This window comes from Acanthochromis polyacanthus, chromosome 13 (genome assembly GCF_021347895.1).
Source record: "Acanthochromis polyacanthus isolate Apoly-LR-REF ecotype Palm Island chromosome 13, KAUST_Apoly_ChrSc, whole genome shotgun sequence".
In the NCBI taxonomy this organism is placed as follows: domain Eukaryota; kingdom Metazoa; phylum Chordata; class Actinopteri; family Pomacentridae; genus Acanthochromis; species Acanthochromis polyacanthus.
This window is the reverse complement of record NC_067125.1, coordinates 20092931-20165019: the sequence shown is the minus strand read 5'-3', so window position 1 is coordinate 20165019 and position 72089 is coordinate 20092931. Positions and strand designations below refer to the sequence as shown.

General features: G+C 39.8%; 2 protein-coding genes and 1 long non-coding RNA gene across 4 annotated transcripts in view; 1 reads left to right on the top strand and 2 right to left on the bottom strand.

The window, feature by feature from the left end:
* Nucleotides 1-13367: 13367 nt before the first annotated feature.
* On the top strand, nucleotides 13368-18430 carry LOC127536902 (uncharacterized). The gene is made up of 2 exons (XM_051958345.1): nucleotides 13368-14958; nucleotides 17821-18430. The coding sequence occupies exon 1, from the start codon at nucleotides 13862-13864 to the stop codon at nucleotides 14846-14848; it is 987 nt and encodes a 328-aa protein (XP_051814305.1). The 5' UTR covers nucleotides 13368-13861; the 3' UTR covers nucleotides 14849-14958; nucleotides 17821-18430.
* A 12217-nt stretch (nucleotides 18431-30647) lies between these two features.
* On the bottom strand, nucleotides 30648-40323 carry mrps23 (mitochondrial ribosomal protein S23). The gene is made up of 5 exons (XM_022222461.2): nucleotides 40113-40323; nucleotides 35129-35308; nucleotides 31959-32036; nucleotides 31217-31340; nucleotides 30648-31045 (listed from the first exon to the last, which is right to left on the bottom strand). Exons 1-5 carry the CDS (start codon nucleotides 40154-40156, stop codon nucleotides 30944-30946), a joined length of 528 nt encoding a protein of 175 aa, XP_022078153.1. The 5' UTR covers nucleotides 40157-40323; the 3' UTR covers nucleotides 30648-30943.
* A 5812-nt stretch (nucleotides 40324-46135) lies between these two features.
* The window catches only part of LOC127536905 (uncharacterized), a 211239-nt gene continuing 185285 nt past the window's right edge, over nucleotides 46136-72089 (bottom strand). For both annotated transcript variants that reach the window (XR_007946113.1, XR_007946114.1), the window contains one exon: nucleotides 46136-46399. This is a non-coding gene — a long non-coding RNA (uncharacterized LOC127536905). The remainder of the gene's footprint in view (nucleotides 46400-72089) is intronic.

The following is a 72089-nucleotide window of genomic DNA, read 5'->3' as shown; positions in this document are numbered from 1 at the left end:
TACAGAACCCATATGCCTGACCCCCAGAGCAAGCCCAAAGGCGACAGTGGCAAGGAAAAACACCCTTTTAACAGGGAAGAAACCTCGAGCAGAACCCGGCTCTATATAGGGGGGACCCATCTGCCTGCTGGCCGGGCGGGTTGAGAAGGACAGAAGAGGGCAAGGGGGAGGGATGGGAGAAGAGGGAGGGGTGGGAAAGCAAGGAAAACACAACACACATTTGGATACATGTATGACAGGATATGTGACACAAAGAAAGTATAAGCTAACATTGAAAACTGACTTTTTTTTTTTTCTTCTTTTTTTTTTTTGACTCATAGTTTACTCTTATGATGTACGGCTCTGACATTAAACATACTCCATATATAGCTAGCAGTAAAATTCAAACAGTATGTAAGTTAGCATAACAAGTATAGTGAAGGCGATGCAGAGTTGACTGGTGGAAAAGGGGAGTTGGAAGCAGAGGGCTGGAGGAAGGTCAGCAGCAGCATCCCACAGTGGACATGGTGGAGACTAGACCAGTTGGGGGAACATCAATGGCAGATCTGAAGCATCCAGCTCTGGGACCAGGGACACTCGGAGAAATAGCACAGGGGGAAACAGAGTGAATGTACTGCAATAACGGTATACATATTAAATGTAAAGGTAGATAGAGAAGGGCTCAGTGCGTCAAGAGAAGTCCCCCAGCAGCCTAGGCCTATAGCAGCATGACTAGGGGCAGAACGAAGGGACGTCCAAGAGGGAGTCAGCTGTGCAAATGAAGACACAAGCCGAACCCTTGTGGGTCACCCAGTCAGCCCTAACTACACACGTGGACAAAATTGTTGGTACCCCTCAGTTAAAGAAGGAAAAACCCACAATTCTCACTGAAATCACTTGAAACTCACAAAAGTAACAATAAATAAAAATTTATTGAAAATTAAATAATCAAAATCAGCCATCACTTTTGAATTGTTGATTAACATAATTATTTAAAAAAACAAACTAATGAAATAGGGCTGGACAAAAATGATGGTACCCATAACTTAATATTTTGTTGCACAACCTTTTGAGGCAATCACTGCAATTAAACGATTTCTGTATTTGTCAATGAGCGTTCTGCTGCTGTCAACAGGTATTTTGGCCCACTCCTCATGAGCAAACAGCTCCAGTTGTCTCAGGTTTGATGGGTGTCTTCTCCAAATGGCATGTTTCAGCTCCTTCCACATATGTTCAATGGGATTCAGATCTGGGCTCATAGAAGGCCACTTTAGAATAGTCCAACGCTTTTCTCTCAGCCATTCTTGGGTGTTTTTGGCTGTGTGTTTTGGATCGTTGTCCTGTTGGAAGACCCATGACCTGCGACTGAGACCAAGCTTTCTGACACGAGGCAGCACATTTCTCTCCAGAATGCCTTGATAGTCTTCAGATTTCATCGTACCTTGCACACTTTCAAGACACCCTGTGCCAGATGCAGCAAAGCAGCCCCAAAACATTACTGAGCCTCCTCCATGTTTCACCGTAGGGACAGTGTTCTTTTCTTCGTATGCTTGGTTTTTGAGTCTATGAACATAGAGTTGATGTGCCTTACCAAAAAGCTCCAGTTTGGTCTCATCTGTCCAAAGGACATTCTCCCAGAAGCTTTGTGGCTTGTCAACATGCATTTTTGCAAATTCCAGTCTCGCTTTTTTATGAGTTTTTTTCAGCAGTGGTGTCCTCCTTGGTCGTCTCCCATGAAGTCCACTTTGGCTCAAACAACGACGAATGGTGCGATCTGACACTGATGTACCTTGGCCTTGGAGTTCACCTTTAATTTCTTTGGAGGTTGCTCTGGGCTCTTTGGATACAATTCCAACGATCCGTCTCTTCAATTTGTCATCAATTTTCCTCTTGCGGCCACGTCCAGGGAGGTTGGCTACTGTCCCGTGGGTCTTGAACTTCTGAATAATATGAGCCACTGTTGTCACAGGAACTTCAAGCTGTTTAGAGATGGTCTTATAGCCTTTACCTTTAAGATGTTTGTCTATCATTTTTTTTCCGATGTCCTGGGACAATTCTCTCCTTCGCTTTCTGTTGTCCATGTTCAGTGTGGTACACACCTTTTCACCAAACAGCAGGGTGACTACTTGTCTCCCTTTAAATAGGCAGACTGACTGATTATGAGTTTGGAAACACCTGTGATGTCAATTAAATGACACACCTGAGTTAATCATGTCACTCTGGTCAAATAGTTTTCAATCTTTTATAGAGGTACCATCATTTTTGTCCAGGCCTGTTTCATTAGTTTGTTTTTTTAAATAATTATGTTAATCAACAATTCAAAAGTAATGGCTGTATTTGATTATTTAATTTTCAATAAATTTTTATTTATTGTTACTTTTGTGAGTTTCAAGTGATTTCAGTGAGAATTGTGGGTTTTTCCTTCTTTAACTGAGGGGTACCAACAATTTTGTCCACGTGTGTATAAGATTTGTCAAAAAGGAACGTTTTAAGCCTGGTCTTAAAAGTAGAGAGGGTGTCTGCCTCCCGAACCCAAACTGGGAGCAGGTTCCACAGGAGAGGCGCCTGATAACTGAAGGCTCTGCCTCCCATTCTACTTTTAGAAATTCTAAGAACAACAAGTAAGCCTGCAGTTTGAGAGCGAAGAGTTCTACTAGGATAATATGGTACTAACAGATCTTTAAGATATGATGGAGATTGGTTATTAAGAGCTTTATATGTCAGAAGAAGGATTTTAAATTCTATTCTGGATTTAACAGGAAGCCAGTGAAGAGAAGCAAGTATAGGGGAAATATGATCTCTTTTGCTAACTCCTGTCAGTACTCTCGCAGCAGCATTTTGGATCAACTGTAGATGTTTAAGAGAGCTATTTGGACAACCCGATAATAAGGAATTGCAATAGTTAAGCCTGGAAGTAACAAAAGCATGAACTAATTTTTCTGCATCACTCTGAGACAGGATGTTCCTGATTTTTACAATATTTCGCAGGTGAAAAAAGGAAGTCCTACAGACTTGCTTTATGTGTGAGTTAAAGGACATGTCCTGGTCAAAAATAACTCCAAGATTCCTCACAGTAGTACTGGAGGCCAATGTGATGCCATCCAGAGTAACTATTTGCTTTGAAAGCGAGTTTCTAAGATGTTTGGGGCCAAATACAATGACTTCAGTTTTGTCTGAATTTAGCAGTAGGAAGTTAAAAGTCATCCAGGTTTTAATGTCCTTAAGACAATCTTGCAGTCTAGCTAACTGATCAGTTTCATCTGGCTTCATAGATAAATACAATTGTGTGTCATCTGCATAACAATGGAAGTTAATACAATGCTTCCTAATAATATTGCCTAAAGGAAGCATGTATAATGTAAAAAGTATCGGTCCTAAGACAGAACCCTGAGGAACTCCATGATTAACTTTAGTATGCTCAGAAGAGTTATTGTTGACATACACAAACTGGAACCTATCTGATAAGTAGGATTTAAACCAGTCCAGTGCTGTCCCTTTAATGCCAATTGAATGTTCTAGATGCTGTAATAAAATTTTGTGGTCGATGGTGTCAAACGCTGCACTAAGATCTAACAAAACAAGTATAGAGACTAGTCCATTATCTGATGCTATGAGTAGGTCATTAGTAACTTTCACTAGAGCTGTTTCTGTGCTATGATGCACTCTGAAGCCTGACTGAAACACTTCAAACAAATTATTCATTTGTAAGTCTTCACATAATTGATTTGCAACTGATCTTGCCAGAATTTTAGAGAGAAATGGTAGGTTGGATATTGGTCTATAGTTAGCTAACACATCTGGATCTAAAGTGGGCTTTTTAAGCAAGGGTTTGATGACAGCAACCTTAAAAGCCTGTGGTACATAGCCTGTTACTAGAGAGAGATTAATCAGATCTAACATTGAAGAATTAATTAAAGGTAAAATCTCCTTGAAGAGTCTAATTGGGCTAGGATCTAAAAGACATGTTGATGGTTTGGATGTAGAAACTTGAAATTAGTTCAGAGAGACATATAGGAGTGAAGAATTCTAAATATTCATCAGGTCTAACAGCCAATTCAAAAGCATCTGTGACATTTGTCGGAAGGGCCAGATTAATTTTATCTCTAATCATAAAGAAGAGGGTTCTGGGGAAATACTGTTAACTCTTCAATTTCTATGCCATAAGTCAGGACAAGGTCAAGAGTGTGATTAAAACTATGAGTTGGTTTATTTACATGTTGAGAAAACCCAAGTGAGTCTAATAATGAATTAAAAGCTCTTGTAAGGCTGTCGCTGTCTATGTCAACATGAATGTTAAAGTCACCCACAATTATAACTTTGTCTGAACTGAGCACTAATTCAGATAAAAAGTCTGAGAATTGAGACAAAAACTCAGAATAAGGAGCAGGAGGACGATATATAACAAGTAAAACTGGTTTCTGAGCTTTCAAATTTGGATGAGAGAGACTAAGAGTGAGATTTTCGAATGAGCTGTAATCAGGTTTAGGCCTCTGGTTCAATTTTAAACTAGAATGGTAGATTGCTGCTACTCCTCCTCCCCGGCCTGTGATTCGAGGAATATGACAGTTAATATGACTTGGGGGAGTTGATTCGTTTAGGCTAACAAATTCTTCCTGCTGCAACCAGGTTTCAGTCAAACGAACAAATCAATCTGGTGATCAGTTATCAACTCATTTACTAGCAGAGATTTAGACGAGAGAGATCTAATATTTAACAGACCACATTTAATTTTCCTGTTTCTTTGCTCTGTTGAAATAGAGGTATTAATTTTCATGGCTACTATTTCTTTTGTATATTTTTGATTTGTTTAATTTATTGAATTTTGGTCGGGGGACAGACAGTCTCAATAAAGCTAACTGAATTACTGGAGGGTGACAGCTGTGAGGAAACTGCAGAGAGGTGTGTAAAACTACAGCTCTGCATCCTGGTCTTAACTCTGGGTTGTCATGCTTTAGGAGTACTAATAAAATCAGCCATATTCCTAGAAATGAGAGCTGCACCAGCCAAAGTGGGATGGATGCCGTCTCTCCTAATCAGACCAGGTTTTCCCCAAAAAGAGCTCCAATTATCAATAAAGCCCACGTCGTTTGATGGACACCACATAGACAACCAGCGGCGAAACGACGACATGCGGCTAAACATGTCATCGCTGGTCAGATCAGGCAAGGGTCCAGAGAAAACTATGCAGTCCAACATGGTTTTGGCGAAAGTACACACCGATGCCACGCTAATTTTGGTGACCTCCAATTGGCGTAACCGGGTGTCGTTACCGCCGACGTGTATAACAATCTTGCTATATTTACGATTATCTTTAGCCAGCAGTTTCAAATTTGCTTCTATGTCGCCCTCTCTGGCCCCTGGGAGGCATTTAACTATGGTCGCTGGTGTCGCTAGCTTCACGTTTCTGACTATGGAGCTGCCAATGATCAGAGTTGGTTTCTCAGCGGGTGTGTCGCTGAGCAGGGAAAAACGATTAGAAACATGAAGCGGTTTCAAAACAGCAGGCTTGAGTTTAGGACTGTGTTTCCTACGAACTGTCACCCAGCCACCCTGACTTCCCAGCTGCTCGGGAGCTGCTAAGGGACGGCTAACAGATGCTACACTAGCAGCTAAGCTATTGCGGTCCGCACCGGCTAAGGGGGCCTGGCGAGCTGCTAGCGGGTTATTTTCCATGGTGCGGAGCCGCGATTCCAATTCGGAGAGCCTCACCTCCAGAGCTACAAAAAGGCTGCACTTATTACACATATCGTTATCACTAAAGGAGGCAGAGGAATAACTAAACATGTGGCACACTGAGTAGGAGAGGGAGAGGAAGAGGCAGAAGCCATGCTAACAACACGACACAGCGCTGAAACAGGAAATGACGCAATATGCTCACCGTAACTATAGTGTTCTGCCTTCTAATGAACTGCCAGACGAAACATCCTTTTGGAGCATTTATTACCGGAGCTTGGAACACCATCAGCATTAGCAACCATAGCCACATAGCAACTCGGTATAACCCCCGGCTTCTGGGGTCCACCCCTTAATACCATCCGGCTCACCTCGTAACGTTATTTTAACACCGAGACATTTCCAATAAACAACTTAGATTCTGGACATTACATTTCTCCCCATTTTAGAGAATAACAACAACAAAAAAAAATTTTTTTTCAATGTGGCATTCACTCAATATGAATCTTATGCTCCTAAACAGTTCTATACAACAGTGCCTACATGAATCGTGCAAAACCCTTTTTTAAATTCTTTTTTTTTCACTTTTAATTTATCTTGGAACTCTTTATCAGTCAAAACCCAAACATGTGAATGTTAACGTCCACAATAAACCTTTTCTAACACCTAAACTGAGATGCTACTAGATAGCACTTAAGTAACATAGTCATTAAGGTGTGCTGGTTGTTTCACTTCTCTGCCTGAGCGAGTGACAGCACGTTTGGGAAGAGCGACAGTCTCTGTGACCACATTGTCTGTGATCTCCTGCCGTGTGTTTGCTTGTGCAGTTGCTGCCGCTTCCTCAACAGCATCATCCTCGAAGGGGTCTGGATCATCCTCACTGTCCTCCAGCACTCGTGGTGGGTTGTCTAGCGCCAGCCTTTTAAATGCTGAGCTATTTCTTGAATGACTCCCTTTTCTCGCAGTGACCATCGTGCCGTGGACATTCTCCACACAGTATGGAGCTGGGTTGTAGGGTATGTCCAGTTTGTTGAGCCGGTCCTGTTGCAACAGCACTAAATCTTCCTCCTGGATGTTGTGTTCCATAGTACGTCGTCTTATGTCCGCATAAAGCTTCTGTTTGCGACGCGCTTCTTGGTGGCGCATCTCCATTTCTCCATTGTCAGCCTTTTGAGACGCTTCGGGGATGGAGGGGAGCTTGATTTTAACCATCCGACCCGTCAGCGCTATAACCGGACTAACGCCTGTGCTGGGATGTGGTGTGACTCTGTAATCCGCAAGGAATCGATAGATTTCCCGGATAAAGTCTTTACCCTCTGAGCTTGCAATACGAGCCACTTTGCCGATACATTTCATGAATTGCTCGACCAGTCCATTCGCTTCAGGCCACCTGGGCGTAACCTTTTGATGCTTTACTCCTTTCTCTACACAAAAATGAGCAAATTCAACACTGCGGAACGGCGGGCCGTTGTCACTTTTCAAGATGTCTGGAACACCGTGTTCGGCAAAAATTTTCTCCAGAGCCCAGATCGTCTCTGACGCAAGATGTGCTCCGAATGAACTCGCAGCACGGATAGCGTGATCGCTCATCGATGACGACCAGGAGCATCTCGCCTGAGGGAAATGGGCCGCAGAAATCCGCAGCGACGTTCTGCCACGGGTTCTTTGGCAGCTCTGACATCTGCAGTGGATCTCTCCGGTACTTGGTGTCGACTGCTTGGCACGGGATACAGTTAGCAATTTTTCTCTCCATTTGCTTGTCAATGCCCGGGAACCAAACTTTACTTCGGAGTAGTTGCTTGCTTTGGACAATCCCCAGATGTGACTCATGGCATATGTCTAACACTCGTGGCTGTAACTTTTGGGGGATTAAAATCCTGTTGCCACGAACAATAACATTATGCGTGATGCTGAGCTCGGGGAATACTTTGGCATATTTGTTCACGTCTGGTGTGGACTTTACACGAGCGTGATGACCCTCAGTGATGCACAGTTTCAGTTGTTGCATCTCCTCATCCTGTGCTGTAGCCTGTTGGATCTCCTGTAAATCCAGAGCTCGAGGTACAGTGTCTTGAACTAACACTCTGACAACCTCTTCTCTGTACTGGCTGTCCTTTTCCTCCTTCTTGCTGGCTGGCAATGCATGACGAGAAAGATAATCAGCAATGTTCTTATGTCCAGCTTGATATTCCAGCGCAAAATCAAATTGCTGGAGGTATGTGAGCCAGCGCTCGATTCTCATTGGTGGGCGGCTCTGTGGGTTGTTGAACATTGGCAACAGCAGCTGATGATCGGTTATCACCGTAAACCTGCTGCCGATTAGATGTAGGTAACACCTTTCACATGCCCATCTCACTGCTAGCGCTTCCCGCTCCATCTGGGAATAGCGCTTCTCTACGTCAGTGAGACTTCTGCTGTGGCAAGCCACAGCCTTCCACCCGCTTGGTTTCTTCTGGGCAAGCACCAGTCCGAGGCCATTTGGTCCTGCGTCCACAAACAGCTTTGTCTCCAGCCCGACCTCATAAAATTCCAGAGTAAACTCTTCCGACAAACTTTTTTCAGCCTGTTGAACGCTGTCTCATGTGCTTCCTCCCACGTCCATTCAGAAGCACTCTTTGTGAGCTCCCGTAGCAGCGCAGTGATTTCTGAATAGTGGGGTATGTACTGTGAGGAGTACTGAGCCATCCCCAATAAAGATTTCACCTCTGTGACTGACTTGGGTCTTCTCATGCCTTGGATAGCTTCGACTTTAGATGGTGCTGGGCTTGTTCCTCCGTTTCTGAACATGACACCGAAAAACTCAATCTCTGGGGCAGCAATGACATATTTATGTGGGCTTAGCATCAGCCCGCATTCCTGCATTCTCTCCAGAAACTTCATGAGTCTGCGATCATGTTCCTGCCTGTCTTGTCCATGTATGATGAAGTCATCTCTGATGTGGATAACTCCGTCCAGCCCCTGGATGGTGTCATCCATCGCTTTGTCGAAAATGTCCTGTGCAGATATAGTGCCATAGTTCAGTCTCTTGTAACGCAATCTGCCTCTTGTGCCATAGAATGTGGTGAGGTGTCTGCTATTTTCCTCCAGGGTTAGCTGGTGGTACGCTTCGTTCATATCCAGCTTACTGAACAGCCGTGAACCTGCCAGCTTTATCTTAACGTCCTCGACGGTCAATGCCTCTGTGATTGGACGCTTAATTGCAGTGTTTGGCACTCTCATGTTTGAACAGTACCGGACCTGACCCGGCTTGTGTGGTTTTGGCACGACAACTGGATTGGTATGGTATGGTATGCATTTATTTATACAGGGACAGTGTACAATTTTACATTGACCAAAAGGAAAGATGCAATGTACCTGGTTATAGCAAAAATGCTAATTTCCACCAGTAGTCCCTGGGCAGGTTGATGTTACAATCATTGAAAAACTGATACAAATGTAAATGGACACATATGACCATAAGTCCACACCATCAGCAATCAAAACAAAAAAAAAGAAAGAAAAAAAAAAAAAAAAGAAATGAAATGAAATTCATATTTATTTATATCCTTTAAAAGTAATAAAATAACAGAAAACAATCAAACAATATCTTTCACTGAAAATTAAAAATGTGAGCATGTTTGCTTTTCTAAAAGCCATGTTTTTGTTAACCGCGCAAACAATTTAAATGTTGTTGTAGCAATAATCTCAGATGATAGCGTGTTCCACTGCCTCATTGAGATTACAGAAAAAGCTGATCGCGCAAACGCAGTTTTACATTTTGGGAGACTGCACTCTCCTCTAGATGTCGAACGAGTGGATCGAGTCATTCTATCTGTACATAAAGTAATAAACTGCCTAAGAGGGGGGCAGCAATGTTATGTATTATTTTAAATAGAAAGCAAACATTATTGTAAAAGATGAAATTTTCAAAGTTTAACATGTCATATTTTTTAAGAATAGCACAATAATGATGTTTCCTGAACTTTTTATCGTGGATCTTAAGTGCCTGTTTGTATACAGACTCGAGAGGCCTCAGAGCAGTTTTGCAGCCCTGAGACCAACTCGTCATACAGTATGAAAAATGGGAAAAAATCATAGAGTGCAGGTACAAATGGGATGCCTCTATAGTCAAAGACCCCCTAATGTACTTAAAGTTTGCTAGATTAAATTTGAGCTTGTTTCTTAATTTTTTAACATGTTTTTTAAAAGTGAGGTTAGAGTCCAAGGTTAAACCTAGATATATGAATTTATCTACCTTTTTTATCTCCTTACCTTCAATTAATATATTTGGGTAATTTAGCGGTTTGCTTCTGATTGTGAAATACATTGTCACTGTTTTGTCTGTGTTTATTGTCAGGCAACTTTGACGCAGCCAGTCAGCAACTTTTTGCATTTGGTTTGTTAATGTTATGGCTACGTCTGTTTCATTTTGTCCATGAACAAACACCACAGTGTCATCAGCGTACATAATAACATTGGCAGTACAAACAGATGGTAGGTCATTGATGTAAATACTAAAGAGTAAGGGCCCCAAAATGGAACCCTGAGGCACTCCTGTAGTGTAATTTCTAGGAGAAGAAATTGTATCATTGATCCGCACACTCTGTTGTCTGCCAGTGAGATATGACTGAATCCAGCCCAAAGTCTGGCTCGACAGACGAAAATGTGCAAGCCTATTCAGGAGCAGATCATGACTAACGGTGTCAAAAGCCTTTCGGAGGTCAAGAAACACCGCCCCAACAATTCCCCCTTTGTCGAGGCTGGTCTTAATTTTTTCAATAAAATAGGTGCAAGCCGCCTCCGTTGAATATCCTCTCCTAAAACCAAACTGTAATGGATTCAGGAGGGAATTAGTATTTATATGATCTATCAGCTGTTCAGAGACAGTTTTTTCAAAAATTTTAGAAAAGATGGGAAGAATGGTAATAGGACGGTAATTCCCGACCTCCTGTCGATCACCAGACTTATAAACTGGTGTTATAATACCATCTTTCAACGCAGAAGGAAACACGCTTTCACTTATTGATTGATTTATTAACTTAGAAAATACCATGCATAAAGTGCCTTTATACCTTTTTAAAAATGAGCAATCTATCCCATAAATATCTTTTGCTTTACTATTATTTAATTTGTCAATGATTACACTAACCTGTGCTTCATTTACATGTGATAAATAAAAAATAAAATCATTATTATTTTCGATTAAGTTAAAAACCTTTGGCTTGGCAAATGATTTTGCCAATTCATTTACAGAATCAATAAAATAATCATTAAAATTTGCAGCCACAAGGGCATTGTCATTTTGTACAACACCTTTTATTTTTAAATAAATGTCACAATTTTCCTGATGTTTTCCACTAAGTTTATCAATATTTCTCCACAAAATTTTACTATTTCCTTTTGCTTCCTCAATTATGTGAAGGTAAAAAGAGGCTTTTGCTTTCCTAATTTCTGCAGTTACTTTATTCCTTAAACTTTTATATACAATTTGATCTGTAGGCAGTCTAGTTTTTACAAATTTTCTTAGGGCAGCATCTCTTCTTTTCATTATAGTCCAGAGTTCACCGTTAAACCAGGGTAGACTTTTCTTCCCTCTCTGTTTTCTTTTGTTTAGAGTATATTTTGATATTGTTTTTTGCAAAGCCATTATCAAGTCACTACATGCTTTTTCACATTGTTTGTTTGCTATAGTTTCGTTCCACTCTGTGTGATTCATGTCATTTTCTAAAAGAGGAAGAAATTTTTTGGGTATAAAGTTTACACCACTATTATCATTTGCACGATAATTAAATGTAGTTTTCTTTATTTTCCTAGCAATTAATGTGAGGTTGTGGTCAGATAGACCAGTGATTAGATTGTAGCTTCTTATTATCCTATCAGGTTTATTTGTGAACACTAGATCAATTAAAGTCTCAGAACTTTTAGTTATTCTTGTTGGTTGTTTAATCATTTGAACCATTTCATACTTTTTCATAATATCCTTTAGTTTTTTCTTACGTGCTGTATCACACCAATTTAAATTGAAGTCACCCATCAATATGATTTCTTTGCTTTCATAGCATTTAAGCATATTAATTAATTCAGAATAAAATTCATTAGTTGCACTGGGTGGACGGTAAAGTGCAATGATAAGAAAAGACATTTCAGGTGACAACGTGATTTTAGTCCCCACGCATTCTAATTTATGTTCCGTGAGGTCTACTTCAGTACTTTTGATGTTGTCATTGACGTATATTAGCACTCCGCCTCCCTTCCCCACCCCTCTATCACGCCGATACACTTTATAGCCCGGGATAGAAAAAACAGATCGTGGGGTGGCAGGGCGCATCCAAGTTTCACTTAAACATAAATAATCCAAGTTGGAGTCCGATAATAAATGTTCAATTTGCTCCGTCTTTGAGATAATGCTCTGGATATTTAAATGTCCGCCAAAAATACCTTTTGGTTTAGTGTCCGGATTCCACAGCACATTTGCGTGATTAACAGTTTGAAATAGTCTTAATGTTCTCTGTTTCAGAGCCGCAGTTGCTCTATTCGCACTCACAGTAGAAGAGAGTACAGTCTGTAGACTTATTTGAGGAAAGTCAAACTTAAGAGGGGCGCAGGAGACTCCAGCATTTATTATGGAGACGCTGGGATTAGAGTTTACCTGTGGCAGATGTTGAGAAGCAACGGATAGATCCTCAGGCCCAGGGTTTAGTTGTACGTCTCCGCACAAAAGAAGCACAAGGCAGAGCAGGGTCTCACCTCGCCGTCCCAGTGCGTGCCGGCAGGGTGTTTCAAATTCTGCTCTCGGTGCAATCGCTTTTCCTTTATCCAAAACGTGGGTGAATATGATGAATTGGCTCCATGAATCCAGTGGTATGGTACATAACAGACTCCCTGCACTGGCGTGCGGCTCCGACCTGAAGCCTGGAGCCAGATGGTCCTGCACACGGCCAGTCAGGCATTCTAGTGTAGCCATACGCCAGCTTCCAAATAGATTCACAATAATGCCGACGCATAACACAATGGCACCCAGTACTTTCGTGCTTTTGTTGGGCAGCGGTCGTTTATGCCATAACCCAAGAGAAAACTGATGGATGGGCTGTATTTCTGATGTTTTTTGTAAGAGTGGACGCAGCACCTGCCGAGCTGTCATTCCACACCGCCATCTTTGAACTTGTCTCATCATCCGTCGCCTGTATCTCCAACTACTTTAACTCCTCTGTCCCTGAACCACAGGGAATGCTGGATTCCTGCAGGCGACGTCTGACGTTACGGTGAGCGTATTGTGTCATTTCCTGTTTCAGCACTGTGTCGTGTTGTTAGCATGGCTTCTGCTTCTGCCTCTTCCTCTCCCTCTCTCTCCCTCTCCTGCTCAGTGTGCCACATGTTTAGTTATTCCTCTGCCTCCTTTAGTGATAACGATATGTGTAATAAGTGCAGCCTTTTTGTAGTTCTGGAGGTGAGGCTCTCCGAATTGGAATCGCGGCTCCGCACCATGGAAAATAACCCGCTAGCAGCTCGCCAGGCCCCCTTAGCCGGTGCGGACCGCAATAGCTTAGCGAGTGTAGCATCTGTTAGCCGTCCCTTAGCTGCGCCCGAACAGCCGGGTGGATGGGTGACAGTTCGTAGGAAAAACAGTCCTAAACTCAAGCCTGCTGTCCCGGCTCACCACAAACCGCTTCATGTTTCTAATCGTTTTTCCCTGCTCAGCGACACACCCGCTGAGAAACCAACTCTGATCATTGGCAGCTCCATAGTCAGAAACGTGAAGCTAGCGACACCAGCGACCATAGTTAAATGCCTCCCAGGGGCCAGAGAGGGCGACATAGAAGCAAATTTGAAACTGCTGGCTAAAGATAATCGTAAATATAGTAAGATTGTTATTCACGTCGGCGGTAACGACACCCGGTTACGCCAATCGGAGGTCACCAAAATTAGCGTGGCATCGGTGTGTACTTTCGCCAAAACCATGTCGGACTCCGTAGTTTTCTCTGGACCCTTGCCTGATCTGACCAGCGATGACATGTTTAGCCACATGTCGTCGTTTCGCCGCTGGTTGTCTATGTGGTGTCCATCAAACGACGTGGGCTTTATTGATAATTGGAGCTCTTTTTGGGGAAAACCTGGTCTGATTAGGAGAGACGGCATCCATCCCACTTTGGCTGGTGCAGCTCTCATTTCTAGGAATATGGCTGATTTTATTAGTACTCCTAAAGCATGACAACCCAGAGTTAAGACCAGGATGCAGAGTTGTAGTCTTAAACACCTCTCTGCAGTTTCCTCACAGCTGTCACCCTCCAGTAATTCAGTTAATTCAGTTAACTTTATTGAGACTGTGTCTGTCCCCCGACCACCAAAATTCAATAAATTAAACAAATCAAAAATATACAAAAGAAATAGTAACCACAAAAATTTTATAAAAATTAATACCTCTATTTCAACGGAGCAAAGAGACAGGAAAATTAAATGTGGTCTGTCAAATATTAGATCTCTCTCGTCTAAATCTCTGCTAGTAAATGAGTTGATAACTGATCACCAGATTGATTTGTTCTGTTTCACTGAAACCTGGTTGCAGCAGGAAGAATTTGTTAGCCTAAACGAATCAACTCCCCCAAGTCATATTAACTGTCATATTCCTCGAATCACAGGCCGAGGAGGAGGAGTAGCAGCAATCTACCATTCTAGTTTAAAATTGAACCAGAGGCCTAAACCTGATTACAGCTCATTCGAAAATCTCACTCTTCGTCTCTCTCATCCAAATCTGAAAGCTCAGAAACCAGTTTTATTTGTTGTTATATATCGTCCTCCTGCTCCTTATTCTGAGTTTTTATCTCAATTCTCAGACTTTTTATCTGAATTAGTGCTCAGTTCAGACAAAGTTATAATTGTGGGTGACTTTAACATTCATGTTGACATAGACAGCGACAGCCTTACAAGAGCTTTTAATTCATTATTAGACTCACTTGGGTTTTCTCAACATGTAAATAAACCAACTCATAGTTTTAATCACACTCTTGACCTTGTCCTGACTTATGGCATAGAAATTGAAGAGTTAACAGTATTGTATTGGTCTTACAGACCATTCATTCATTCATTTTTGTGTTTCTACATAGTGTTCCTTGGTTATTTACAAAGCGCTAACACCATCTATTGGCCACCTTTGGCAATAGCAGCCTTTGTGTATAATTTCTGTTTCCTGTTCTCGTTGGAACGAGATTTCAGTTGCTAGTCAATACGAGCCTTCAGTTAGCACAAGCTGTTCTTCGTGGTCAAATGTAAAATCCATTAATTCTTCTGCAAACCCGAATCAGTTGTGATTCCCCCACGGGGGCAATGCTGGTGAGTTTTATTGTCATGTGTTTTTCATGACTGTTTTCTAAAGTGAATGAGAGATATATGGAAGAAAACTGATGTACCGTTTGTTAGCAAGCATCTTAGCTTCCCGCGGTCAATCTGCTCGAAAGGAAAACAATGTCTTTGTTGAATATGGATTCGAATATGATTCAGACAGACATTAGCTAAAATGTGTTCTTATTTCTGTCTAGTTTTACAGCTTTATGTTTTACACAACGTGTGTGGAATAAAAGGAGAGGAGAAAATGAAGATGGGTCGGCATTCCTCCTTTTCGTTGTTCTCCTCGCCAGCTGTTTACACGCACTGGATAGCTGAACACGCAAACGTTTAGCGAGGCCAGTACAAGTATTTCCCCAGAACCCTCTTCTTTCTGACCATTTTATGATAACGTTTCAATTTAAAGTAAAGGATTGTTTAGCAGCTGAGAACAAATATCATTACAGTAGGTGTTTGTCTGACAATTCAGTATCTAAATTTAAGGAAATAATACCCTCACTGTTTACTTCAGCAACATTTACTGATAAATCAGAAGGCAAATATTATTATTTTACCCCCACAGAAGTGGATTATTATGTTAATAATGCTTCAGCCTCACTGCGTACAACTCTTGATAGTGTTGCACCTGTAAAAAAGAAAGTTATATCTCAGAGAAGACTTGCTCCTTGATATAATTCCCAGCTGCGGACTTTAAAGCAGGCATCCCGAAAGCTGGAAAGAAAGTGGTATTCCACGAATTCAGAGGTAGTGTATGTGGCTTGGAAAAATAGTCTAGTAATCTATAAAAAAGCTCTTCGTAATGCCAGGACAACTTATTATTCATCTTTAATAGATGAGAACAAGAACAACCCTAGGTTTCTCTTTAGCACTGTAGCCAGGCTGACAAAGAGTCAGAGCTCTGTTGAACCTTGTATTCCTTTAGCTTTAACCAGTAACGACTTCATGAGCTTCTTTACACATAAAATAGTTATGATTAGAGATAAAAATTAATCTGGCCCTTCCTACAAATGTCACAGATGCTTTTGAATTGGCTGTTAGACCTGATGAATCTTGAGAATTCTTCACTCCTATATGTCTCTCTGAACTAATTTCAACAGTTTCTACATCCAAACCATCAACATGTCTTTTAGATCCTATCCCAACTAGACTCTTCAAGGAGATTTTACCTTTAATTAATTCTTCAATGTTAGATCTGATTAATCTCTCTCTAGTAACAGGCTATGTACCACAGGCTTTTAAGGTTGCTGTCATCAAACCTTTGCTTAAAAAGCCCACTTTAGATCCAGATGTGTTCGCTAACTATAGACCGATATCCAACCTACCATTTCTCTCTAAAATTCTGGAAAGAACAGTTGCAAATCAATTATGTGAACACTTACAAAGGAATAATTTGTTTGAAATGTTTCAGTCAGGCTTCAGAGTGCATCATAGCACAGAAACAGCTTTAGTGAAAGTTACTAATGACCTTCTCATAGCATCAGATAATGGACTAGTCTCTATACTTGTTTTGTTAGATCTTAGTGCAGCGTTTGACACAATCGACCACAAAATTTTATTACAGCGTCTGGAACATTCAATTGGCATTAAAGGGACAGCCCTGGATTGGTTTAAATCCTACTTATCAGATAGGTTCCAGTTTGTGCATGTCAACAATAACTCTTCTGAGCATACTAAAGTTAATCATGGAGTTCCTCAGGGTTCTGTCTTAGGACCGATACTTTTCACATTATACATGCTTCCTTTAGGCAATATTATTAGGAAGCATTGTATTAACTTCCATTGTTATGCAGATGACACACAATTGTATTTATCTATGAAGCCAGATGAAACTGATCAGTTAGCTAGACTGCAAGATTGTCTTAAGGACATTAAAAACTGGATGACTTTTAACTTCCTACTGCTAAATTCAGACAAAACTGAAGTCATTGTATTTGGCCCCAAACATCTTAGAAACTCGCTTTCAAAGCAAATAGTTACTCTGGATGGCATCACATTGGCCTCCAGTACTACTGTGAGGAATCTTGGAGTTATTTTTGACCAGGACATGTCCTTTAACTCACACATAAAGCAAGTCTGTAGGACTTCCTTTTTTCACCTGCGTAATATTGTAAAAATCAGGAACATTCTGTCTCAGAGTGATGCAGAAAAATTAGTTCATGCTTTTGTTACTTCCAGGTTTGACTATTGCAATTCCTTATTATCGGGTTGTCCAAATAGCTCTCTTAAACATCTACAGTTGATCCAAAACGCTGCTGCGAGAGTACTGACAGGAGTTATCAAAAAAGATCATATTTCCCCTATACTTGCTTCTCTTCACTGGCTTCCTGTTAAATCCAGAATAGAATTTAAAATCCTTCTTCTGACATATAAAGCTCTTAATAACCAATCTCCATCATATCTTAAAGATCTGATAGTACCTTATTATCCTAGTAGAACTCTTCGCTCTCAAGCTGCAGGCTTACTTGTTGTTCTTAGAATTTCTAAAAGTAGAATGGGAGGCAGAGCCTTCAGTTATCAGGCGCCTCTCCTGTGGAACCTGCTCCCAGTTTGGGTTCGGGAGGCAGACACCCTCTCTATTTTTAAGACCAGGCTTAAAACGCTCCTTTTTGACAAATCTTATAGTTGGGGCTGACTGGGTGACCCACAGGGGTTCGGCTTGTGTCTTCATTTGCACAGCTGACTCCCTCTTGGACGTCCCTTCGTTCTGTCTCTAGTCATGCTGCTATAGGCCTAGGCTGCTGGGGGACTTCTCTTGACGCACTGAGCCCTTCTCTATCTACCTTTACATTTAATATGTATACCGTTATTGCAGTACATTCACTCTGTTTCCTCCTGTGCTATTTCTCCAAGTGTCCCTGGTCCCAGAGCTGGATGCTTCAGATCTGCGGTCGATGTTCCACCAGCTGGTCCAGTCTCCATCATGTCCACTGTGGGATGCTGCTGCTGACCTTCCTCCAGCCCTCTGTTTCCAACTCCCTTTTTCCACCAGTCAACTCTGCATTGCCTTCACTATACTGTTATACCAACTTACATACTGTTTGAATTTTACTGCTAGCTATATATGGAGTATGTTTAATGTCAGAGCCGTACATCATAAGAGTAAATTATGAGTCAGTTTTCAATGTTAGCTTATACTTTGTTTGGTTCACATATCCTGTCATGCATGTATCCAAATGTGTGCTGTGTTTTCCTTGCTTTCCCACCCCTCCCTCTTCTCCCATCCCTCCCCCTTGCCCTCCTCTGTCCCTCTCAACCCGCCCGGCCAGCAGGCAGATGGGTCCCCCCTATATAGAGCCGGGTTCTGCTCGAGGTTTCTTCCTTGTTAAAAGGGTGTTTTTCCTTGCCACTGTCGCCTTTGGGCTTGCTCTGGGGGCCAGGCATATGGGTTCTGTAAAGCGTCTTGAGACGATTTGACTGTAATTGACGCTATATAAATAAAATTGAATTGAATTGAATTGAATTGTTTTTCATTTTGGGTCTTTTTCTTTCTGCAGACCTTTGCAAAATGTCCTGTTTTCTTACAGAAATTGTTTTCCGGAGGCGGGGCACTTGCTTCGGTCCTGGCCATGTGATCCACCACAGAATGTGCATGTTTTTCTGGGTTGAGAGTCTCCGTGAGGCGATTGTGAAGCTTGTGTTTTATTTTCTTGCTTTCTCCACCTTTTATCGTTTGGCCCTGGTTTGCGCTGTTCATAAACACGCTTTACTTCCTCACCTCTATTTTCCATCTTTTTGGCCTGCCACTCAACATCTTCTTTGTTAGCAGCCATTTTGAGAAGTTGGGCCAAGGTGAAGCTTTTCAACATGGCTTCACGACGGAGTGCTTTATCATTCATGGACTGAAGTATTTTTGTCCGAATCATATCATCTTCATCTGTGAATTGACATTTTGCAGCTTGTTTCTTTAACTGTATATAATACTCTGCCATTGGCCTGTCATCTTGTTTCATACCGTCAAACTGGGATCATGTACTGTCTTTATGTGCCATTCTGCTGAAATGCTCTTGGACTTTGTACACCGCCTTGTGGTATGAGCACGTGACATCTAGCATCTCACCAAGATGGGCTGGTATGGTGAATGCACCAGCGGGGTCTGGCACTGTATCCAGGATCAGTTCAACTTCGTCACCCCCGTATATGTACAGCGCATCGAGCTTGTCCGTGGCTTCTGACACACGGAAAAATCTGATTTTTCGCCCGAATTGGCGCAACCACCGGTCCCAATACAAGGCAGTTTCATCTGGATCACTCACCGAGCGGAATGGCGGAATGCTTAAAGTAGCTACAGTAGCGAGAGGACTCGATGTTGTTGTAGTGCGAAGACGGTCAACCGGAAGTCGATCTCAAAAATGGCGCCGCCCTGCCTCACTTCCTGAATAAGGTGAATAACCCCCGGCTTCCGGGGTCCACCTCTTAATACCATCCGGCTCACCTCGTAACGTTATTTTAACACCGAGACATTTCCAATAAACAACTTAGATTCTGGACATTACAGTAACGTCAGACGTCGTCGAAGACCTCCAGTCAGGCTTTGTAATTAATTAATCGTAATAATAGCATTTTGTCAAACAGCAATATTTGCCACAATAAGTAATTATTTTCAATTCAAGTAAATTTTGGTTAACAGTTGAATCATTGAATAGACATATACGTGTTTATAATTAAAAATGTATACAAATTAATACAATTTTAAAATGAGACATATAGGAAAAAAGTGATTTCGATGATATAAGGCCTGGATTTAGTTTGGGTTTTCCATTGTATGGCAGTTAACAAAAGCATAAGTAGTTCAAGGACCTTTAAAAGGTAGAAAATCCACAGATTCATTGTGTTTTCATAGTTTCCGGGTCTGATAAATGGTGTCATCTTGATGGTAAATATTTATAAACAAAAATATTTTTTCAGAAACTAAAAGCTTATAATTAAGTTATTGTGATTTATTACTCGGCCGAGGCTCCGCCTCTTTGGCAATGAAATAACTTAATTAACAAAAATGTTTTTTTCATTTCTATTGATGTGCATTTTCATTTGTCTACTGCATTCACAGATTACTGCAAACTCAAAATGCAATTATAGCGATTATATTCAACATTTAAAGATTTTTTGTAAACTAAAGCACTTTCAGTGTCTTCTAAAGTCATCTATTTTGGGACAGCTACACTGTTAGCTGTTAGCAGGACTGTCGTAGCTAATGTTAGCTATGTTTTGCATTGAGGTGATACTGTCAGCTTGAAGTGATGTAATGATCAGAAAAATCTTTGTAGAAAAATTTGCGACAACCACGCTTTTATCCAAGCTGCCATCAGGAAGATTTTTAAAAGAAAACATTCCTCCCAACAACCACATTGTGTTCTCGTAATTATTGCAACAGGTGTAGCTCTTACTCAGATATAATATAGTAAAGTAATATTCATACCATGTGGACCAGAGAGTCTCTGATTTACCTTTCGCTGTCTGAGCCCTGCATGTCTTCATTTCTTTCTCTCTCTTAACTCTTCCTCTTCCATCTCCTCTCTGGGATGCTCTTCCTCCTCTCTTCTTTCAGGCTGGGAAAAGCTGGTGGTGGTTCCCTTCCTCTTCATTTTTTCCTGTCTCCTACAAGATTCACACTGACTGAGCTATCCTTTGATAGTCTTCATTATTAACTATGATCCGATCTTATGTGGACAACCTTAAAACTTAATGAGGTACTTAACATGTAAATTTTTTTTAGCTGTAAACAAAATGATATGGCTGTACTATGATTAAACACATCAGTGTTGGTGTTATTACCTCGACACAAAAATCTAAAAACCAGCATTAAACAAGCAGGATGTAGTTCTCAAACAGTGCATGAGTCTAACTGGTGTCTTACTTTAACGTTTTGCCGGTTACGCTGAAGTCCAACTGTTGTCCACATGAGTGAGGTGAGAGACATTGGTAAGAGACATCATGATATAATCAGCTAGATTTCCTACAGTATATGGTTGTGAATTTACCAGATGATACTTATAATCATGCTGATGTGGCCATAGACTCTACAGTATTTTAGTGACGCAATAAATGCCTGAGTTTTTTTTTTAATGCTTTGTAGTTTTTAACAAACATTTAGTTAATAGCCTATATGTGATCAATAAATGGCCTTTGCTTATCTATAGAAAAACTCACTCAGAACTCTGACATGTTAACAGTACTAAATAAATCTATAAATACATGCATACGCACATAAATAAGTTAATACATTAACTGTGTTAAGAGAAGATTTAGATATAGATGAAAAAATATCTGTAGATAATTTCTTTCTACGCATTCAGTTGCTTATGTTTTTGCAGAATCCAGTATTGCACACTGGTTGGCCATTACATTTTTTTAGTTTGGTTTCACTGTTTAAAATGATACCACTTCTTTTCAGACATAACCTGTAAAACGATACAAATTTTTTAGTTCCGTGTTAAAGCACTTAAAGCTTTAAGTATGGCTAAACGCTTTTTTCAAAATTAAATATACCACTCCTTGGGTGGTTGTGGCCCCAAGTTTAGTAAGGTTGAAAAGATATTCACAGATTCAGAGTACCAGCATCAATAGCACATTAGATGTAGGTTGTCAAAACATAAACCATTGTTGTAAGGCAGATGTTGTGCTACAAGCCCAGTTTTATCAAAAGTAGCTGTCTTTCAAGCTGCAGAAATAACGTTGGTGTCTATGGAGGGAACAGTTACGGTCTGCAAATTGCAAAACCGCTGCAACAGCAAAGAGAGACACAAATATTCAATAACTTCACTCTTATACATTGTAGTGTCACCAGAATCACTGCAGCCTTCAACTGGCTCCTACTGACAGTGTTTTAACAGAAATGTAAATGCTGTAATTTGGTTCTTTTAACAAACCATGTAACTTGGATGGACGCGATGCTGGTGACCACACGTCTGATGTTGCTCACAGTGGTCCAAGGGACCGCTCAGGGAGTTTGTGTGTTTGCTCAGACTCATGAAAAATTAGAGGGAACATTGCCTGTGAGGAATCAATAAAGTTCAACTTATCTTGTTAATTCACAATTTCTACATCCACACATGATGTAGAGTTTGAACATGCCTATCATATCGTACAGAGGGATGTTTCTGAAAGGATAACTGCACTTTTTATAGGATACAGCAGCTACTCACAGACTACGTTGCAGTAACATGTAATGATTATTCCTGACGCCCACTGCTTAAACAAGAATTTAGAACTTCTCACTGTTTCCATTAACTGAAAACAAGAAAATGGTAAATGATTTGCACCTACATAGCACCTGGTACTCAAAGCACAAGGGAACTTTGGCATGCAGAGGGGGTCGAACCAACAAACTTGCGATCAGCAGATAACCTGTCCTACAAAAACAATGAAACGTGCATGAGCATTCACATTAGCCTCTATATCTAGAACCTGTGCAGTTTGGTCCAAATTGGTTAAGGAATGTGTGAGATTTTGACCTTTTTAGCCCGTTTTGAAGCATTTGGACATGAAAGGGTTAACCGTAGAGTCAGAAACAGGACCGTGGTCGGGCCCCTTTTGAGCTAACTCTCTGAAAAAAAATATGCAAGGTCAGGGGGTGGTCTAGTAGGAGCGTGTCCGATTTGGTGTCACTAGACCCAAAAATGACCGAGCAGGAATGATTTTTACATGTTTGAAGGCCACAGGCTTCATCACTACTAGCAGGCCTCACTGCTGAAAAAAGCAGGTTCCCATGGAGCTCGACCCTTGAAAACAGGTACGGTGCTTCATGTGACTGCTCTGAATAGTCCCACACAATATCAGACTTGAATTCCACTGGGAATGACTTTTATGATACTTGATATGTTGCACAAAATGTCTCCTTCATTTGAAGTCTTCAGATTTAGTGACCCTTGACCCCTTCAAAGGTGTTTTCACTGCAGACTTGCTCCCAGAGCATTCAGCACACCCTTTTCTATGACTTTATGCACTTTGGTGCACTTTGATTGATGTTCTCACACTGTTTCTCATTCATTTTAACAAAGGCCCCTGTTCCAGTGTCTTCTTTGCTCCTATTTTGCTGTTGTAGGTCCTAGTGGTCTGAAAACGTACACCAGTATTGCTTTAGGACCCAATATCAAACATGTGCAGGTTGGTCCAAATCGGTCAAAGAATCTGTGAGATTTTGACCTTAATTGGTCTTTTGGACATTAAAGGTGCACACAGTGTGTCCTCTGCTTGTCTTGAATCATAAATCAACGTCAGTAAATTTCTTGCTCCTTAATTAGAGATGTAAGCAAGATGCCATATTCATTCAATATTCATTACGGTACTGGATGGTTTAAAAAACAAAACTTTATTGCACTATGTCAGTGAACAAAACAAACAATGAACACCGGACCATGATGTATGGATTGTACTTTATTTCAAAGGGAAAAAAGTGTTTAATAGGCTGCATAAACACACCCACCAGGAAATTACGTCAATTTGTTCATTGTCTAATTAATCGAAATCCAAAATATTTTTTAAAAAATGATGCTTTTTTCGGGAGCGAGTGATAACATCCGGATTGTCTCAAAAATGGGGAATATTGAAAACTTTAAAATTAAACTAAAAGAGCATTATGTAGCACAAAATTTTAGTTATTAGTTTAGTGGGTTGCTTGGGAATAGAAATTTGTAAAATACAATCATTCATTAAATTAAATCTTAAACTTAAATGTAGTGACTGTAATGTCACTGTTTATGTGATTTATGTTATGGTTGGTTTCTGAGGTAGATTATTCTTTAATTATTACTGTTAGGTCATGGTATCTTTGAAGAAGAACATTTTATTTTTATAATTTAAGGTGGGAGTATTATGTGTTGTATGCTTTTGGTTAGGACAGGTTTTGTATATGTATGTTATTTGTATTGTATACGTGCATTTTTGTATGTATTGTTTATGTATTTTGTAATTTGATTTGTATGTATTTTGTGTACATGTTGCTTTTTGGTGTTGCCACAAATGAAATTATGAAGACCCCAGGAAGAATAGCTGCTGCTTTGCAAAAGCTGATAGGGGATCTTAATAAAACAAACAAACAAACTTATGTAAAGTTCTTTATATATGTGTCTTTATTAGTTAAAAGACAGGACATTGTAATTGTAAGATGTCATTGATTTACACCTGCATTTTGTGCTTCATGGCGCTAGGTGTGCTGTTTGCATGTTGGACATTGTTTTACACAGACACCACCGAAGAAGAAAGGTGCCGCAGGTTCTGCACGTCGTTCTCCCCTGGATTTTGCCGACCACGGTCAGAAAGCGGACAGCAGCAAAGCCTCAGGCATTACAGCGACACCAAAAAATATACATTTTAATTTCACAATATTCGTTCAGTTCTTGTGTATGATCTCTGGTTTGTTATTACGATGAATCTTTCACGTCTCGGAGTGGAATTGTTACCTTTCCCACCGTTGCTATGGTGGTTGCTATGGACGCTTCCACGGGCTTAAGAAAGAGAGGGGGATCTTGTTGTGGGCAGGAATAAAGTTTTTAGATCGCTGTGCGCTGACTGGTGTATGGATGAGCTCAACAAATAAACAAAAGCACGTTCATGGAAATAAATACGGTTGTTTGCATTGACAACGAGCGACTTGTGGATCATTGAAATGCAACTTGTTAACAAGGGAGCGAAGCGCGTCAACTAATGAAAGGCTGGGGAAGACATCTCAGTAACTAGCAGTAATCACCAAGCGTTACATAAATGATTTAACAACTCAAAAAATTACACAATGCAACAATACAAAAATAAACACACCGCTTGTTTTCGTTTTTGGCAGCGTCCTAATCAACCAACATAACGCACAAAATGTGACACTGTCACAATTTAATGCCGTGAAGTGAAATTCAGCGTAAAAACAAACCAAACCAAAGATCATTTCCAATAACTGAATGGATAATGTGAAAGTGTTATATATATTTCTCGCTAAAAATGTCATCAAAATGTTTTTTTCTGTCCAAACTATCTTAAAATAATGCATTTTTCCACGGAAAATAAAAGGAATAGCCGCCATGTTTTCATTTTGAGAAGCCTGCAGCAAGCAGTCACATGACCCTTCGTCAGACCCATAGAAAAGAATTGCGGGAAAAAACGTGAGCATCTCACAATTTTCAGGCCAAAATTGTGAGATTGTAACGTTTTGCATAGTGGACAAACGTGACTATGTCACAATTTGATGTGAGACTGGGTTGACACAGAAAGCATTCGTTGGCACAAACTATAGGTTCAACCCTTTCAGGGTTTGAACCTTAATTAGCCAGAATAAATGAAATAAGAAACTATCCTTTCTGATCCTTAAATTTGTGAATGTATTTTTTTATCTGTAGAGTACATATTGCACAGCATATACACCACCAGGCAAAAGTTTGGACTTACCCCTAATTTTTCTGTGAATGGTTCATATTACCTAAATTATGAGTGCAATTTAGCCATGTTTCATTTCACAGTAGAACTATAGATGAGAACACTGAAAACAAAATTGAAGCATTTAGCATATAATACTGTTAATAAACTGTCTAAATCCGTGACTCATCAAAATAGCCTCCTTTAGCTTTGATAACTGCTTGACAAAGGCATTCTTGCAATCAGTGGCATGAGATAATCACTTGAAATTTCCTCCCATGCTTCTGCCAAAATCTCATAAAGGTTTGCAGCACTTGTGGGCTGCTTGTTCTTGACATTTCTGTCCTTTTCATCCCATGCAAGTTCGATGGGGTTAAGGTCAGGGGATTGAGCTGACCAAGTCATAATCCTTAGCTTCCCCTCCTCTTCTTTCTTGGCCAAATACATCTGACACAGTTTGGAGGTATGCTTTGGATCGTTGTCTTGTTGTAGTGTGAATGGCTGTCCCACTAAATGCAGCCCAGAGGGAATGGCATGCCTCTGTAAAATACTGTGGTATCCATGCTGATTTAGAATTTCTGAGACTTTGTGCAGATCACCAATCTGACCCCCTGCAAAACAGCTCCAGACCATCACACTACCTCCACCATGCTTTACTGTGGGAACAACACACGCAGGAGTCAAGCGTTCTCCAACCCCACGTCGAACGTACTTGCGCAGTTTTGAATCAAAACATTTCAAACTTTGACTCATCTGTAAACAGAACTGTTTTCCATTCTTCTACAGTCCAGTTTCTATGTTCTTTAGTCCACTGAAGTCTCTTCTTTATGTTCTGCTTTCTTAGCAGTGGTTTCCTAGCAGCTACCCTGCCTTTCAGACCAGATTCCCACAGTCTACGCCACACACTATCCACTGACACATTATTGCTCCTGGTTGAGTTGAGCTCAGCTCTTATTTTTGGGGCTGTCTTTTGTCTATTTCGAAGACTGGTGACCCTGATGAACTTATCTTCAGCTTTAGACGTGACTCTGCTTCTACCAGAACCAAATGATGTGAACCTGTTTCTTTATATCTCTTTAATGTTTTTGCAACTCCACTTTGTGAGACTTTAACTTTCTGAGCAATTTGTCTTGTAGAATAGCCTTCTTTTTTCAAAATCTGAATTTCAATCATTTTTTCTTTGCTTAACTGAGGTTTTCTGGCCATTTTTGTGCTACTTCAGATTTAGATAATTTCCAAATTAGCTAAAGACATTCTTCTTTCCAGAAACTGTCAGTCTTTTATATCAACTCAAAAAGGTAACACAAAATATTTGTGAACAGAGTAAAGAACTGTGAATCAAAGTGTGAAAAACATTCTATTGGGACAGCATAGTTATTACAGGGGACATGCAATCCTTTGTAAAGATATTTTAAGTGTTTTAACCAAACAAAAGTTACAGGGATGTGATTTGAGGAAAGTGAAATTATCTGAAAAATTCAGCCGGGAGTCTGGGGGTCAGCGGGTCCAGGGCAGCGCCCGGTGGGGGGACAAGGGGGGCGAAGCCCCCCAAAGCTCCTGGGTTTTAGTGTTATTTAAGTGTCAAAAGTGGACTAAAATAGCAAGTAAACATAAAAGAAACAAGTCATTATATTCATCATATACACATGTATTCAAGTCAATATGTAATATGATAAACTAACAAGGAGCAGAAATTCAAAATCTATGAAGACAGGGTTTATACACCAATCTTGAAGTTAAATTTACTACCATTTAATACCTTTTTTTACTACCTTCAGATTTTTTTTACAACCATCAAGACACCGAGTTGCAAGTATTAATCAGAAACCTTTTTTGATATGCACGCAGATTTTGACATACAACACTTACATCATACTTACCACTATCCAAGGAGACCTATTTATTTAGCTACAGGGTATTAGTTACAGTAACTGGTGCAATGTGAGGTGGGGTGCCTTGCTTCAGAGGCGCTTAAGCGATGGAATGGTATTGAATTTAAACTTACGTACAACCTTTTCAAGATTGACTCCCAACCATTAGGCAACAGCTACTAATACTATAAAAGAAGAGATTTAGACAAAATATTGCACATTTATTTCCTGTCCCCATGGAAGACTCCACTAGCCCATTAAGAACATGTTTAACAACCACACAAACCAGTAAAAACAAATTGAGACAAGGATTGAACAACCAACTAGGTTTAAATGACCAACAAATCTGCACGCTAATTTTCACAAAACACTTAATCAAAAAGAGAGCAGGATGACAAAATAAAAAAATCTTGTGCCAAGTGCCTTAACCTTTCATAAAATAGAGAGAGAGAGAGACACAAAATCAAAATCTTACGGCAAGTGCGTCAGTTGCACAGCCTTGTCCTCGTTAGTTTTGTCCATTTGCACCAATTCCTCCTCCTTCTCTTTGTATCTTCTCCTCAGAGAATTTGATTTTGTGATTAGTTCAGCCATTACAATTTTGTCCAATCACCGCAACTTTCCCGCAATTTTGGCCCGCCTCCCGTGAGTTCCACCAATCATAGCAGCTCCCAGCGCAAATGTAATGCACGTATGTCACCGAATTCACTTCCTGTTTATGGTTTGAAGATGCAGACATGTGCGATACTAATGTCTCTCATTTACCAATAAAAATTACTGCTGAAGACCGTGATAAACAATTAATTCACTGATGTTCTTCACCAAAGCGGAGCTAAACTGTTTTACAACCGTGCAATACTGTGGTGGAATACAAAAAAAGAAAAAAAAAATCATCGATTGATACACACTCACGAAACATATTAGAACGGCTGAAATGAGCGGACAACAGACCAGACAAATCACCATGATGGAAACTGTTGCATCCAGATCCATTAGAGCACTGAAAGAATGAGGTAAATTAGATTAATTATTCCACCAAAGAGTGGAGAGAAATGTCCATGTCATCCGGAGGGTTGACCACCGCCTGAGCGGGACGCTACCACAGGCAACGCGCTCCGTGGTCGGACAACTGGGGCAGACGGGGCGTCTCGGTCTCGCCGCTGAGAGCCACGGCGGAGTTATGGGACGATCAGCGTGTGTGAATCATTTCCTTGTTACCCACATCATTCAAAACGGACTCGGGGATTTGAATGAAGTTTTCAGGGTCGGTCAGAAATGACACAAGGACCAAGTGATTAGACTTCAGCAGTGATACGGCTTAAAGTTTGGATCCACGTATAGGTTGTGGGAGAGCAATCTGCGGACAGATGAGCGCTAATCCGCGATCCCGCAGGCCGCGGTCGCTCTCGGAAGTCGAAGTGGCATCATCCAGGGAGATGTCAAGTTAGCATTGCAGCAGCTAAGTCAGCTATGTACTCAGTGCGCACGCGGAGGATTTCAGCTCTGTAACGACCAATGAATGCATTGCTATGACGTCGACGTGAGCGACTGACGAACGTTCCGGTATAAAATTTTGCAAGCAAGATATGTTTTATTTTATTTATGTTTATTTTTTGATCAAAATGAAACAGCTCATTGTCTAAAAGAAAAAAATAATACCTCGTTTTTAAAAAATAATACCGTTTGCCCAAATTTCAAACCTTTTAAGGCCATTAAATTTTGCGTTTTTGATTTATCACTTTTTAATACTTTTAAAACCCCGCGGAAACCCTGGAAGAAGATACCATTCATCCTGACTCAAAAAAAAATAAAAAATTTAAGAACTTACTAAGTACATTGTTGGCTCTAGCCATATATACATATATAAACAAAATACTGACTAATGAACACATTTCTCTATAATATATAAATATATATAAAATAATTTTCTGATATATTTTTTAATATATATGTATGAATTATATTGATAGTCTATGATTTATATAATAATTTTCTCTGATATATTGATTATATTAATACTCCATCTATGATTTATATATATTCATTTTCTCTGATATATAACTTCAATTTATTGTTTTATATAGAAATATGTGTTCATTAGTCAGTATTTTGTTTATATATGTATATATAGCATAATCATATATTGTCTCTTCAAATTATTAAAATAGGCTAATTGACTTTACTGCCATTATCTGCTTCTCTAACCTATATTAGTGTGTGTGTGTGTTTACAGTGTTTGCAAAATACCTGTCTACAGTCGAGCTTAATATCAGAATATTCTATTACTGTTAATCCCACTATGAATATTAAAATACGCCGAACCATTTGTCCTGTATCATAGCTACATGCATGATATTTGCAGCAAAAAATAAAAATAAAAACGCGTGAAAATCAGTTTAATATTCAGAGTTAAGATGGATTAAATGCGCTGTCAAACAGCGCTGAGTGGAGCGTGTGATCGGACCAAGAGGGCGGCCGTATTTCTCGCTGCGCAGCAGCTCGAGCGGCGTCTACTCTTTATTATGTCTATGGTTGCAAGTACACACTACTGATCCCGTATGTTTGGTCCTGTTGTCGCATCTCTTCCCTCCGCTGGATGAAAAAAATGCTAGGCATTTGGTGGTTAGAGCGCTTTTCGTACAATTTCCTGGCATGATTTTTCGTTTTCATGTGGTCCATCAGCGCTTGGCATCCTCTGTCACTGTATTTTGTCTCATCGTCGCACACCATGCACCTCGCTTTCCCAGCTACATCTAACTTTCAATAATGCTCTCCAATCGTTGTTTCCAACTCGTGCTTTTGCCAGCGCACTGTTGACAACTACGTGCGATCCAACCCTATACCCCTTACACCCCCTTTTTTTTTTTTCTCATCAAATATGGGCGATTCACGTTGGGTCTCAAAACTGATACACCAAATAACATGCCTGATACGGTCTCGGAATATCTAAAAGTCGTATCTTGGGGGAAACGAAATCGGATTTTTTGGGGTGAAAAAACGGATTTTTTTTTTGAAACGTAAAAAAAAGCGGAATTCCGCGAATTCGCGGAAAAATCACATACCTGAAGTTAGGGTAATGTTGCTACTTAAACCTTATAGTAATGCTTTCATCAATAAATGCTTATAAATATCCCTACTTGAGTGCCATACTTGATTAAATTTTGTTCATAGCATACTCATGAATGTTCTTGCAATAATTCGAAATAAATTGCTAAAGTTAGCTCTTAATTGGGCTGTTTTGACAAAATACGTGAAAAATTAGGGGCGAATCCAAACTTTTGCTTGGTAGTGTATAAGAAGAGCTTTTTTTAAAAAAAGGCAAGATCAAATTTTGCAGTGAGACAGCAGATAAAAACAGGCACCTTCACATTAAGACTGAACAGGTCCAGCCAAGTAGTATAACTAAAGTTATCTAGTTTACACACCATGTCTCTCGTGGGGAAAGTCAAACACGTAATAATAAACATGTTACCAAGTTACAATAATAACTTTAATCTCACATATTGATATAACATTTGCATCCTCGGTTTCCATTTTTTTTGGCCTGACCACTGCAACATAGACTAACGGTCAGTTACTTTTTTGATCTCTTAACAACATCCTTGTAGTGATGAGGTGCACTGTGGCATCTCGGAAACATGAACATGAGTGAGTTGGTGGTTGACTCATTTTCAACAGATGACCATCACTTTCAGAGGACAAACAACATTTTAAATGCTGTAGAAAATTTGAAGCTCATTAAATGATCCTGTAGCTTCTGAAGGCTATGTGTGTGGTGTGTCTGTGTCAGCACCAACTGACTGCTGTTCTGCCAACATATCTGTGAGTTTCAGCTCAAGGACTGGATCCCTGGACTCTGCTGACACCTGCAGGACAAAAAAAGCACTGTAATCACACATTGTTTCAAAAGATTCATCTTATATTATTATATTAAAGCCCCTCTGGGCATTGATTATCCACTATCCATCCATTTTATATACACCACTTTATCCTCTGTAGGATGTACTAAAGGTCAGTAATACTAGCAAGAACCTCACAGGATAACCTCCTCTCCTTTGCAGGATAATTCCTTCTTTGAGGAGAGCCTTCCCGGTCTCATCAAACAGAGCAGAGTCACCCATCTCACTGTTACTCTTTAACTCAGTGTATTTCTCTATGAACCTGTTGGACAAAGTGAAAGAAAAGGAAATATTTAGTACTGTCAATGGGCATCATTAATTTGGATCATATATTAAAATATTTTGAAACATTTAATCTGTTCAACTATATATATATATATATATATATATATATATATATATATATATATATACACACACATATAGTTGTGAACAAAAGTTTGCATACACCTGTAAAGACCATTTATGTCATGGCAGTCTTAAATTTCCAACAACTCCTTTGAGTCTAAACTATCTCTGATGGAATCATAAAAACACATCTTAAATTCTTACTTCTTCAGATCACATAATAAATCTTTGCAGAATGCAAATGCATGTATGGCTTTTTGCAACCAAGAGACATTTGTTTTTAAAAGATTCTTGATTTTTGCTGTGACACCCAGATGGTAGGGTCAGAAATTGGCATTAACAAAATTAAAGGACAGTTCTATCCAGTCTTGTATCAACGGTCCAAGCTGATGGTTAGGTGGATATTACATTGACAAACTTTGGGCCACCTTAGTATCAATGAAGTAAGTAAGTAAGTAAGTAAGCAAGTAAGCAAGCCAGCCAGCGACACACATTTGGTTTTTATTCTTTAATAATACATCACCAAACATACCTCTGACACGTAGAAACAAAGTCTGATTTGGAGAGATCAAGAGGCCGGGAACCTGTACCGTACTGCTCATAGAATCTCCTGAAAGACAGGCCACTGTGAGTGTAACCTACAAAAAGTTCTGACATTTTTCTGTATATCCATATGGGCACAAATAAATGGAAAATTTCATTTATAGTTTCTAACTGTCATTGTAAATGATTCAACATATTACAATGAATTTATTAAATAAAAGAATGGCTGAATTCAACACTGCCAGAATCTAAGGATATAGAGTATACAAAATCTTATAAGTAATTCAAACTCTCATCCAAACTATTTCACACCCCACAATGACACAGGGTTGTTAAAATGTTAACATTAAACCTCTACTTAGCTAATGCCTGGACACATCTAACCAACACCAAGTTAACCCTCATTCAGTATAAAGCACTCAGTGTTACGCCTAATGATGATTTTCGTCTGAATTAATCCAAAGAGCTTTTTTTATTTATTATAATATTTACTAATTAATCAATCAATTTTTTATTATTTTTAATACAAAAATAATATAACAGTTCACTTACTTCAAATAAACATCAAAATGTGCCTCAATAATATTTTTACTCTTTTCAACATCTAAGGTCCATGTCACTGCTGTAGAATGATATTAATCGTCATATTAAAGCCTAGCTGTTCGATGTTGGATCAGAAAAATACCCAACCTCAAATTTAAATGGACAAAGATACAGTGGGTATGGAAAGTATTCAGACCCCTTGAATTTTTTCACTCTCTGTGTCATTGCAGCCATTTGCCAGAATCAAAAAAAGTTCATTTAATTTCTCATTAATGTACACTCAGCACCCCATCTTGACAGAAAAAAACTGAAATGTAGACATTTTTGCAAATTTATTTAAAAAGAAAAACTGAAATATCACATGGTCATAAGTATTCAGACCCTGTGCTCAGTACTGAGTAGAAGCACCCTTTTCAACTAGTACAGCCATGAGTTTTCTTGGGAATGACGCAACAAGTTTTTTACACCTGGATTTGGGGATCCTCTGCCATTCTTCCTTGCAGATCCTCTCCAGTTCTGTCAGGTTGGATGGTGAACGTTGGTAGACAGCCATTTTGAGGTCCCTCCAGAGATGCTCAATTGGGTTTAGGTCAGGGCTCTGGCTGGGCCAGTCAAGAACGGTCACAGAGTTGTTATGAAGCCCCTCCTTTGTTATTTTAGCTGTGTGCTTAGGGTCATTGTCCTGTTGAAAGGTGAACCTTCAGCCCAGTCTGAGGTCCGGAGCACTCTGGAAGAGGTTTTCCTCCAGGATATCTCTGTACTTGGCCGCATTCATCCTTCGTTCAGTTGCAACCAGTCGTCCTGTCCCTGCAGCTGAAAAACACCCCCACAACATAATGCTCCCACCACCATGTTTCACTGTAGGGATTGTATTGGGCAGGTGATGAGCAGTGCCTGGTTTTCTCCACACATACCGCTTAGAATTAACACCAAAAAGTTCAATGTTGGGCTCACCACACCAGAGAATCTTATTTCTCATAGTCTGGGAGTCCTTCATGTGTTTTTTGACAAACTCTATGCGGGCTTTTATGTGTCTTGCACTGAGGAGAGGCTTCCGTTGGGCCACTCTGTCATAAAGCCCCGACTGGTGGAGGGCTGCGGTGATAGTTGACTTTGTGGAACTTTCCCCTATCTCCCGACTGCATCTCTGGAGCTCAGCCAGAGTGATCTTTGGGTTCTTCTTTACCTCTCTCACCAAGGCTCTTCTCCCATGATTGCTCAGTTTGGCTGAACGGCCAGGTCAAGGAAGAGTTGTGGTCGTCCCAAACTTCTTCCATTTGAGGATTATGGAGGCCACTGTGCTGTTCGGAACCTTGAGTGCTGCAGAAATTCTTTTGTAACCTTGGCCAGATCTGTGCCTTGCCACAATTCTGTCTCTGAGCTCCTTAGGCAGTTCCTTTGACCTCATGATTCTCATTTGCTCTGACATGCACTGTGAGCTGTAAGGTCTTATATAGACAGGTGTGTGCATTTCCTAATCAAGTCCAATCAGTTTAATTAAACACAGCTGGACTCCAATAAAGAAGCCGAACCATCTCGAGCAGGATCAGAAGAAACAGACAGCATGTGAGTTAAATATGAATGTAGCTGCAAAGGGTCTGAATACTTATGACCATGTGATATTTCAGTTTTTCTTTTTTTATAAATTTGCAAAAATTTCTGCATTTCTGTTTTTTTTCTGTCAAGATGGGGTGCTGAGTGTACATTAATGAGAAATAAAATGAACTTTTTTGATTTTGGCAAATGGCTGCAATGACACAGAGAGTGAAAAATTTCAAAGGGTCTGAATATTTTCCATACCCACTGTATGCTTTGTTTAATCAGCAACTCTCAACATGAACTGAAGCACCAGTATTTTCACTGATAGGGTCGTTTCCCTAACTTTATTCTTAAGCTCCTTTGCTAGTCATTTAAAGGACTGCATGTTTTTTCCTATTTTTACAAAAAAAAACAATCTATACTATCCAGATCTTCCATCATTTGCTATAATGCTTGCAACTTTATTATATTAGCTTTTAATCAAGAAAATAGTACAGCTTTTGTATGATGAAATATTATTACCTGCATCTCACCATACTGTCTAAAATCTAGCAATATCACAACCATGATGATGGGACACTGTATGACTTAAAGATACATGTGCTTCGTGTCTAAAGGAAATGAATGGCATCATTTTATTCATTTTAGTGTTTACATCAAGTAGCATAGTTGTAAAGGTGGCAAACCAAGTAAATGTTTGCCACTATGGTGAAGTCTTTGGTAAGTACTAATGTATAACAAACATAATTCCAAAGAGTTCATGAGTAATTCTAACAAGAGTTTGGAGATGAAGACACAGCTGTATGAAGGGTGTAACCATGATTAAAGTTGATATAAATTCAAACAGATTTAAAGAGCAGTTCAACCAAGGAGGACTGTGAATGTGACAAAAAGGGTCTATCAGGCTAGAAATGTTAAATACTTCACTAACAGCTGGGGTAAGCAAAACCAAAACCAAACCAAAAACAAAGAACTGACACTCATACAATGATCCTTCATGTAGTAGTGCAATTTAGACATCAGAATATAGGCATAAGGAAGCATAATTATCATTGTCAGGGTTAGTAGTTGACTTACGCTCTGACTTCATCCTCTCGGTAGAAGATTTCAGATACAGTCTCCTGTTTCTTGGTGTTTGGTCGGGTATGTGGCTTCACATGCAGTGGGTCCTTCTTTGGAGGAGAAGCCTCGTATACGTCATACCAGATGGGTTTCTCTGACCGCTTGATGACTCCAGAGCGCATCAGATCTCGAACCCTGTTGATCACACCATGGCAAAATGATTAAATTCATTAATTGATTGCAAATCAGAAATTGCAAAGTTAATATTAAAGCTGGAATTAAGAAAGTTTCTCAGGGGTAAAATTTTAAGTTCACATGCATAAAAATTATAAGAATTGCATCATCTAGCTTGCAGCTAATTGACAGTGGCTTAATAGATGCTGTGATTAGTATCAAACAGTTATTACATTTTGATCACCTTCACTGAGGCTTAGCTTTTTATTTACTAAGCCCTTCTGTCCTCCTTTGAACCAACATTTCTTTCTCTCGTATATCATTAACACTCATATTTTACACATACTAACACGGATGAATTAGGGAGAATTTATCCATAAACACAAACTATAAATGTATTCTATAAATGCATTAAGGAGAACAGTGATGCGTTTGCTTTGTCCACTCACTCAGTATGTAGTACACAGAAGACTCACTAGGTGATGAGAGCAGATGGCTGATAAGACAGTGCAGTCACTCTTTGGATACAATAGTGATGCATAATTATGATATTTGTGATTATCTCTGTTGCATAAACACCTGTACCATATCTAAGACAACAGCACCATAGTGTTGGTGTTTTCAGATGAGCACATGTTGTATTATTGTAAGGCATGACAACTGACAAAAACAATGCCAATCTCCAACTCCAACAATATACAACCGGCAATTCACTCAAATAACTGAATTTGCATATCTCGGTCACAAACTGTTATCCATCAACAATGGGATGGTTGCTGTACAGCATCGCATCGCTTTAGGTTGGGCAGCTTTCAACAAAAATAAACAAGTCCTAACATCAAAAAGACTTCCTTATCAGCTGAAATCCAAGATCTTTGACGATTACATCATGCTAGTTGTTTATATGGTCTAGATTGTGTCAAATGGACAACAAAATCCCTCCAAACTGTCACTGTATCTCAGAACCACATCATGAGACTTATGACTCACAAATGTCCCGGTGACCATGTTCCTATCAGTGAACCACTCAACACTACCAAGCTGAAGCCAATCACATCAGTCATTAAATCAAGAGTATTTAAACTATATGGTCCTATCAAAAGATCGACCCATGGTGTGAATAAGATACAGTATTGTTAGCCAGTAGGAGGAACAAAGGTCGACAATCAAAACGCTGGCTCAACAATATTCACTCATGGACTGGATTTGACCTTTTTCCTGTTAGCTCATCTGCTGGTGATCAAACTTTGTGGAGACAAATATCTCATGCTGATGCACAATCTCCCACAAGCGAAGAAAGCTACAGAGGACGATGACATGTAATAGGAAAATATCTCCACAGCAATAAAATACACTTTATAACATACTTTTAGTGATATCTTGGCTGTATTGTTGCCATCTGTACAGTAGAGCTGTAACTATACTATTATATGCACAAATCTTCAATACATTAATCGTGAATTAACATCTAGCAGGCATACACATCAAATATCTGTTTTTAAAGTGAGCCAATTAACGTTTAATTAACATATTTACAATTGAACACAGAAAGTAAAGTTTCAAATAGGTTCTAAAAGATTTTTTTTTTTTTTTGAATTCCTGCTGTCTCGGCAGAGAAGGAGATGCGGTTCCTGCTCTACAGGTGGAAGTGGGAGAGATGCCTCTAGAAATTAGGAGAAGGCAGATAATCGCTAACTACTGGGCTAGGTTGCAAGGGCACAGTCAGTCTCATCTGACAAAGAGAGTTTTGCAGGGGTTCTGGGAGGGTGGAAGGAGCCGGAGGCAAAACTTTGCAAAAGAAGCAAATAATATTGCAAAACAATTTGGAATACTTAACTTCAAAGTTAGTCCTACAGTAGTCTATCCAGGTGTGGCCCCATGGATGCTAGTGTGGCCTGAGGTTGATTGGGGTCTATTAGAGGCTAAGAGGAGGGGAAAAGGCATGGTTGATTTGGTTGGTGAATTTAAGTGTCACATATTAACAAAGTACAGTAATTTTACTTGCATATACACAGATGGTGCAAAGCAACCTGAGACAGGGATGACAGGATTCAGGGTAACCGTACCGGAAAGAGGAATTGGGATCAACAGAAGAATATCTAATAATCTTGCAGTATACACAGTGGAAATGGTGGCGGTTTTGGTTGCACTACAGTGGGTGGAGAAGACTGGTCTAGAAAAGGCATTAGTGTGTTCAGACTCATCATCAGTGCTAGCAAGCCTCAGGTCTTTTCATTCAAACAGCCATCAGGACATCCTATATTCAGCCCTTGAGTCACTAACAAGAATTGTTCACCAGGGGGGTCAGGTACAGTTTCTGTGGGTACCAGCACATGTAGGGTTGAGGGGGAATGAGAGGGCTGATGATCTGGTCAAGAGAGCTTTAATGAAAAGGGAAGTATAAATGCAGCTGAGGATCAGCAAGAAAGAAATCAAAAGTATTATCTGGGGAAAAAAGCAACTCAGTGTGGCAAGAAAGGTGGGATGGAGAGAAGAAGAAAGGGAGGCACCTGTATCAGGCATAGATATATACAAACACGAGATGGCTCATGAGCGCTGTCAGCCTATGGGGAGCAACGTCGCCACATGGCGGCCATCTTGGGACAGGGCTGCTCGATCACTCATAACATTAAAGTCAATGGAGCATGGATTTTAAAATCACTGTAGATTGCTCAATTTTCAACCGATTTTACAACAGCTTGGTTTGTTATAAACGTCAGAGATGTACTTGTTTTACTGCTTACATAAGAATAATTAAAACCATTGAATTCATATAATAATGAACACAGATATCATCTTTTTTCAGCATAAATGGATGTAAATGTAATTTTATTATTTAGCATTGCACTTCTTTATTACTATCAGCTTTCTAATGCACAATAAAACAAAGCTCAACCAAAATCAATGCACAACAAACAGAGATGTTGTCTTTTCTTTTCATGAACCTGGTGACTACATTACCCACAATGCATTTCAGCTGCAGGCTAACTAATCCAGGCATAGATGTATACAAACAATAAGTCTAAGGTCTCAATCAAAGTCTCTTAACCAGCAAATAAATACAACCACAACCACAAAGAATGTAATTTCGCCTAAAGATTCGGTTCTCAAAAAACGTTGGTATCAGGAAAACCTAATAATTGAAAATCAGATTGTGAGTAACACCATCTTCAATGTGAGTAGCCAGGCAGAAAAGACACACAACTATGCCGCATTTTTTAAAACGAAAAGCTGCGATTTCGGAATTGAGCCCGAATCATAGCCACGTTAATAAGGTTTGTAATAAACTAAACCGTTTGTCAATCAATCAAGAATTGAGCGAGTTATGAGTGTTAAAGTGAGGAAATCGTCCACCTTACCATTGACTACAGTACAGCGCGCCAGAGCAGTCCCCTGTCCTAAGATGGCCGCCAAGTGACGACGCCGCAGACTCCGTCTTGAGCCATCTACTGTTTGTATATATCTATGGTATCAGGTACAAAAGAGTGTCAGAGGTGGGAGGGTGAGTAGTGGACACAGGAGGGAGGACAGTGTGATGACCAGGTTAAGGGTGGGGCATAGTGCACTAAATAAAACACTGAAACTGATTGGGAAGCACCAGACAGGTTTATGTGAGGGTTGTCAGGAGGAGGAGGAGTCAGTGGAACATGTCGTTCTGAGGTGTAGAAGATATGAGGTGCAGAGAGGGGAGCTGATGGATAGGATAAAAGAGTTAGGGGTGCAGGAATTTACACTAAAAGAGTTGCTAAGTATGGTAGAGAGGGCACAGGTTAGGGCATTAATGGATTTTTTAAAGGGGACCGGGGTTTATAATAGAGTATGATGGTTAGATAGGGATAACGATAGGAATAAGGGGTTGTAGTTGGCTTGGGTGTGGAGAGTGCAAGTTAGAGGGGTTTTTTTTGTGTGTGTGTGTTTTGTTTGGTCTTTGTAGTGTGCGTGTGGGTGTGTTTGTAGATATGATAGTTTGAACTAGGTCGGGTAAAGGAAAGTCTGTAAGTCTACTGTCTGGTTCACACTCCGGAACAGACGGTGGCGGTAATGCACCAAGAAGCTGGATGACAACCGCCGTAAAACAAGAGGAAGAAGAAAGAAGGAGATGAGCCACTTCAGATGAGACGTTTGAGGCGCATCGGTCACCAGCAGTCTCTGGGTATGGGGCCTCCAGTTAGCAGCTAATGTTAGCACGTCTCCCTCATCTTCTGCTGAGAACAGTCACAGGCCGCAGCGCCTCACGGTTAAAGTCAGTCAGTGCAGCTGTTTTATATAATATTTTGGTGCGCCTCATGATTACTGATACCAATGTGCACAGCGCAATGGAAGAAATGAACGTAGGAAAATGCGCACAGTGCCTTAAAATGGCTGATCCATTATCGAACATGGTTCACTGTCTATCGCATGCCTATGATGTCATCATAACGGCATATCTCTTTACACACGTGTCATGTAGACACATGAATATACCATATGTTCATTTTGTTTTGTTACGTAGATATGTATCGTTCGCGACGTCTTAGTCCGTGTTGTCCGACAACAGCTAACAAGACTGATAGTATCATTGATCCTACCGGAGGGCCAATTCAACATAACTGATTGCTATTAAACTCCACCTTGATTCGGTGAAACAGAATTGATATCAGTAGTGCACTTCCGAATAACCATCATGCAGTCTGAAATATGGCTTTCATTTTTGTTTATTGCTTGAACAAGCCTAAATGTCAATGCGATGTCCTTTCCGATCGTCAAGACAGGCTAAAAGTAGCATTACTTAAGAAGGTTACTTAAGAATTACAAGCATATATAGAGTAAAATATTTCTCTCTTACCGGGTGAACACAGTTCCAAACCTCTCCAATCTGCTGCCAGCCATTTGACCTTTTATCTGTTGCAGCACTACAAATAAGACTGTGTTCTATATACGAGTAGCTGGTGCACCATCGTTTGCAAAAACCCGGTCAAGCCAGCCGCCTCTCGTTCCTCCGTAGTCAAGCCAGCCGCTCCTACATTTTCAGTGCGCTCTTACCGTCAGCTTACGGTAAATGCACGCCCGCGCATCAACTATTTCCGGTTTAAAAAATAAAGCGCTGCATTCGCAGATGTATTATACAGCGATGTTTTAAGTAACTGACTCAGCTTAACTGTTAACTATCGAATTGTACGGCTAATATTTACACTAAATAAATAGCTTGAAGTCTAAGAAGCTGAAAACTTGTTTATCTATCTGTCTATCTGTCTGTCTGTCTGTCTGTCTTAAAAATTGTGAATTCAAATAAAAAGTGATGTGTGTCATCCCGGTGATCTATTAGTGTGATAATAAAATAAACCTCAGTCGAAAAGTCACATGATCTGGACCGTAATGAGAAGACATGCTGATATTTACATTAAAAAATGTTTAATTTTTTGCTTTAAAAGCTTTTAAGCCAAACTATTTCTTCTTCTTTGGCGTATGCTGACCAGGTAAGGTAGGATTGTGATTCTGCATTAGTTTGGGGTCAATAAGTCACATGACCTGCGAGCTATTGAGCAAAAAGGCTAATATTTACTGTAAAAAAAAATGTTAAAAATCAATAATGTCCTAAAATCAAATATAAATTGGCGTATGTTGACCATCCTTAGTAGCACTATCATTCTGCATTAGTTTGGGGTCAATATGTCACATGACCTGAGAGCTATTGAGCAAAAAGGCTAATATTTACTGTAAAAAAAAACTGTTAAAAATCAATAATGTCCTAAAATCAAATATAAATTGGCGTATGTTGACCATCCTCAGTAGCACTATCATTCTGCATTAGTTTGGGGTCAATACATCACATGACCTGAGAGCTATTGAGCAAAAAAGCTAATATTTACAGTGAAAAAACGATTAAAAATCAATAATGTCCTGAAATCAAATATAAATTGGCGTATGTTGACCATCTTTAGTAGCACTATCATTCTGCATTAGTTTGGGGTCAATACATCACATGACCTGAGAGCTATTGAGCTAAAATGCTAATACTTACTGTAAAAAATTAATAAATTCATTAAGTATCCAAATGGAGTAAAAAGTGGTGTGTCTTGATCAGTCTGTGTCATACTATAATCCCAAATAGATTTGGAGTCTCTGGGTCACATGACCTGGTAGCTATTGAGCTAAAATGCTAATACTTACTGTAAAAAATTAATGGTAAATCCATAAAGCATTCACATGTAATAAAACCTGGTGTGTCTTGATCACCTTTTACAGTCCTGTCAATCCTTATTGATTTGGAGTCTCCAGGTCGCATGACCTGGGAGCTATTGAGCCAAAATGCTAATATTTACAGTTAAATATCAATATAAAATATGGAAAGTATCCAGATGGAATTAAAAGTGGTGTGTCTTGATCACTCTATGAGATGCTCTAATCCTGCATAGATTTGGTGTCTGTAGGTCACATGACTTGGGAGCTATTGAGCTAAAATACTAATATTTACATTTTGAAATGAATTAAAAACTCGCTAAAAAAATATTAATTGTCTCCAAAAGCAATAATAAAGTCTGTGTAATAAACCAGGTCTAAATCTATTTAGCCAAAAGATCACATGACCTGGGAGTTATAGAGCTGTAATGCTCATAATTACGGTATAAAATACATGAAAAATTCACAAAACATATTAATTGTGTCCAAATGTTCATTCAATGTTTCTAAGTGTGACAAAGAATCTATGAACTACAAATCCCTATATTTGAGTGCCGTAATGTATCATAACATAATGTAACATAACATCACGTCAGGTCTTTGCTCTTTCTTTTTCTGCCTCACGTAAGTTAACCTTTAATTATCAATGAAATAAGTATCCAATGGACTGAGCCCATAACACACGTGCTGCTCAATATCCAGAACACCATTCGGAGTCAGAGTTGTGCGATGGGTCGTTTGAAAAAAGGCAGAAAAAGGAAGAGCAAAGACCTGACGTGATGTTATGTTACATTATGTTATGATACGTTACGGCACTCAAATATAGGGATTTGTAGTTCATAGATTCTTTGTCACACTTAGAAACATTGAATGAACATTTGGACACAATTAATATGTTTTGTGAATTTTTCATGTATTTTATACCGTAATTATGAGCATTGCAGCTCTGTAACTCCCAGGTCATGTGATCTTTTGGCTAAATAGATTTAGACCTGGTTTATTACACAGACTTTATTATTGCTTTTGGAGACGATTAATATTTTTTCAGCGAGTTTTTAATTCATTTCAAAATGTAAATATGAGTATTTTAGCTCAATAGCTCCCAAGTCATGTGACCTACAGACACCAAATCTATGCAGGATTAGAAAATCTCATAGAGTGATCAAGACACACCACTTTTTATTCCATCTGGATACTTTCCATATTTTATATTGATATTTAACTGTAAATATTAGCATTTTGGCTCAATAGCTCCCAGGTCATGCGACCTAGAGACTCCAAATCAATAAGGATTGACAGGACTGTAAAAGGTGATCAAGACACACCAGGTTTTATTACATTTGAATGCTTTATGAATTTATTATTAATTTTTTACAGTAAGTATTAGCATTTTAGCTCAATAGCTACCAGGTCATGTGACCCAGAGACTCCAAATCTATTTGGGATTATAGTATGACACAGACTGATCAAGACCCACCACTTTTTATTCCATTTGGATACTTAATGAATTTATTAATTTTTTACAGTAAGTATTAGCATTTTAGCTCAATAGCTCGCAGGTCATGTGACGTATTGACCCCAAACTAATGCAGAAGGATAGTGCTACTAAAGATGGTCAACATACGCCAATTTATATTTGATTTTAGGACATTATTGATTTTTAACAGTTTTTTTACAGTAAATATTAGCATTTTAGCTCAATAGCTCGCAGGTCATGTGACGTATTGACCCCAAACTAATGCAGAATGATAGTGCTACTAAGGATGGTCAACATACGCCAATTTATATTTGATTTTAGGACATTATTGATTTTTAACAGTTTTTTTTACAGTGAATATTAGCATTTTAGCTCAATAGCTCGCAGGTCATGTGACGTATTGACCCCAAACTAATGCAGAATGATAGTGCTACTAAGGATGGTCAACATACGCCAATTTATATTTGATTTTAGGACATTATTGATTTTTAACAGTTTTTTTACAGTGAATATTAGCATTTTAGCTCAATAGCTCGCAGGTCATGTGACGTATTGACCCCAAACTAATGCAGAATGATAGTGCTACTAAGGATGGTCAACATGCGCCAATTTATATTTGATTTTAGGACATTATTGATTTTTAACAGTTTTTTTACAGTAAATATTAGCATTTTAGCTCAATAGCTCTCAGGTCATGTGACGTATTGACCCCAAACTAATGCAGAATGATAGTGCTACTAAGGATGGTCAGCATACGCCAATTTATATTTGATTTTAGGACATTATTGATTTTTAACAGTTTTTGAATAGCATAATGATGCCTGAGGGAATAGCATCAAAAAGTATTGCATATTGTTTAGGTGTAACTGGGAGTTGATAATTTGTTAAAAATTCCGAGTAAGACATCAGTTGCCCATTGCTATTAAAAAGTTGCTTTACCAAGATTATCAGTTTCTCCACCCAATCATTGAAGAATAAGGATTTATTTTTGTAGAGAATGTTCTTGTTATTCCATATTATGTATGAATGAGGAGAAAAGTTATGTTTGTAGATTAGGGACCATGCTAAAAAGACTTGCTTGTGGAATAGTGATAATTTTATAGGGAGTTTGTCAATAATTGTAGTCACATCCTAAAATCAAATGTAAGCCACCAAACCTAGAGAAAATATAGTGAGGAATAAAGTTCCATATTGAAATTGGATTTTTTAGAAAGTGTTCAGCCCAGTTTATTTTAAATGTATTGTTAAGGTTGGTAAAGTCCAAGACATTGAGACCTCCTTGTTCATAATTATTCATTATAACATTTTTCCTAATGTAATGAGTTCGGTTCTTCCAGATGAAGTTGAAGAGCATACGGTCAATATCCTTACAAGTTTTGGCGTCTACATGAAGTGAAAGTGCGGCATAAGTTAACCTGGATAGACCCTCTGCTTTAGAGAGCAAGATCCTTCTTCTTACAGTTAAATCTCTTTGTAACCATTGATTTAGTTTAGATTGTGTTTTTTTAATAATTGGAGTAAAATTTGTTGAGAGCCTATATTTGCAGTCCTTACAGATTGTTAGTCCTAATTAAGTTACTTCCTTTACAACGCGTATTTCACAAATACTACTTTCACTGCATTCTTTAATTGGTAGCAATTGGCATTTATTTAAGTTTAGAGTTAATCCTGAGGCCTTAGAAAAGTTTTGAATGATGTTTAAAGCAACAGACACCTAGCTGTTATTTTTTTTTAAATTGTAGTTTCATCTGCCAGTTGGCTTATGAAAATTTCTCTACCAGCTATTGTAATTCCGTTCAATTCACTTTTAAGGCTATAAGATGTTAAAATTTGTGTGCAAAGCAGGAAAGGTATGGACTAATTGGGCACCCTTGACGGATACCACGTTTGAGCTCAAATCTTGACGTTGTACCATTTTTCATTCTAATGGAGCAGTTTGCATTTGCATATAAAGCCTTAATCGCATTACAGAATATATCTCCAAAGCCGAATTTCTTTAGTGCTAAAAACATAAATTCGTGCTCAATTGAGTCGAACGCTTTGTAAAAGTCCAGAAAAAGGATAAAGGATTCATCTAAGATTAATTCAGAGTAGTCTAGGATGTCTAATACAAGTCTGATATTATTAGAGATGTGCCGATTCCTCATGAAGCCGGATTGTGTCTCATCTATTATTACATCTAAAATGTCTTTAATTCTCCTAGCAAGCATTACAGCCATAATTTTATAGTCGTTGTTTAGAAAACATATTGGTCGCCAATTATCTATAAAAAGTGATTCTTTGTTAGGTTTGGGAAGCAAAGTGATTAGGCCTTGGGTGAGAGTAGGAGGGAGAGACCCCTTATTAGTGCTCTCTATGAAAACCTGTAGTAAAAAAGGAGCTAACAGATCAGAAAAAACATTTATAAAACTCTGCGACCAGCCCATCAGTGCCTGGTGATTTGTTGTTTTTAAGAAGGGCAATAGATTTAATAACCTCTTCCTCTGTAAATGATCGATCACAGTGATGCCTATCTGAATCTTCAATAGTTTTTACATTAACAGAGTCTGCAAAGTGAGTAGCATTATCTACATTATATTGCGATTCATACAAATTTTTATAAAATTGATAGCAATATTGTGATATACATTTAGCATCATCTGTGACGGTACCATTTATGTTGAGTTGCTGTATTGTATTGGTTTTAGAGCAATGTTTTTCTCAACGAAAGAAGTATGTGGAGTTCTGTTCTTCTTCCTCCAGCCATCTTCTCCTTGACCTAACAAATGCACCTTCTGCTTTATGGCGATAGAGCTTGTCTAATTTAGTTTGATGTTTTTGGAGTTGTAGTTTATCCTCCTCCGAGAGTTCACTAGGGTGTTTTTGGTATATTGATGTAATTTGGATAACTAAAGATTCTTCTTCTGCAGCTTTGGCTTTAGCAATTTTGGCGCCGTAATGTCTTAGAAATTTACCTGCTTCATATAGCTTCAGTGTACCACCGGCGGTACACTTACTAATTTGCATAGGAATTTCAAGAATGTCCGACGGGTGCAAACGCGATTATACAAACACTATACACCGATGGAAAGCTTAGATTCTCATGAATCTGCCGGTATAAACCACTTTCAGATGCGATTACCACAGCGGGTGAGAAAAACACATTTGTCCGACAAAAACAAATATTCATCCATCCGTTCTCTATACACGGCTTCAAAGCAGACAGCGCGACTCACATTTCCGGGTTTATTATTACACACAAAAAAAAAGATTCCACAAAAAACGGCCATAATCCAACCTTTTACATCAGATGACACAAGCCAGTAAACTATTTTGTCCAAAACATGTCCTGAAGTCGGTATAAAATCCCCGAATCGGTCGTTTTCAAGGAAATGCACCTCCCGATGCGCGTCCAATATTCCCCGTATTTTTCGTAATTTTTTTTATTTAAAAATAGAATATTAGCGATTTTTTGTACTGAAAACGGCTGGAATTGACTGAAGCTTAAAGGGTTAAAGAGCTCCCAATTTAATCCATAAGAGCCCTCCTTTTTAGCTTTGCACCAAAAAGAGTCAATGAGTTTTTAAATTTAAAATTTAACTGTGTCATGTTCCAAGAGGGAACTGTTCAGCTTCCAGTAAGAGTATCTGTGAAGATTATTTTCAGGGGCAGAGAGCTGTACATTTATATAAATGGCCTTATGGTCTGTTAAAGGTGTTGCAAGGATATTGACCGTAACGGCATCGTGGGAGAAGTTACTAGATAATAACCAGTCTTACATTTAGTGTTGAACTTTCATTTGGGGGCCATCTGTCCATTGCATTGTTTAAAGAAACATTCAAGTCCCCACCACTTAATAGAGTCGAGTTTGGATATTTGGTTAGCCAGAAAAGGAGTCTAGTTTCTACAGAATCTAAAAGCTTATCATTTTCAGGTTTGGTGTTATATAAGTTGGTAATAATAATAACTGAATGATTATAATTTATCATGTGACATATATAGTGACCTAATGAGTCGCAGTCTGAATGCAAAATTGTACCATTAAATGTACCTTTCAAAGTAGTTACCCCAGCTGATCTTTCTGTACCGTGTGCGTACCAGACATCATTACTCCATTGGGACTTCCAGAAGTTCTCGTGGGGTTCTACAGAATGACTCTCTTGAAAAAAACAGAAATCAGTTTTGAGTTTTTTGGCAAACAAAAATAAGGCTTTTCACTTACAAATTTGTTTTAACCCCCTGGCATTAAGGGAAACAACAGATAATGACAATGTAAAAACTAGAACAGGAACAAGAAACAGGAAAAAACAAGAGAAAAAACTAGGTAGTCTGAAGAAAAGTCTTTCTCAATAAACCAAGTGCTGCTATATCAAGTTCAAGTGTTCGGTAAAACTGTGCACACTATAAGTAAAAAGCCTCATTGTGCTTGTAACTATGAACCTGAATAACCCTTTTTTAAATTTATTTATTTACTTTTTTTTTTGGAAATATACTAACTTAATTTTTACTTTTGAAGGCTGTGCAAAGAACAAAGGCACAAATACTGATCAATGATAGCCTGTAGATCTTCATCAGAAGATCTTTCATTTTTTAGGTGTGAAGATTTCAACACCGTTGATAAATCCACGGGCTCCAACGTAGTATGCAGTCTTGCCGTCCTCTCGCGCCTTTTTTATGGTGGGGTACAGCTCTCCTCGACGTTCTTTTTCAGCTTTGGTGAGATCCAGTGCAAATCTAAGACCGTTGTCTTGGAGGTACTTGGAGGTCTTGCCTGCTTTGTATAGGTCTTCTTTCACTGTGCGCAGGGAGAATTTCATGATGATGCCTCTGGGTCTCACACTATTTGGTGTCTTGGGACCGACACGATGCACAACGTCAATGGTGTCGAGTAGACGCCCTTTTAGCTCTGGCATCACTGCTTGGCAAATTGTTATAGTGATTTTCCGCACATCTTCTTTTTCAGTTTCTTTCACACCATAAAGTTTGAGATTCATCCTCCGTGAGTGACTTTCCAGGTCGTTGATTTTCTTCATGCATGTGTCAAGTCGTTCTTCTCCTTTGGCCACATTTGTCTCCAAAATACGCACTTTTCCTTTCACATCTTTGATTTCTTCACACGCAAAATCTATTGTTTTCTTGAGGCCTTCTATCTGCAAGGCAAGACGGTCCGCTCTTTCATTTATTAGCTTCGACAAGTTAGCCACCACATCTGTATTTTCTTGCCCAGAAACAGAATGCATTTGTTTTTTCGGCGCAGGCGACTGACTTGGGGAAATGGGCAGAGGTGGAAAGTCATGCACATCTTCGGTCAGCATCAACGGTGTGGAGGCATAATCGTGACAGCTGTCAATCAAAGGGTTGTCTACCGTGACCATGTTGCTAGCATAGCCGTCTAGCTTGAACTGTCCCAGCGGTCTTTTCTTTTCACGTGAATTCATAATTTCTTTGAATTGTAGCGAGTAAGCAGTCCTTGTAAGAGAAGACACAGCAAAAAGTTCTTCGGAAGGGTTTATACTTTGTTTTTACCGTGTTTGAGATTATATTTTGCAGTGCTCGGCAAAAAGCGTCTTACACAGCCGCCATCTTGGCCAAGCCCCGCTCATGAAGCAGTCGTATCGAGCCACTGTGCCGACGCATGATTTGGTCATGTGACTCGTGACGTATGAAGCACTCAACTGCTTCGAATCACCTGATTGGTTCGGTTTGTTATGTGACTCACTTGGCGGGATTGAGTGTGTTCCAGGATAGGAGATCCCATAGTGTCGTTTATTTGAATGATTTTCCACAGAGTAGGTTGGTTTTGTTGCTGCCGTTCGTTGCTTTGACAGTTAGTAGTGTATAGCTAGATAGATAGATCTGCAGCAGGAGCCAATCAGGAAAAGTTCCTGTGTATGGCATAATTTCCATTTGCTGCCTGATATCAAGGCAACTACGACTGTTAAAAAAACGAAGAGAGTGGAAAGAAGATCTAAAGATGGACATAAAATCAGAGGACTGACTGATTTGCACCAAAGCCCACACTCAATCAATCAATACCTGATTTAAATTGCGATAATACAAATGGTTGAGAATATATATTACACCAGTTAAATTAAATAAGTTTAACAGCAACATCCCAGATTTATGTGTTAAATGTAATGAAGCAAAGAGAACTTTATACCATTGTATGTGGGATTGCCCAAAGTTTAAAAAATTCTGGGGGGAGATTCAACAAACAATAGAAAATATTATTTCTAAAAATATTACAATGAACTCTGCTCACTTTATTTTGGGACTTTATCCAAGGCGACATAAGTACACCAAGAGTGAGCGTATAATAATAGATTCAAGCCTCTTGCATTCTAAAAAATTACTTGCATTTTTCTGGAAAAAACTTGCATACCAAGATTAGTAGACTGGGTGAGACAGATGTTAATAACCTTTCCTCGAGAAAGAGTGACACATGTACGAAAAGGGAGACAGGATTCGTTTGAGAACGCGTGGGGACCCTTTATTGCTTTTGTGAAATCCATGAATTTAACAGATGAAAGTGATGAGGTGGAATGAACAGTTGTGATGTAGACCTCGTGGAACTACCAGAATGAGAGGAATGACAGGATTACCTGCTGTTCTGTATAAAGTACTGCATTTATGCATTTGCATGTATGAGAACATGTTTATTTCATTTTTTCTTTTTTTCCCATCTTTTTCTCTTCATTTCCTTATTTTATGAGGATCTGTTTAATATGCAAGTACCACATTATGGTTAAAAATATTTGCATAACTGAGTAAGTCTTGTAATGTATACTGCAATGCATATATATACCTGCATACAAAAACTGTTAATACATTGTTAAAAAAAATCATATCCAGTTACACAAGCACACCCTCTTTAGCAATTAACCCAAGACATACTTTGCCAAAATCCATAATATAATGTGTATTTGCACCAGCCTCCTGTGAAAATTGCATCAGTCTGTACTTATAGAGCACATGAATGTAGATGCACCGTTTAAATGTTTCATAACACAGAATATCAGTGAAGAGTATATAGGGTTACAGACAGACATGGCAAATAAGAAACAGGCTCTTCAGTAGTTATTGTCATTATTATTACTGGTAATATTATTATTATTGTAGCCACTAGAACAGATACAATCATCTAATGTAGTGAAACAGGAACGTGCATGGCGAATCAAATCCAAAACAATCCATGAACCAATCAGAAACATGAATCAATTGCACTTCATTTTATTGACCACTAGATGTCCTACTCGAGCACTGAGTGTCAGTGAAGCCTCGAGTAATGAAGCATGTATTGGATAAAGTGTTGAAGCTTCAACAAAGTCTCGATCAGCCATCACTAGGTACGGGTGTTTAGAACCATAGATATGAAGAGTAGATACGACACGCCCCTTTTTTTTATATATGTGATTTATTTATGAATTTTCCAAGGCACAATAAACAGAGTACCAGGAGCATACAAACAACTGATACGTAAATGGCCAACCAAACGTGACCATTAACAAAAATGAACAGATTTAATAACAAAGTCAGGAAAAAAAAACAAAACAAAAAAACAACACAGCAAAAGACATTACACAAGACACAAACCAACACAAACCTCAAGGAAAGAAAAACAACAACAACAAAAAAAAACAGAAAATGTGCCAAAACAAAACAAACACATGTGCTACTGAACGTGCACAGGTATAGTATCAGAGTGTGGGTACAAAAAAAAAAAAAAGGTCAATAAGATAAAATTACTGGCAGGAAGAGGATAGAAAAAAATGAAACAACCTCAGACAGATAGAGAAGTAAATAAACAAATAAATAAGTTAAGGGGCAATGTCAAGAGTAAGAGTCCTGACATGGTCTAGGAAAGGGCACCAGACTTCTGAAAATTTGGCATCAGAGCCTCTGAGAGTGTATTTGATTTTTTCCAGTTTCATGAAAAAAGGGCATCTTTTATCCATTGAGAATGAGTAGGTGGATGAGGGTCTTTCCAGTGCATCAATATTGCTCTTCTGGCCAGTAGCGTGAGAAAAGCAACGAGTTCCACGAAATGTGGTGGCATAGAGTGGTCGCTAGGGAGAGTCCCAAACAGCGCCGTCAAAGGGGATCGCGGAACTATCGTGGATGAAATAACTGAAAGTGAGTCAAAGACTGAGTTCCAAAATATGGACAAGGCAGGACAAGTCAAGAACATGTGGGAAAGATTAGCTGGACCTTGGTTACATTTTACACAGTTGGAGTCAGTACCTGGGAAGATTTGAGCAAGCCTATTCTGGGACCAGTGAACCTGGTGCACAACCTTGCACTGAAGAACACAATGTCTAGCACAAATAGATGAGGAATGAATACTCTTCAGAGCAGATTGCCATTGTTCCTCATTGATTTCTACATTAAGTTCTTCAGACCAGGCAGCCCGGAGGTGATCAGATGTTACCAGGGGTGAAAGTAAGATAAGATTCTTGCAGGAACTGTGCAACTCAAAAAAAAAAAAAATTTTTAGTTTGTGCGCAAAACGTGCGAGCATTGTACAAGACAGATGTTGATAAATCCTGCTCTTTTCTGATTCCTGTCCACATCCTTGAGTGCATAATGTAAGATGTTAGACACATAATTTAATATATGGCAAAACATTTATTTTCTTTACGGGAAGTCGGGGAGATAACATTAGAACAATAATAACATTATTAGTAGTGCAGTAGCACTACTCTGTGACACCAGCAGGTGATAGTGCTAACCAATATTTTCCCTGGCCTTTATCCGTTATTTGCACACAAAATAACAGATTGTTGCATTTACAGCACTGTGCCTCATAAATGATAACATGGGAAATGGAATTACAGAGATTTCCACATTTTCCACAGAGGGCTGTAGTAGTTGTCTTCCTTTATAGTGGCAAGCCATGCCTGTCGTTGAGATGGCTGCTTTCCTTCCCTTGGCCAGCCATGTCTTTACATAAGGCATCGGACCCCAATGTCAGAGTTATTAGCCTGCTAAAATTAGACTTCTGGCCTATTTAACACAGTTATACAAAAAAAGCAGAAAAAATCGTTTTATGTAAAATTTTAACAGCAGTGTTTGTGGCTTTTTTGGCCTTAATTGTATGAAAGGGAGAAAAAGATAAAATCTGATGGTACACAAAAACTAACAATGCATCAAAGTCAGTTTTGTTACAAATCTTTGTTATATCCAACACTGTGATAACAGGTAAAAAAATCTCCAGGCTCCAATAATTTTTTATATTGAAAATCAGTCATTTTGTGTGTTTTCCCCAAAATCAGTGACACCACTTATAAAATTGGCATTTAAAATATTTAAATTAAAAAAACACAATTAATGTTTAGTTTGATCAGAACTGCAGTAAATTAACACATTTACGCAAAACAGAGAAAAAAATATTTATCTTATTTATTTTTACAGCAGTTTTTGTTAGTGGCTGTTTCTGGCCCTAAAGAAAGGATGGGAATTGGAACAGTACTCAAGGGTTAATTCAGTGTTACAAAAAAATGTAGGCTATCTCATGCTGCAGCAGGTTAGCTGAGAGCTGCACAGCTGACTTACAGCCTAGGCCCACAGTAAATGTAGGTTACACAAAAAAAAATCTTACAGCCTACTTTTGTGTTCTAGTCTAGTAACATTGTCAGCCATTTTTGATAGAATGATAGATTTCATGGTCCCTGTCTGGTCTACTGCATAGCCTACCTGCTCCATGTGCTTCCTCTGGACTTTCCGCTCTCTTTTCCTAAACCTGCCTGTCATCCCTCTTCCTCTTGAAAATATTGTCAATTTTTCTTTGCATTTTTGACCTGTCCTGGTTGTCTCGGGAGGCGGGGACGGGGGGGGAAGGGGTACTTACATCACCTAGGCAACCAGCCATCCAATGAAAAGAACGCATTGAGTTTACCTCACTTCCACGTGTGCTTGTTTGCGGAAGGAGTGATGCTGCTCGCATGACAGAGAGACGGAGAGTATTTCACGACGCATGAAACTTCACAATTTATTACTTGTGGATTTATGTTTTGTTTATTTTGCAAAAATGACTACCCTGTTGTCTGCAAAAAAACACACAACAGTGGACATCGGATTAACGTTACACTACAGCGAGTGATTGCCCACTACAAGCTGCAACCTATCACGGTAAGCGAGTACTGTATCATACATATGATAGCCTAGTGCTCGTCAGGCGCATTAACCTTGTTCAACACGTCACAGAAGATGTAGTCTGGAGATAAGTTTTATGTATTCATCAATTTTACACTTATTTCGGAAAAATGTTGCTTGAAAAAAGAAAGGGTTCGCATTGTATGCATGAGTGAAAGTTGCTTTTCAGAGGCATTCCGGTAGAAGAGGCCAGTATATTTCTTACCGGCACGGCGTTCCGGTGCGTTCTGGCTTACTTTCACCTATGGATGTTACAGAGACATTAGACAGTAGCAGATTATATATTTTTGATATTGTATGCCTCTTAGAAGGCTGAATCTCCATCACAGCATCAATCATCAATCATCAATCATACTCTTGGGGATCCTGGGAGAGCCAGGAAAGTGTCTGACTATAAAGTCTCTGGCCTGTAGATACCTGAAAAAATGAGTGTTGGGTGAATTAAACTTCAAAGATAATTGAGCAAATGAAGCCAAGGTGCCGTCAATAAAGAAGTCTTTCACAGAGACAAGTCCATGGCTCCTCCACAATGCAAAGGTTCTATCAATAAGTGACGGAGGAAAAAGAGGATTCAAATCAAACGGTGAGTGAACCAAGGTTCCCTGAAACTCCAAATGTCTCTTTACTTGTACCCAAATTTTTAGACAATTTTTAACTATAATATTATTAGAGTAGGATGTGACAGTTAATTTCAAAGAAGACACAATAGAGAAAATAAAGAAGCAGAATCACATGAGGCCTCCTCCATTGGCAGCCAATTTGGCTTGTTATGATCAGTACTGCATCAAAACAGCATTGTGCGGATGTTTACTGATCAATAATAGAATAGAAAATTAGGCAAGGCTAGACCGCCACATTCTTTGTTTTTCTGTAGAAGGTTCTTTCGCATTCTGGGAGGTTCTTTATTCCATATGAACTGTGAAATAGAATCATCAAGTAACTGAAAGAACCTTTTTGGGATAAACCCCGGGAGTGCATTGAAAAATATATAAAAACTTGGGTAGCACATTCATTTTGATGCAACTAATCCTTCCTGCCAGAGAAAGAGGTAGCATGGACCAGCGTTGCATATCTAGAGTGAGTTGTTCAAGTAAAGGATCGAAATTGGTTTTATAAAGCTTTGAAAACTCCTTAGTTATGCGGATTCCAAGATATTTAAAACTTTGCAAGGCAACTTTAAAAGGTAAACTAGTGAACGAGTAGGCTTCAGCAGCAGAGTTAGCAGGGAAAATTTCACTCTTATTAAAATTGAGTTTATAGCCCGATATATGCCCGAAATCCTTTAGTAAGGACAGGACAGGTGGTATAGAGTTGTCCGGATCTGAAACAAACAGCAGAAGATCGTCCGCGTACAAGGACACTGTATGAATTAAACCACCCCTTGAGATGCCACACATACTGCTAGATCTAAGTGCCGCTGCCAGAGGCTCAAGGGCTATTGCAAACAAAAGGGGAGAGAGAGGGCAGCCCTGACGGGTACCACGGCCTAAAGGGAAATATTTAGAATGATCATTATTTGTACGAACACGTGCCGGGGGGAAGAATATAGCAACTTAACCCAAGATATAAATGTGCAGCCAAAACCAAAGCGCTTTTGGTGTAAAATAGGTAAGGGCATTCTACCCGATCAAAAGCTTTTTCAGCATCCATCGAGAGGACCATTTCTGGGGTGTTCGATGATGAGGGTGAATGCAGAATGTTCAATAAGCGCCTGATGTTGTGATACGAGTGTCTTGTTTTAATAAAGCCCATCTGATCGGGTTTAATTATAGTCGACATCATGGGCTCCAGGCGCTTTGCCAGCATTTTTGCCATGATTTTAACGTCTGCACACAGCAGTGAAATGGGGCAGTAATTGCTGCACAAACGAGGGTCTTTATCTTTTTTTAAGATGAATGAAATTGTGGCTTGTCGTAGAGTAAGTGGGAGGACCTCAGATTCAGAAGCCTCTTTGAACATACTGAGGAGGAGGGGCAACAGTTTATCAATAAAAACCTTATAAAATTCTGATGGAAAGCCATCAGGGCCAGGGCTCTTTCCACTCTGCATAGCAATCACTGCATTTTTAATTTCACTGGCAGTAAACAGCTTATCTAATTCAGAAGCAACGTCTAATTCGATGGTAGGGATTGTAAAGTGTTTTAAAAAAAAAATCAAAGCAGCTTTCATCCGGTGACATTTCAGATTTGTACAAAGAGGAATAGAAGTCCAAAAAATGATCATTAATTTTTGGTGGGTCAATGGAAAGAGTATTACCCACAGAAATTTCAGTGATGTGCTGAGCTGAGGTGGACTGACGAATCTGGTGGGCAAGGACTTTATTCGGCTTATCACCAAGCTCGTAGTAACTATATCTGGTCCTTGTTATAGATCTAACAGCTACATCAGTGGCCATACAATCAAATTCAGACTTTTTTAGTAGTAGCTCTTTAGTCAAATCAGCTGAAGGAGATTCTGCACATCTTGTTTGTAATTCAGATATAGCATTGTAAAGAGCCTGGCTTTTTTGGCGGGCAATCTTACTTTTATGGGCCGTGAAAGCTATTATCTCACCTCGCAGAAAGGCCTTACAAGCTTCCCAGATTGTGGCTGCAGTTACATCAGGCGTGACATTGGTGGAAATAAAAAAATCTATACATTCATTAATAAATTTGATAAAGTCTGTATCCTTGAGTAATAATGAATTAAAACGCCATGGAGACCGTACCAAGGGGCTGCCTGGGAATAAAATATCTAAAGTAACAGATGCGTGGTCGGATATTACTATGGGAGCATAGTTGCAGGAGCTAACTGACGGGAGCAGCTTATTATCAAGTAGAAAGAAATCAATTCGTGAAAAGTGCAGTGTACAGGGGAAAAAAAAGAGAACTGTCTGGCACTGGGATTAAAGTACCGCCAAACATCTGAAACGCCGTACTGCTCCAGAAATAGCTGTATGACTTTTGCAGATTTGGACATAGGTTGTGGCTTGTTTGAAGAGCGATCAAGTAATGGATTGAGACAACAGTTAAAATCACCACCGAAAATAAGTTGGCTAACGTTGAGATCAGGGAGTGAAAAAAACAATTTTTTAAAAAAGTCCTCATTGTCCCAGTTTGGACCATATACATTAACGAGAGTTACCTTATTACAACCAATTTTACCTAAGACTATAACGTAACACCCGCTGGGATCAGATATCACATCATTTACTGAAAGTGGAACATTTTTGTGGACAAGAATAGCTACACCCCGCGCCTTGCTGTTAAATGATGAGTGATAGGTTTGTCCCACCCAATTAAACCGGAGTTTGAGGTGATCTGAGGTTTTTAAATGAGTTTCTTGAATGAATGCAATTCTGGTGTTCAGCTGCTTTAAATGACTAATTACTTTTTTCCGTTTTATGGGAGAATTCAGCCCCTTTACATTCCAGCTGACAAATCATAATGCACCAGCTGGTGTTGAGAAAGCATTAGACCTTATCATACGAGTTTATAGTAAAAGCATTGATCCCATGTAAGAAGTATAAACTGTAGCACATATGCATAAAAAAGGGGGTGGCACACATTAACCCTTTAAGCTTCAGTCAATTCCAGCCGTTTTCAGTACAAAAAATCGCCAATATTCTATTTTTAAATAAAAAAAATTACAAAAATACAGGGAATATTGGACGCACATCGCGAGGTGCATTTCCTTGAAAACGACCGACTCGTGGATTTTATACCGACTTCAGGACATGTTTTGGACAAAATAGTTTACTGGCTTGTGTTGTCTGGATGTAAAAGGTTCGATTATGGCCGTTTTTTGTGGAATCTTTTTTTCTGTGTGTAATAATGAACCCGGAAATGTGAGTCGCGCTGTGTGCGTTGAAGCCGTGTATAGAGAACGGATGGATGAATATTTGTTTTTGTCGGACAAATGTGTTTTTCTCGCCCGCTGTGGTAATCACATCTGAAAGTGGTTTATACCGGCGGATTCATGAGAATCTAAGCTTTCCATCGGCGTATAGTGTTTGTATAATCGGGTTTGCAGCCGTCGGACATTCTTGAAATTCCTATGCAAATTAGTAAGTGTACCGCTGGCGGTACACCTACTACGCACTGAAGCGTAAATGGTTAAAAAGAGATGAAAAAACAATAAGAAAACAACAAGAAAAACAAAAATATGGCATAGAATAAACAAACAAAACATGACAAGACTGTAAGCAAAACAACTGTTGCAAAAGGCAACAACCACCTAATCAGCACTTTGCAAAACTTCCTTTCCATAAATCCCTGCCACCGCATTAGGGCAAGTAGACACTACTGAACTCAATAAAGCATCCTTGTCATAACCTTATATACAACAAACAATAACACGTCTTGTTACCACATAGTATGAAGGCTTCAAACTAAGTCTCCCTGTGACCTGTATAAACTGGCAGGTTAAGGGAGAAAAAAAATCACAATTGTCATGTATTATATATTGAGAACAGGCACTATGAACAAGTGGAGAGCATAGTCAGTCTAAAACAAGTGTGATTACCGCACGGGATTAGGAGGTCGTATCCAAGTCCTCAACAAACTTTTTCGCCACAGAGGCCGACGGCAGCCACTTCTTGTTCCCATTCGGCAGCGTGATGCGCAGCCTGGCAGGGAAGAGTAGCGCTGGGTGGTATCCATAGGAGCCCGGTATTCGCTGCGCAGCTTCATCACGTCCGGGCTGTAATCTTCATAAATGCGGATCAGGTGGCCCCTGTACGTCAGGTTTCCTCTTTTACGTGCTTCACGGATGATCAAGTCTTTAATTTGGAATCGATGCAAACAAAGGAGAACAGGACGGGGTTTCGCTCCAGGAGCAGGCTTTGGAGCGAGGGTCCGGTGGGCTCGGTCTATTTCCGGAGACGAGGGGAGCGTGTCCTGGCCCAGCACTTCCACCAAAAGCTCGGAGAAAAAGATGGTCGGGCGGGGGCCACCATAGCTTTCAGCTAAGCCCACAATACGGATGTTATGGCGCCTGCTTCTTCCCTCTAGGTCCGCCACCTTGTCCCTGAGCATCTCATTTTCTTTTTGTAAAGCTCCGTATTTGCTCTCCAAATCAGTAAGGCGTTGATCAGCTGTAGTTGCATTCTCCTCAAGTGATCTGATACGATCTCCATGATCACAGATTGCGGCATTAATGTGGTCAAGTTTCGGGGTCAAGGACTCAAATGACGACTTGAACTCGGAGGCCAATTCTTCCTTATGTTTGGCCAGAAGCGAGATAATGTCCTCCGCAGTCAAGCTAGCGTTAGCTTTAGCAGTGGCCGCAAGGGATGGTGGAGCGTCTTTTTCGTTTTGTTTCCCTTTGCTCTTCGACATGGCCTCGTACAAATCACAAAAATAAAGCCAAAGGAGCCCTCAACGATAAGGTGGCTTAGACAGTGTCGAAAAATAAGGATTTAAAAAGGAAATGTTAAGCCCATGCAGGAGCAGGCTAAGCGTGCGTCTACTCAGCTCGCTTCATACACCGGAAGTCAAGACACGCCCCTTTGACCGGTGTGCCTACAGAGACACTAAGCTAGTGGGGGCAAAGTTTCACTGTTTTCCATTGATGGAAATGGCACGAAAACTAAAACAAGAAGAATGCCGGCTCATTGTGCTGCATACAGTTGCATACTACGTCGGACGATCAAGACAATGAAACTTGGAATAACTTTCCACAGGTAAGAATAGTTTTTGGCTCTTTTTTCATTATTAAATCTTGTTGAGAGTCCATGAGAACTAACTAGTTAGCCACTCGCAAAACACTAACACTATATTTAAGATGGTTTTAGCTAGATATATCAAATAGTGCCTGAGATAAAGTTTAAAAAACATTTTATTAATAAGTCAACTAGTGCTATTTTCTAAACCACTTGTAGCTATATGTCGCAATAATACAAAATAAATACTTTTTAATGCCAACATTTACTTACAAAAAAGAAACAAAAGCAAAACCCAAGAACTATTTATTTTTGCTTAACTTTCACAACTGATTAAGCAGGTATGACAAGTTTTACCCCCAAAACAAAAATAGTCCAGAGATTTGGAGTCTCTAAATGGTTCCCAAAATATAACTAAGAGTATTTTTTTTTTAATATAATGCCATTTAAAAAAAAAAAATCAGATCCACTTTGTAGGCTGGAGAGACACAGTGGACTCTTTTCTTACTTATTACGCTTACTGAGTTTATATACTAATAAGAAGAGATGCTTGAAATTCAACTCTTACACTAACCAGATATATACATGTACTCACACTTTAACTTTCTGTACATAGCCCAGTTTGTGACTTTGGTTTTGAAGGCCAGATTTATTCCTAGTGGTACACAGAGCAAAACAGTCCATATTGATCCTGTCAAACGGTTTCAACAATAATCATAAATGTATATTTACCACTAATGTTTACCAATAAATTTACATCGATCAAGCATAACATTTTGACCATCTGCCTAATATCGTGTTAGTCCTCTTTATGTAGGGTGACCATACGTCCTCTTTTGCCCGGACATGTCCTCTTTTGAGAGGCTGTCCGGGCTGTCCGGCCGGGGTTTATAAAGTCCTTCAAATGTCCGGGTTTTTGATCTTGCCCAGCTTGAGCGCGTCACAGACCAGAGTATTTATCATGGTAGTGTCTACAGATACGGACCCGTACCCGTAGCCCGTGGCCTACGGATACGGCACTTTCCCTTTTCATAAATATTAATGAGCCGGACATAAATATTAATGAGCCGGCTGATGAACGCGCTTCGTGATTGGCTGGTAATCCGACGTACATAAATATTAATGAGCCGGTTACCATTCACGTTGAATGGTTCGTTTGCAAACACGCTCTGAGAGGCGGAGTTTGAGCCGAACCCCGGAACGCTCCACACTCACTCCTCGCAGGCTGACAGGCAGGTAGGCACACTGCGAGAGAACACTCGAACCGAAAGAAAATACCGAAACGCAAATGTCATTTCACTGATGAAATGCGAAAAAAGTACCCCTGTTTTCGTCCGGGTCGTGTCAAATGGGAGGCAGAATGTACAGTCTGCAAAGCTGGGACTTATGTCTCTGTAGCTAATAAGAGAAGGAAAAAGAAGGAAAAAAGGACTGTTGACTTGAGGCATTATTTCTATATTTTTTTCATTTGCCATTAGACACATTATTTTGAAGAATGGGCTAACTGAACATTGAAGAATAGGCTACCTCTCTTTTTTCTTTTTGTTTAATATTTTGAGGCATTATTTCTATTTTTACATAATTGATAATTGGAAGGTTATTTTGAAGAATGGTACTCTACCTCACTTTTCCTAACTAAGGTGTAAGTGTCAGACTTAAGAGAGATGATTATTTCTTATTTTGTTAAACATCTGAATACGTGTGTTCCTACACAACTTGAGTCAATAACTATTAAAGACGAGAGCATGCCATATTTGTATGTGACTGATTATATTGTTTAGGAGAATTGCTTTAAATTAATGAATATATTATTTATAAAGCAACTGTTTGTGAGTGTTTTGGGCTATTTTTCTGTATATCCAGGTAAAGTGTTCTTTTCTGGGAAATTCAGAATATCTGTTTAACTGAGTTTGAAGCACAAAGCCCCCTGACCCATGGAAAACCCCTAAAAATGGGGGGGGGGGGGGGGGGACTGAAAATTTTTCGCGCGCGAGCTGGAAGTGTGTCCTCTTTTCAGAGAAACAGAATATGGTCACCCTATCTTTATGTTACTAATATTTCGCTGAGTCAGTCGGGCATGGACCTCTGGGGATGTCCTGTGTCAGTGAATTTTGTGAGTCCTGTCGGTTGCAGGGTGGGACTTACCTAGATCAGTCGTATTCTGGCACATCCCAAAGATGCTCAATAAGATTTGGAACTGGGGAATGTGGAACACTTAAGCTCTTTTGTGTTCCCTGGGCCACTCCTGAGCAGTTGTTGCGGTATATAGACCCCTTTCACATGACGTATGCATATTTAATTAGGCAGCTGCGCACGCAGACCCGGTTCAAAACAAAGCCTGTTTACCTGGCCAAGGCGTGATATTGCAAGCACATATTACGCTAAATATGCCTTCTTGTTGTGCTGTCGGCTGTCAGAATCGTAGTAAAGCAGATGATATGGCAGCTGTGAGAGCGACCAGGTGGAACTTGCTTTGTTACCGCAGCTAAACGCTTGGTTTACTTAATACTGATTTCCGCGTTCTCCGGAGCAGTCGTTACGTTGATATTACAGTTCCTGCTGATATACCGGAGAAGCCCTGAGCCCATTAGCAGGACAGTGCAGTATGTCAAAGTAGTGCCTGATAACGCATTGAAGGATTACTTTAATACCCAACATGCCGAACCAGGCCAGCAGCAACAGGACAGCACACCATCTGCTGCATCCAAACAGCAAGAGGCCGTGTCCGGCAGGCAGCAGGAGGTGGCTGTCAGCGGCAGCAGCCCCAAACAACAGCCACCACCACCCATTGATGCGGCCAAAGCCGAGACGTGCAATTTCATAAATGCTATCTTTCTGTTCAGGGAACTCCGAGACACCCCAGTCGTCAGACACTGGCTCACCCATTAAATTAAAGTGAAATGTGGAGGAGCTCCTGCACCGGGTCTGCGTGCGCATACTTTGTGTTAGTAAACACTGCAAGGGGTCTATAGAGGTGCATTGTCCTGCTGAGGGTGGCAACTGGCATTGGGGACTGTTATTGCCAGGAGGGGTGGGGGATGAGGAGTTGCTTGACCTGCAATGTTTAGATGGGTGGTACAAATCAAACATCCACATGAATGTCAGGGGCCTGTTTCACGAAGCAGGTTCAAGAAACTCTGAGTTTCTTCCGCAAATCTAAGTTGATCTACTCTGAGATAGAAAACTCTGAGTTTTCGGTTTCACAACGGCTGATTTGAGTTGGGTTTAATTAACTCGGAGTAGTTTGACCCGGAGTTACGCGCGTGCACCGCAACTCTGAAAAGACAGCATCAATAGAACCCCGATTCGACGAGTCACCATGGAAACGGGGAAGCGAAAGGCTGCGTTTTTGAAATGGAAGTTTTTAACGTGCTCATATATGCGAGTTTGAACACGTTTTTAGAAAGAAGTGCAACACCGCTGCAGCTGCAAAAGAGAGGGAGACGGCATGGAGAACACTGCTGCCCAGATCAATGCATAAGTTTAAATGTAGTCCTTTGTAATCGTAATAATATTACAGGGAATAACTGTCTGGATGGTCGCCTAGTAAGTTATTTCATTTAGGTGAAATCTCGCGGGGGAGAAGCGCACGGGGCAGCAGCTTAAGATGAAATATAAAAACATTGTTCAAACAAGGTCAGACCTTGGCATTATCTCATGGAGGTACTTCATGTTGATCATGTTTTACATTGTAAAGTAGCCTAAATATTAAGTGGCTGTTTGACTGTGCAGTTGTTTTATCCACACATAGCCTAAATGTCTGCATTCATATCATGTCCTGTTAAATAATTAAGCCTATTTAAACTAACATAGACTTCTGCTCAGCCAACAGAAAGAAAGCAGATGCCTGTAAAACGGTGGTATAAAAGGTCATGGATATATACATATATATATATATATATATATATATATATACACATACATACAGTGCCTTGTGAAAGTATTCGGCCCCCTTGAACTTTTCAACCTTTCGCCACATTTCAGGCTTCAAACATAAAGATATAAAATTGTAATTTTTTGTCAAGAATCAACAACAAATGGGACACAATCGTGAAGTGGAACGAAATTTATTGGATATTTTAAACTTTTTTAACAAATAAAAACCTGTGGGGCGTGCAATATTATTCGGCCCCCTTGCATTAATACTTTGTAGCGCCACCTTTTGCTGCAATTACAGCTGCAAGTCACTTGGGGTATGTCTCTATCAGTTTTGCACATCAAGAGACTGAAATTCTTGCCCATTCTTCCTTGCAAAACAGCTCGAGCTCAGTGAGGTTGGATGGAGAGCGTTTGTGAACTGCAGTCTTCAGCTCTGCCCACAGATTCTCGACTGGATTCAGGTCTGAACTTTGACTTGGCCATTCTAACACCTGGATACGCTTATTTGTGAACCATTCCATTGTAGATTTGGCTTTATGTTTTGGATCATTGTCCTGTTGGAAGATAAATCTCCGTCCCAGTCTCAGGTCTTTTGCAGACTCCAACAGGTTTTCTTCCAGAATGGTCCTGTATTTGGCTCCATTCATCTTCCCATCAATTTTAACCATCTTCCCTGTCCCTGCTGAAGAAAAGCAGGCCCAAACCATGAGGCTGCCACCACCATGTTTGACAGTGGCGATGGTGTGTTCTGGGTGATGAGCTGTGTTGCTTTTACGCCAAACATTGTTTTGGATTGTGGCCAAAAAGTTGGATTTTGGTTTGATGTGACCAGAGCACCTTCTTCCACATGTTTGGTGTGTCTCCCAGGTGGCTTGTGGAAAACTTCAAACGAGACTTTTTATGGATATCTGTGAGAAATGTCTTTCTTCTTGCCACTCTTCCAAGGCCAGATTTGTGCAGTGTACAACTGATTGTTGTCCTATGGACAGACTCTCCCACCTCAGCTGTAGATCTCTGCACTTCATCCAGAGTGATCATGGGCCTCTTGGCTGCATCTCTGATCAGTCTTCTCCTTGTTTGAGGTGAAAGTTTAGAGGGACGGCCAGGTCTTGGTAGATTTGCAGTGGTCTGATACTCCTTCCATTTCAATATGATTGCTTGCACAGTGCTCCTTGAGATGTTTAAAGCTTGGGAAATCTTTTTGTATCCAAATCCGGCTTTAAACTTCTCCACAACAGTATCTCGGACCTGACTGGTGTGTTCCTTGGTCTTCTTGATGCTCTCTGCACTTTAAACAGAACCCTGAGACTATCACAGAGCAGGTGCATTTATACAGAGACTTGATTACACACAGGTGGATTCTATTTATCATCATCAGTCATTTAAGACAACATTGCATCATTCAGAGATCCTCACTGAACTTCTGGAGTGAGTTTGCTGCACTGAAAGTAAAGGGGCCGAATAATATTGCACACCCCACTTTTCAGTTTTTTATTTGTTAAAAAAAGTATCAAATATCCAATAAATTTCATTCCACTTCACGATTGTGTCCCAATTGTTGTTGATTCTTGACAAAAAATTAAAATTTTATATCTTTATGTTTGAAGCCTGAAATGTGGCGAAAGGTTGAAAAGTTCAAGGGGGCCGAATACTTTCGCAAGGCACTATATATATATATATATATATATATATATATATATATATATATATATATACTGGAAATTGAAATACTGGAGCACAAGTTAGAGGTGGGTGATGGTCACAGGTGAATTATGTTAACTACTGGAACATGAACTGAACTATCTCTTTTATTTGTAGGAAATAAAGAAGACCAAATGAAATGTATATCATGTCTTTATTTGCTGTGGTGGTGATGATGGTGACTTAAACTCTAAAGTGATTATTGCATACTGTGTCTCTGACTGCTCTGCTGTCCTGGATAGCTGCAGGTGGATGGGGTCATCATCTGGGTCTTCAGTTTGTAGGGCAGGGTGTTGCTCTCCTCCAATAGTGGTAATATGATGAAGAACAACACATGCCACCGTAATATCACAGGCCCTCTCAGGGGTCACCCTGAGGAGATGTCGGCTCTGGAAACGGGCTTTCAGCAGGCCTATGGTCATCTCCACCCGGCCTCTGGTCCTGCAGTGAGTCCAGTTGAAGTTCTGTTGGGGGACTGGTTCAGGGTCAGGGTATGAGGTCATCAGCCTGGGTTGGCATGGTAACCCCTGTCACCCAGCAGAAGGCCATCAAACTCTCCTGTAATGTATAGTGGATACATCAGAGTATATTAAAGGAGAGAGACAAGAGAATTCTATTGTGAAAATCTTTAGGCTGCTGACCACACCTGCAGTCTGTTGCTCAGGTTAGACTCTCCATAAATCCTGGAGTCATGAACAGACCCAGACCACGTGGCCTCCATGTTAGAAATGATGTATGCAGCATCACATATGATCTGGACAGTGCAGAGAATGACAGACGTTGAACTATGATGCAGTCTTTAACATTTAGAAACAGTAGTCAGTCTACCTGTAGCCTACCTGCACTTTTATGCTGTGAATGGACTTCCTATTCAAGATGTGAGGGAGCTGTGATGGGGATGTGTGTGCATCTATGCAGCCAATCACACTGGGAAATCCTAAAAGAAATTCAAATGACTAATCCCAGTCTGAGGCTGCAGCACAATGTCATTAACAGAATATGATTTAAAATGAATTTAACAGATCTCTACATCATTCACCTGCAATCCCGTGAAACTCCTCCTTGATTCTGTGACCGGTTTGTGTCCAGGAAAACTACAATGATGAGTTAAAGCCGTTTCAGGGCCAGGAAAACTTTTCTGGCTGTCCTCCATACAGTTGTCTTACTGTAGTGCTCTGCATCTCCAACATTATATAAAAACTTCCATTTGCAAAGAACCGCAGCGCAACACACAATATCTGCTGGATGTGAGAGCATGACTGCGGCTGGTAATGTAAATGTAAGGACAGATTATTTTGTTTATGTAGATTATGGACTTTAAACGATTACGAAACGGTACCACTCAAACCGATAATTGTCCGGAAATGCGAGAACATGTATGCTCGGTCTGATAACAATCGACCGACGAATATTTAATTATCTGTGCAGTAATGCTGCTCCTTTATCCACTGGATCGTTAATAAAAGTTGTTCTACGCCAAAACTCGCTCGCTTACTGACTGAATGAATGAGGAAATGATACAGCGTGTGTGGCTGAAAGTGGGCGGGGACGGAGAGAAACTCGAGGTTTTCTCAGATAAACCTGCTGTCGACCAGGTTCAACTCATAGAGTCTGTTACTGCGGTAACTGACCGAGAGTTTAAGTTACCCCTCTTTGTGAAACAGGCTAGAGTTACCCCTGTCTCAGGGTTAAGTTACCTCGCTTCGTGAAACGGAAAACTTTGAGTTTCCCTAATTTCAGGGTTAAGAAACTCAGAGTTTTCAGTGAACTTGCTTTGTGAAACAGGCCCCAGGACTCAAGGTATCCCAGCAGAATATTGCATTATAACAAGATGATCAATGTTATTCACTTCACTTATCAGTGGTCATAATGTTGTGACTGACTGGTGTATGTCAAGTCATGAAAATTTCTGGCAGGGCAGCGGCGGCTTGTGGCAGAGACGGCCCGAATATTCGGATCCGTTCTTCTGGTCTCTGGGTGCAAATTTTGCCTTTGTTTTGTCTTCAGTAAAACTGAAGAATTTCCAAACAGTGGAGGTCTTCAGCATGTGTTTACGCAACGAAGTGAAGCCTAACGTCAGAGTCGGCAGCCACCCGGCCATTCGGGTGGTGTTTACAAACATAGATATACATAGAAAGGCTAGATAGCTTACAGACGCTGTGAGCCAATGAGGGCTGACGTCGCTACGCGGCGGCCATCTTACCTAGGGGCTGCTGGCTCACTGATAACATTAATGCCTATGGAGCATGTACTATTTAATTAACCATAGCTTGCTCAATTTTCAACCGATTTTTAAACGGTTTGATTTGTTATGAACACCAGAGATGTAGTTATGTTATTGCATATTTACGGATAATTATAACCATACACTTTCATATTAAAAAAAGTAGATAGTAGAGCATTACCTGCCATAGCCGCACACATATACACAGTGAAATTAAATCGTCAGTGTTTATATGAAACATTTAACAGTTTGATATTTTATATTTCTAATTAATAAATATATTAAATATAAAGGGGTAAGTTGACCCACATATTTTAAACTTAAACTGAACAAATAATGTATTTACAATTAATTCAATGATTCAGAATGATCTTTTGCTAAATGATTCACATAGTTCTATACATTGAATATCACTAACATGCATAATGTATAAGTTTAGACCTCTCTCTGCGAAGACTGTCAAAGACAGAACCATAAAAATGGCAGAAAATATCACAAAAACAACAACAAATTAAAGCTGCAAGCAGCATTGGGCGGGACGTCGCCCCGTCTCCGCGCACGGTTGGCAAGCAAGTGCCGTCCGTGACCGAAGATGAAAGCCAGAGGAGTTCCTCTGCCGGAATATTGTACGGTTTCAGAGGAGATAATTTTTAAAGGTTTTGCATATTCCAGGTTATAGCGCCCCCTAGATTGAAGATAGCTCAAATGCGTCAACAGGTTTTCGTAGAACTCGAGCGGGCGAAGTTAATGCATGTTTAGGGGGTCAAATTGATGTAAAACATGGTTTCAGGTGAAGACAAACTTTGTTAGCTTATAAAAGAAAAACTAGACAAGTTAGCCTTTTTCTTTTGATAGCTTTTGTTTGGTTGGATAATCACTATAATCTGTCCAAATATGAAGCCAGAATATTGTACGGTTTCGGAGGAGATAATGTTTAAAGGGTTTTCATATTTTGGGTCATAGCGCCCCCTAGATTGAAGATGGCTCAAATCGGGCAAACAGGTTTTCATAGAGCTCGAGCCGACGAACGCGTGAGTGGTGGTTCCGTGTCTCTACGACATTCCTGTGCAGAGAGCTGAGGTTATTTGTGATTTTTTAAATTTTCGTGTCCCTAGGTGGCGCTATAGAGTTTTTTCAGAATTTGTTTTCAGAATATTGAAATTTTCGCATGACCCGACGTGCGTGCCAAATTTCATAAAAAGTTATGCACGTTTAGGGGGTCAAATTAAGGGAAACGTGCGGGGAAGAATAATAATAATAATTAAAGCTGCAAGCAGCATTGGGCGGGACCTCGCCCCGCCCCCCCCCACGGTGGGCAAGCAAGTGCCGTCCGTGACCGAAGATGAAAGCCAGAGGAATTCCTCTGCTGGAATATTGTACAGTTTAGGAGGAGTTAGTGTTTAAAGGTTTTGCATATTTTGACGTATAGCACCCCCGAGGTTATCTGAAATCCGTCGACAGGTTTTCGTAGAGCTCGAGCAGACGAACGCGTGAGTTGTGGTTGCATGTCTCGACGACATTCCCCTGCGACGAGCTGAGGCCATTTGTGATTTTTGCAGTATTTGTGTCCCCAGGTGGCGCCATAGAGTTTTTCCAGAATTTGTTTTCAGAATATTGAAATTTTCAGCAGACCGGACCTGCGTCCCAAATTTCAGCAAAATACATGCACGTTTAGGGGGTCAAATTAAGCGGAACATGGTTTCAGGGGAAGACAAAATTTGACAGCTTATTAAAGAAAAACTAGACAAGTTAGCCTTTTTCTTTTGATAACTTTTGTTTGGCTGGATATTCACTATAATCTGTCCAAATATGAAGCCGGAATATTGAACGGTGTCGGAGGAGATAATCTTTGAAAGGTTTTCATATTTTGGATTATAGCGCCCCCGAGATTGACGATAGCTGGAATCGTTCAGACAGGTTTTCGTAGAGCTCGAGCGGGCGAACGTGCGTGCAAAATTTCATATAAAGTTATGCACGTTTAGGGGGTCAAATTGAAGCGAAACATGGTTTCAGGTGAAGACAAACTTTGTTAGCTTATAAAAGAAAACCTAGACAAGTTAGCATTTTTCTTTTGATAACTTTTGTTTGGCGGGATATTCACTATAATCTGTCCAAATATGAAGCCAGAATATTGTACGGTTTCAGAGTAGATAATCTTTAAAGGGTTTTCATATTTTGGGTTATAGCGCCCCCTAGATTGATGATGGCTCAAATCGGGCAGACAGGTTTTCGTAGAGCTCGAGCCGACGAACGCGTGAGTGGTGGTTGCGTGTCTCTACGACATTCCTGTGCAGAGAGCTGAGGTTATTTGTGATTTTTTAAATTTTCGTGTCCCTAGGTGGCGCTATAGTGTTTTTTCAGAATTTGTTTTCAGAATATTGAAATTTTCGCATGACCCAACGTGCGTGCCAAATTTCATAAAAAGTTATGCACGTTTAGGGGGTCAAATTAAGGGAAACGTGCGGGGAATAATAATAATAATAATTAAAGCTGCAAGCAGCAATGGGCGGGACCTCGCCCGTCCCCCGCACGGTCAGCAAGCAAGTGCCGTCTGTGACCGACGATGAAAGCGACAGGAGTTCCTCTGCCGGAATATTGTACGGTTTAGGAGGAGATAATGTTTAAAGGTTTTGCATATTTTGGTGTATAGCGCCCCATAGGTTGAAGATAGCTCAAATCCATCGACAGGTTTTCGTAGAGCTTGAGCAGATAAATGCGTGAGTAGTGGTTGCATGTCTGTACGACATTCCTGTGCGAAGAGCTGAGGCCATTTATGATTTTTGTGTCCCTAGGTGGCGCTATCAAGTTTTTCCAGATGTTTTTTTCAGAATATTGAAATTTTCAGAAGACTGCACATGCATACCAAATTTCAGCAAAATCCATGAAGGTTTAGGGGTTCAAATTGAAGCGAAACATGGTTTCAGGTGAAGACAAACTTTGACAGCTTCTTAAAAAAAACTAGACAAGTTAGCCTTTTTCTTTTGATAACTTTTGCTTGGTGGGATATTCACTATAATCTGTCCAAATATGAAGCCGGAATATTGTACGGTTTCGGAGGAGATAATTTTTAAAAGGTTTGCATATTTCAGGTTATAGCGCCCCCTAGATTGAAGATAACTCAAATTCGCTGACAGGTTTTCGTAGAGCTCGAGTAGATGAACGCGTGAGTGGTGGTTGCATGTCTCTACGACATTCCTGTGCAAAGAGCTGAGGCCATTTGTGATCTTTTCAGTATTTGTGTCCCGAGGTGGCGCTACAAAGTTTTTCAAGATATTTTTTGCAGAATATTGAAATTTTCAGGGGACTGCACCTGTGTACCAAATTTCTGCAAAATCCATGAACGTTTAGGGGTTGAAATTGAAGCGAAACATGGTTTCAGGTGAAGACAAACTTTGACAGCTTATCAAGGAAAAACTAGACAAGTTAGTATTTTTCTTTTGATAACTTTTGTTTGGCTGGATATTCACTATAATCTGTCCAAATATGAAGCCGGAATATGCTACGGTTTCGGAGAAGATAATCTTTAAAGTGTTTTCATAATTTGGGGTATAGCGCCCCCTAGATTGAAGATAGCACAAATCTATCGGACAGGTTTTCGTAGAGCTTGAGGGGGCGAATGTGCATGCCAAATTTCACAAAAAGTTATGCACGTTTAGGGGGTCAAATTAAGCGAAACACGGTTTCAGGTGAACACAAACTTTGACAGCTTATAAAAGAAAAACAAGACAAGTTAGCCTTTTTCTTTTGATAACTTTTGTTTGGCTGGATATTAACTATAACCTGCCTAAATATGAAGCCGGAATATTCTACGGTGTCAGAGGAGATAATCTTTAAAGGGTTTTCATATTTTGCATTATAGCGCCCCCTAGATTGAAGCTAGCTCAAATCAGTCCAACAGGTTTGGTAGAGCTCGAGCAGACGAACGCGTGAGTGGTGGTTGCATGTCTCTACGACATTCCTGTGCTCAGAGCTGATTTTATTTGTGATTTATACAGTTTTGTTTGTGTCCCCAGGTGGCGCTATAGAGTTTTTCCAGAATTTGTTTTCAGAATATTGAAATTTTCAGCAGACCGGACCTGCGTACCAAATTTCAGCAAAATCCATGCACGTTCAGGGGGCGAAATTGAAGCGAAACATGGTTTCAGGAGAAGACAAAATTTGACAGCTTATAAAAAAAAACTAGACAAGCTAGCCTTTTTCTTTTGATAACTTTTGTTTGGCTGGATATTCACTATAATCTGTGCAAATATGAAGCCAAAATATTGTACGGTTTCGGAGGAGATAATGTTTTAAGGGTTTTCATATTTGGGGTTATAGCGCCCCCTAGATTGAAGATAGATCAAATCGGTCAGACAGGTTTTCGTAGAGCTCGAGCGGATAAACATTTGAGTGGTAGTTGCATGTCTCTACGACATTCCTGTGCGAAGAGCAGTAGCCTTTTGTGTTGCCCTTGTGGTTTGTTGTCCCTTGGTGGCGCTATAGACTTTTTGCAGATTTTTTTTTCAGAATATCGAATTTTTCGCGTGACCCGACATACATGTCAATTTTCTCAAAAAGTTATGCATGTTTAGGGGGTCAAATTAAGCAAAACGTGGTGGACTTGTAAAATAATAATAATAATTAAAGCTGCGAGCAGCGTTGGACGGGTCCTCGCATCCTTGCTGGTCGGCGACCCCAAGCATGTCCACCAGGCAACGCTGTGACTGAGAGTGTATTTAGGCCCATGAATGTGACGAGGGCTGGATTCTGAGCACTCAGCTCAAATTTCAGGCAGATTGGAGCATGTACGGGCTATTTATGCAGCACTTTCTGTCCATCCACCAGGTGGCGCTATCTCTGTGACTGGGAATTGGTCTATGAAACTAATCAGGACTGGACTCTGATCACACATGTAAAGTCTGAGGCAGATTGCAGCATGTACAGGGGATTTACAAAGGACATCTGCTTCATGGCATAACATTAATCTTCAGTTGGCCACCATGGCCACACCCTTTGAGTTTTGTGAACAATTTTCACAAATATGCAACCTGAAGGCGTGTTTTATATATTGTCCCAAATTCAGGTGTTTTGGAGTTATTGCCTGTGAGAAATGAATTGTTGAAAATGACCAAAAACACCAAAAATCTGACATTTAATTCAAAATGGCGGACTTCCTGTTGGGTTTAGAGAATGACTCCAAGAGACTTTTTTGTTTGCACTGACATGCTACATTTGCTTGCCAAATTTCATAGCCATAGGTGAAAGTCTGTGTGGAGGCTATATTTTAAAATGCTGTAGGGGGCGCTAAGACACATACTGTGGATGTATTTTGGCCTTTTAATGTCATCAGGACAGGACTGTGTTTAATCATGTGAGGTCTGAGGTAGATTGGACAATGCAGAGGATAGTCAGGGAGCACTTGATGTTTCATGGCGAACCATCAAAATTCTGGATATCGCCATGGCCACACCGTTTGACTCTGGAAGAATCTTTTAATAACTTTTGATCAGGAGATTGTGTTGTATATCTTGGCAAAATTTGAGGTCTGTAGGAGTTAACCCCTGGGAGGAGTTCGCTCTCAAAAATATCAAAAAATAGAGAAAATTTGTCC

Bases quoted from the DNA above. Each gene is read 5' to 3' on its own strand.
- LOC127536902 (XM_051958345.1), top strand. From the start codon at position 13,862: ATGCAGAGTTGTAGTCTTAAACACCTCTCTGCAGTTTCCTCACAGCTG.
- mrps23 (XM_022222461.2), bottom strand. From the start codon at position 40,156: ATGGCTGGCAGCAGATTGGAGAGGTTTGGAACTGTGTTCACCCG. The intron at 35,309-40,112 runs GTAAGAGAGAAA...TGTGATCAACAG, and splicing joins TTTGGAACTGTGTTCACCCG to GGTTCGAGATCTGATGCGCT. The intron at 31,046-31,216 runs GTGAGGTTCTTG...TTTGTCCTGCAG, and splicing joins AAAGGAGAGGAGGTTATCCT to GTGTCAGCAGAGTCCAGGGA.